This window comes from Dipteris shenzhenensis, chromosome 14 (assembly GCF_047967505.1).
Source record: "Dipteris shenzhenensis isolate YYH24624 ecotype China chromosome 14, Dip_SZ_1.0, whole genome shotgun sequence".
NCBI lineage: Eukaryota > Viridiplantae > Streptophyta > Polypodiopsida > Gleicheniales > Dipteridaceae > Dipteris > Dipteris shenzhenensis.
Window position 1 is genome coordinate 4771900 of NC_141609.1, and position 72089 is coordinate 4843988.

Sequence of the window (72089 nt, forward strand, 5' to 3'; positions counted from 1 at the left end):
TGCAGATTGCTGGACATGAGCAACAAGGGAAAGTGAGTGACTAATTGTACATCACTTGTATAATCAGATTGCCAAGCACCTTCCACGCAGTCCTCCATCAACAGACCTCTCACACCCTCATCGACGTAATATTTAAAGGCAAAACCTGAGCTATAGTGCATAAACAAGTGATACTCTACTCGTGCTGGGTGGCTGCAAGTAAGAGGACTACTATGCAGAGTTCTCACAACTAGTGAAGTGCATGCATGTAATGTTGGCAACCCTATCCAGGAGTGAACTAGTCCCTTCAGATAGGCTAGGATCCTTATGAGTTGTGTAACCCATGGAAAGCCAAATACACAACATAAACATTCTCACCCCCTCATTAAGGTTCTCAACCCTCCAATAATCAGAGGTATCTCCACTCAGCAACTAACCTTACCCCTAATGAGGCTCATTCACCCTATACTCACACTCTCAGCTTCAAGCTGGTACTTTGACACCCATTTTTCATTGCTACCCCATCCATTATGCCATCAAAGTTGCATCTAGCATCATTATTCATCAAATTATCACTAAATTCTGTTACCAAACACTTAAAAACCATCATCTCAACACAACATATGATAAAACCAAAGTGATCTAGCTAAGCTTGCATTGAAAATTGTGCGCCTATGCACGCGGGTGCGTGAGCACACCGCAGGCTGCATACATTTGTGTTGGATCTCTCTCTCTCTCTCTCTCTCTCTCTCTCTCTCTTTCTCTCTCTCTCTCTCTTTGTGTGTCTCTCTCTCTCTACGCACGCGTGCGTGTGTGCCCATTCTTTTCTCGCGCACACGCACATGCATGCACACACACAAGCACATAGGCATGCTTGCACAATTGCACGTGTGTGTGCGCGCGTGCGCATGCGCAGGTGTGTTTGCATCCATGCCTCTTTTGGGAAGAATTTTTGGTTTGGGTTCTTTCTTCTCCTATGATGAGGTCGTCTTATACTTGTAGCTAATTGTCCCTTTCTTTGGGGCTCTTTTTTGTAATATAATGTTAACTAGTTTTCACCCAAAACAAGAGAGAGAGAGAGAGAATGAAAGTTTATTAAAGTCTTCGGAAGACCAATGAGTCTATGAGACTATGAGAAACCTGAGGGGCCTCATTCCTCATCACTTGGAGTAGCCCTTACAAGAGTAGATAGGAGCATTAGAAGGACCTACCTTGGGCCTATATTTAGGAGGAGAAGGTGACCCAGAAGAAGCTGCAGACTGAGCCAGAGGTGTTGACCCCCAAGGTTGGCTTTCCGAATAGCAAGGTGGAAGGTATCTTTGGATAGAAAGTCTATGTAAGCTCAGTGGAGCATGCGGTCTCAGAGATCTAGAGGTACCATACGTATAGTAGGAGGATATTTTGCTAATGTGTTGTGTTTAGTTTGTGGACGGTGGGTGGAAATATATTATGTAAGTGTTGCTTCTATATGTGTCTTGGAAGCACAGTCTATGTTTTTGGCTTGCACACACTTGAATGGTTGTGAAGTACACACACTATATGAAGTTTGATTTCATAGTGAACCACTTTCATGTGTAATTCGTGGGCTCATCTACCAATCTTTCACTGCACGATATCCTTTGGTGGGATTTCATTTTTTCTAAGATGTATCAGAGCCCTCACGGAAGTTCTCGAAAAGTGGAGCTTAAAGGCAAGAACCTTGAGAAAGAGTTGTACAACATGAGGATGGATGAAGGGTAATTGGTATAGGAACACGTCACCAAGGTGAAGGTGGTGCGAGATCAACGAGTGGCAGTTGGTCGAGGACGAGCTCGACTAGGATGGCAAGGCTATTACTGGGAATGCTCCCTCCAAGCTATAGTAGTTTTGTGACAACGATGGCAGAGGGCAGCGCCAATGACTTTCGAGAAGCTGATTGTTGCTGCAAACAAGAAGCTCAAGAAAATAAGTACAATGGTATGGATAAGGATGACAAGACCCTAGTAGCTCAAGACGAGCAAAGGCAAGGGCAAGGATAGGCCTAGGCCAAATCTGACGAAGGAGTGGACTCTTCTAATGAAGACAACAAGAAGAAGAGAGAAAGAAAAGAAGTGCTTCTATTGTGTTGAGCCAAGTCATTTTGTGAAGGATTGCAAAAAGAAGAAGACTAATTATTAGAAGAAGAAGCATGTTGGCTAAGAATCAGAGGAGTCAGTTGAATTGGTGGTGACATTTTAGAATCAAAGGATTCTTCATGGCATTCGTGAGTGTTGCTAAGATCAGATATATGGACCTCGATATATTACTGTCAAGATGTCTGACATTGAGGGTTGGTCAAGAGAGGATTCAAATGCTACGGAATTGTATTTTCAATATTTCTTGCTATGGAAATTATTTTATTTTAGTCAAGTATGACTATGGCAGAGTAATCCATAGGAGCACATCGGACGTGGTGGGGGTCCTAGTGGATGCTTTGTGGGGTTTAGTTTGGGGACGCCTAACTACCTATGTTTTGCCAGGCTAGATGGTTAGTATTGTGGGTGATTCCATGTTAATACTAATGTCACTAGCATTACTGGTAATATTGCAATTGGTCACAAGGCGTGTATTTTGATGTTTGTATATCAAGCGTACAATTGTGTTGGGATTAGTTGGTGTGATGATTCATCAATTGATTAAAAAAACAACTAACACAATTGATTCATCAATTGATTGTAATGACTAGCACAATTGGCAACTTGAGTAGAGATGATGAGTTGAATAATGAGAAACGAAGATGGTGAAGGTGACTTGGATTGATCAAAGTATTGAATGGTCGTCAAAGGCCATGGGTCATATTGTAAAGTTATGAATATTAAGCCGTGGGCTAATTTATTTTATTAATTGTGGATGAGGACATATTAAGCCTTGTGATATTTTAAGCTCGTGGAGCTATGTTGAGCAATCCCTCTAATTGTGGACAAGGGATGCTTTTGGATGTACTATTATTGGCTCTTTGCTTTTTAGAATTACAATAACTCTAGATGGGAAGCAAGAGCCACCATCTAGGAGAGGCAGATTGGACCCCATGCAGTGTCGCTCTCTCTTTCTCTTCTCTCCCCCACTTGTTCCCTTGTTCTTGGTTTCTATGGTTTTGGTAAATCATGAATTTGTGATCATGTTTAATTGATGAGTGCCTCGAGTTATCTAGGTGCTTGGTTGGTATTGCTGAACCAGAGGGGGATTCTTTGACGTGACTTGAGGACTCAAGGGTCAGATGGAGGTTGTGACTTAGCAGGGGACAACACAAAAACACAATTAGACCTTCACAATCCAAGTAATTTGGATTTATGCCTAGGATATGATGTCTCGGATATGTAATTTGGTTGCAGACCTAGCCAGACGGGTTGAAACAGACCCTAAGAGCTTGGTGCATGGAGGACTTTAGGTTGTTCACCCATCGTGAGGGGGACAGTTGAAGCATATTGGTATCTAGATCAATTGAAGAGGCGGATTTGTGACTAAGGGTGGTGATGCCAATAGGTGTTCCAAAAGATGGACCTATGTACCAAATTGATGTGCGAAAGAGGAACTAGACCTAACAGAGTAGGAGCCACTGGTTGAAAATCTAGGAAAAGAGTATGACAACATAGAACTGTTCCAGAGGGCTACAACAACGGAGCTACTAGAGCATCTTCATCGATGGATTTGGATCGATTTGGATCAAGCCAATGTGGGCCAATTGAGAGGGGGTGTTGGAATAAATTTGGTCACCTCCCCAACTGTGAGCCCCCATATGAGTAGTGCAAGGGGGGGGTGGATCATAGATTGATAGGATGGGACATAGGGCTACCACATGGGCAGCCATGTGGGTAGGGGGGAGAGAGAGAGAGAGAGAGAGAGAGAGAGAGAGAGAGAGAGAGAGAGAGAGAGAGAGAGGAAATCCTTGGCAGGGGAGAGCCACCATGGAGGGCAAATCTAGTAGAGGTTGTCCATAGATGGAAAGGGCACGTCTGGACAGGGTTTCTAGCAAACAAAGTCTACATGAACAAGGCATTGACATTAGCAAAGGTACAACAGACCATACATGCATCTATGGTGTTATTCTACAAGCTAAAATGGTGTAGAACAAAGGCAAGAAGAAGGCAGACATGTTCAACAAGATTTGGAAGGCTTATACTGAGGGTATTATTCATCATTGCTTAGAGTAGCCCTCAGAAGAGCAGACCCAAGCAGCAGAAGGACCTACCTTGGTCCTATATTCAAGAGGAGAAGGTGACCCAGAAGAAGCTGCAAACTAAGCTAGAGGAGTTGCCGACCTAGGCTAGCTTTCTAGACAACAATGTGGAAGGGGTCCTTGGACTAGAGAGTCTACATAAACTCAATACGTGGAGCACACAGGCTCAAATATTTAGAGGTGCCAGGCATACAGTATGAGGACATTTCGGTAATGTATTGTGTCTAGTTTGTGGACGGATGTAAATATATAAGTGTTGCTTTTATATTTATCTTGGCTGCACAATCCATTCACTAGCCTACACACACTTGAATGGTTGTGAAGTACACACATTGTATGAAGTTTGACTCCGTAGTAGTGAAACCCTTCTTCATGTAATTCTTGGGCTCATCTAGAAGTCTTTCTCTGTAGGATACATTCTACTAGAATTTCATTTTCTAACCATAGTGCTGCTCAATATGATAAATGTACTAAGGGCATCTAAGGGGGAAGTCAAAGTAACGTCGAACCTGCATTGGCTTAGGCACGCCTGAGCCATGACAACTCATCACAAATTTTTGTCTAATTGGAGCTTTAGGCTAAACCGAGTCAAGGTACCTGTAGGATCTCTCAATGCCAAAATAACAAAAGATACCCAACAAGACATGCTCCTTCTATGCAAGGGAGGCCATTATGTTAAAAATGTTGCAATTTTATGTTAAGGATGGTGTAAATTGCACCATCTAGATAGGGAATTACGAGAAAATCCTATGCCTAACCCTAGCCCTAAGGGGTACTCATGTATATATTCATGTTAATGTTCAATACAACATAGCGTGCAGTTAGTCAATTTGTGCTCTCTCTCTCTCTCTCTCTCTCTCTCTCTCTCTCTCTCTCTCTCTCTCCCCACTTTATCATGGTATTAGAGCCGATGGTTATCCCAAGCCCTTGCATATTGTCAAGGCACTAAGCCCTCCTTCTCTAAGGCATCCTCCATCTCTGATGAGAGATTTGTGAGGCACATCCTTCTTGAGAGAGTTTTGTGTGTGAGAGAGAAATCCCTCGTTTCATCAAGGCAATAAGCCCCCCTCCTTTGAGGCATCTTCATTCATCTTTAGTCATCATGTGGAGCTCATGCTCATCTTTGTTTTGAGGCAAAAAGTGTCCGATTCTGACATTCAGAGCTTCATATATGCTCATTTTGTTGGAGTAGCAAGAGGGATTAAGCAAGTGAAGCAAAAATGAAGTTGTTTATTCATGAGAGATATGCCCAATATATAGGCACAAGTTACATCTAGGAGTGACCTCATATGTGAGCTCAGTAGAGCATCTAGATCCACAAATCACTCCACTGATTTCTCAATCAGACCCATGAATCTCTCAATCACACTAGAACCTTCTACTCTAGCACACTTACACTCACACACTCCTAGCATAGGACTCCTAGCCCTTAGGCACACATCCATACATCAATTTTTCCTTCATTCCCCCCCACAAATTGATGACCTCATCCTTCAGCAGTAGTACATGGGATGCTCCATGGCTTTCCCACCATCATGTGGCAACACATGGCCCCAACCTATGACTCCCTCTTAGGACTCTTGGTTTACAACAGGGAGATAGACAATGACTATGTATGGGAATCCCCATGAGTCCTACAAGGTAAAACCTCAAACAAAAGACTAACAATCATTTAAGGATGGACTATCCATGGTAGAGAACCATTATTGACCTCACACACTTCAAACTTCATCAATAGTTTGGCTAATAAGGTTGCCCAACAACACTCCAGAGCATTTGGTGAATGGTAGCTCCTACGTGGAGAATTGCGCTCAGATTCGGTGACTAGAAGACGTGTTGGCATGGCCAAACGAGGCAAGCATTCGTCAATTTCACCAAGTCAAAGATTCGCCCCAAGACGAGGGATCTTCAGCTCAGAGGGCCTAGCAAATGGTGCAACATATGAGGATAACAAGGCTAGCAAAATTTGGAGAGAAGAATACAAAATGTGAAGAAAGGTGGAGATGTTGAAGAAGATGATGACATGGCACTTAACGAGGTCTCAAGGAGGGTGAACCAAGCTCTGATACCACATGTTGGAGTAGCAAAAGGAATTCAGCAAATGAAGCAAAAATGAAGTTGTTTATTCATGAGAGATATGCCCAATATATAGGCACAAGTTACATCTAAGAGTGACCTCATATGTGAGCTCAGTAGAGCATCTAGATCCACTAATTTCTCAATCAGGCCCATGAATCTCTCAATCACACTAGAACCTTCTACTCTAGCACACTTACACCTCACACACTCCTAGCCCTTAGGCACACACCCATACATCAATATGTCCTTCACATTTTCTTAGTGAGGTTCATGCTCGAGTGTTCTATGAGAAATATCTACTTTGTTCTTTGTTTTTTGAGAGATTTCTAAGGTTCTATTAGTTCATTACACTAGACGACGAGACTAAACTCAACGACTATCGATAGCAACGTGACCATCAACAAGCTCGAAGCTCGAGCCAAAACTTCATCTCCAAAATGAGTTTCGACACTCAAAGACCCATGATTGGCTCACAAAAGATACTCAATGCCCATGACTACCACGGTAGAAATCCTATGATAACGGCTCCATCTACAAACGACCAACTAGACAACTTGTTAACATCTACAGAGTATAGTCGCCGGAATGCAAGGTAATCAATGATTAAAAGTGATAAGGCTTCATGATCTACTTCAATAGATAATCTCAGGGAGTTTGATCCCCATATACAAGAAGGCTAATGATTGTAGGGTTAGCTATCCTGTCGACTTGACAGCCGATGACCCGTGGCCTTAGAGCGATCCTGTCGTCCGTTGTCATCTTGTTATTCTGTCGATCACTGCTCTTCCAGTATTATGCCGTCCGATGTGATACATCACCCCCCTATCGCCTGTCGCTATAATTATTTTGCCATTCATTGTGTTACACTTATCACACCACCCATTGCTATCTTCGATCCCCACGCCCATCGCTATAACTATACCATCCACTGGCACATTGATCCTTATCTCGCTGACCCCTTATCCCGTCATCCATTGTCTTAACCTTATCCTTATGCCCGTAGGGATACCACTTGCGTCTTCTCTCACTGAGCACCCGGCAAGGCTTATTTCGTTGATCAGCATGATACATCTACTCCGTCGCCCGTCGCATTTCGCTCACTCCGTCGCCCATCGCTATAATCATCCCACCACCTGTCCCTATACCAGTATCTTGCCATCCGATGCAATACCCTATCCCTATGACCGTCACCATAGAGCTATCCCCACGACCATTGGGATACCTCTGGGGTAGCCCAAAAATTTTAAAATTCCAAAACCTCAATTCAACCTGGGTGTGCCTAGTTAGAGGGCTCCCATATGCACTTGAGGTCCGGGAGAATTTATCCCAAGGATCCCATGCCAAAAGATAGTGCTTTGAGCTACGCTCAGCCCACACTTCACCCTAGCTGGGAATCCAAAAGCACGATTCCTAGCCCCCACTCATTAATAGACCCCTGACAAGAAGATCTATCTAGTTCCCGGTGAGACGGAGAGCTTAGACAAAGTAATGTAAGACCCCTTAGGTCCAAGGTCCTTTGAATCCCCATTCGCTAGTGTGGCCTCTCCCAACTCTCCTGCACCTTCGGTAGCATCCAGGCTGAGAGGAGCATTCTCCAACATGTTCGGCCATCTAGGCCGAACAGAGTCGACAGCCATGGAGAACCCCTTTGCCAACATGCCTACTAGAAGCCAAACCACAGACCAGGATGGAAACCACCTCCGCAGACCCAAGACCCTCTGCCTATGTGAGACCTCCCGAATGGGAACACATGGATGATGAAGATCCATGGATGAGGGAGTTCAGAAGGCAAGACCCCAACCGAGGGGATGCTAGGAACTTCCAAGGACAGATGCCTTATGAACTTTCAACAGTCGAGGTGCCACCAACCTTTGTCAACTATGAGGCACCACAGTTTCCACCTTATCACCCACTGCATGGAACTAACATTCCCATGCCCCAAGACCCACCTCCTTCGAGAGTACGTCCCTTTCCATCCATACCCATTGCACCTATGAATGTAGGCATTGGCACATCCGTTCCAATGCCGATACTAGCAACTACATGGATACCACCACTCGGGCCAGGCCAACCCTACGTCTCGTCAGGCCCCCAGCAACACCAGTGCTACTTAGGTCCACGTTGACACAGGTTCAACATTCTCTTGGATCCATTTTATTATACGTCCTCTGGCTATGGCTTATTGTGATCACGGAGTTGGGATGCCATCATGTAACCTAGTGGTTATGGAACTTGTGGCATGCCAGTCGATCTTGTTGTAATTCCTTTGCACCATACAATTTCTGTTTTGTATCCAAGAAGCTTGTATCCACTTGAGGAGAGGTAGATGGCTGTGAGTTTTGGAGGGGATGTTGTTGGCTGAGGCTGCGGACTCTATCGTCGGATCTTCTTAGGAAGAGGTTTGGCGAGGGTCTCGTTGCTAAGGCTATCAATTCTTTTTCATCTTTGGCATTTTTTTCTATCTTGAATTTATGTTGGATGGGATTGCACTTGGATCATTGAACTTGTAGATCTATTTGTATACAAGTGTGATATTGGTGCATGAGGATATGGTTGCGATGTTTGGCGAGGGTCTCATTGCTGAGGCAGCCAACTCTTTCATTAAATCATCCGGAGATTTGGTATAGCTTCGTACCCTGCTTGTGAATTTAGATATTTGAGTTTGCCCTTGTGGACTTTTGGCATTTTATAGCAAAATGAGGTCACCTTCCTTGATGTCTTTGGCTTTAAGGTTTCTATTAAACCATGCCTTCCTTCAACATTTTTCACTTGTCATGGCATGGTAGGTGACTAATCTGGTCTCTGTATGTTTCTCTAATTGATAGAGTATTTCTTTCAGGAATGCATGATCTCCCATCTGTTCCTGCACTGCTATGCATAGGCTCGGTATTACAAATTCCAGTGGGACCATAGCTTCAAGGCCATACACCAAGAAAAGGTTTATTCCCTGTATTGACCTTTAGTGTGGTTCGATATGCCCATAAGGCTACATTTAGTTTCTCTGCCTATCAGAATGCTTTGGTTCTACTACCTTGGTGAGGATAATGCATAATATTTTGTTGGTGGATTTGGCCTATCCATTCCCTTGGGGGTAGTAGGGTGTGCTTTTTCTATGGATTACCATAAAGCTAGACAAGAGTTCTTAGATTACCCCATTGACAAAATGTGTGCCTCTATTCGACACAATTTCAATGCGACATCCAAATCGGGTTATCACATTCTTGTATAAGAACCTTGTTGTTGTGCTTCTGGCATCTACTTTTTTGACTACTTTAGCTTCAGTCCATTTGATAATCAATGGCCACAATGATGTAGGATGCCTGTGTTCCCTTTGATGTTGGATGGATGGGACCCACAAAATCAATCCCCCATTTTCAAATGGTTTCCGTGAAATGACTGTTGTTAGGGAATTGAAATTCCTTGTGTCGTGGCTTAGAAATCCGTTGGCATACATCACAACTTTTGACATATTCATATGCATCTACCCAAAGTGTTGGCCACTAGTAGCCTGTCAAGAGGACTTTTCTTGCTGTTGCTTCCCCTTGGAAGTGTCCTCCTGCAATGCCTTCATGGACTTCACTGAGGATTGGCATGATCTCACGTGGTATTACACATCTCCTTAAAACATGGTCCTTGCCCATCTTGTACAGTTGGCCGGCGATGAGTTGATAGGGTGTAGATTTGATTATGAGTTTTTAAGCTTCAATTGGTCACAATTCTAGTGGGGTTCTTCTCTCAACTTCATGTGGTCGGCATTGTAGTGTTGGGCACCTTTGTGGACCACAATCTTGAAATTGAATTCTTGAAGCAAGAGGATACATGTGGTTATTCTTCCTATTATACATATATGGTTCACAAGATAAAGCAATGCTTGAGGTCGATGTAGAAGACAATATTACTTGCCAATAAATACTGTCAAAATTTCTTAACACTATACACCATTTCCAGGGCTTCTGTTTCTGTGGTGGTATAGTTGATCTCTGCATCATTTATTTGTTGACTGGAAAAGTAGAATGGGTAGTCCTTATGTTGTTCACCAAGTTGGTAAAGCACACTCCCAATTGCATACTTGGATCCATCAATATGAACATGAAAATCAATATTTCAATTGGGAGATATAAGGATGGGTGATGTGATTAGGCACCACTTTAAAAGCTCAAAGGCTTGGTCGCACTCTTCAGTCCATAAGAATTCCACCAACAATTTGTAAGGTGGTCTGGCTATCATGGCATACCGCAAGGTAAATCTTCTATAGTAGCCAGTATGTCCCATAAAGACCTGTACATCTTTGGAACTTGTAGGAGGAGGCAATTCCATGATGATTTTGATTTTTTCCATGCCAGTTGCAATCCCATGTTCAGAGACGATGTGTCCCAAAACAACTCCGTGGGTGACCACCATGAACTGGCATTTTTTTAGGGAGATACCATACTCCCTACATTTGATTAGAACAGATTCAAGACATTTTAAGTGGTCTTGCTTATTGGAGTGGATACATAAATCATCCAAGAATACATGTAAGAACTTATTCAAAAATGACTTGAAAGTTGTGAAGATGACTCTCTAGAATGTGGCTGGGGCATTATATAGGTCGAAGGCATGACTCTATAGGCAAATATGCCCCATTTTGTATAGCAAATGTTGTTTTGGATTAGTCGACAGGAGCAATTTGCACTTGGGTATAGCCAGTTGGACGTCCTTGGTTGCATAAAGCATCAGTCCTCCATGATTGGGGAACTGATAGATTGATGATACAAAATTACGACATCGTAGTAAGAGTCAATGTGGGGATGGGAGCAATAAAACCCATTGTGCCTAGAGTGCTAGATGAAACCTCTTCAACCACAATCTCAAGCAAATCAGCCCTCCCATAACAACATGCCTTAGCGGGAGATACACAAAGCAATGTCAACAATTGGATCCAAGCATTGGCAACCATTGACAACTGCCATCTAGATCATATCTTCTTGCAAATTGATGTCATGCAGGTAAAACCTCCCCTCACACATGAAGAACCAATCAACCCAGAAGTGCCATTCTTTATGGTTGACCTTGAATGGAATAGTGATCTTGAAGAAGCTATCCATGATAATAAAGACACGACTTTCCCTTGTGACCTTTAAAAAGAGACTGAAAATGCTCAATTAGAAGACCATGTCTTTGATAATGATTTAGCCATTCTCCATGCCCTAATGGTGTGGTCGAACTTCCTAAAGTCGAAACTCAAAATTTGAACAATAGTAGAAGGTCTTGCAAGAAAATTGAGGAGGACATTGCCACAAAGCCAAGGCCGACCACTTCAATGAGTTTGAATGAGTCTAAGCTAGGATGTTCGTTACCAAGCCAACTCCCCAAAATCTCAGCCACCTCCTCTTGAATGGTCCCTCGATGGACTTGAAGGAGTATGCATAGCAAATGCACCATTACTTGGGAATACTTTGCTAGTGGAAAAGTTACCCCACAATTCCCAACATAAAAAGTTTTAGAAGTTTAAGCCCCATGTGTGGATGAAGCCAGATAATGAGACTCTAGAAAACGAAAGTCCACAAGATCCTCTAAAATTGGTTAATGATACTACGCCACCCAGTGATCATAGCCCATGTAAGGCGAGTTCAACACCATTAGAGGTTGATCTTTGCGAGTACTAGAGTACCTCAAGAACTACACTAGTGATCGTGTCCCCATAGCAATGCCAAGGCCAATAAGAGAATTTGAAGTGCAAAAACCAATAACATTGGAGAGACTCTAATCTATGAGGGACCGGCCGAAACTCGCACAATAAACTCGCCCTTGAAAGGTAGGAAGAGACATTTGGTATTCATTGGGATATAGCTCACACAAGAGGATGAAACAAAGCTAGAGACTACCTAGCATGGTCATACAAGGAAATGAAGGGAATTTTACCGAAAGTGTTAGTACACGTGATACCTATTAGGGAAGGTGCCCACCCTATGGTATGTGGGCCATATCGAGCAAATCTAAATATGGTACCATATTTAAAATATGGTACCATGGTCTATGATGAACTAGAAAAGCTCTTAGATGCATGATTCATCTATGAGATCGAGCACACTGATTGGGTTTCACCCATCATCCTCATCATTCCTAAATGCAACAAGAAGCAAGAGTAAAGCGGACTCATGCGACCTTTGTGGATACTCCATTCACTATTCCCAAGGGCTTTGCATGTGAATCATCTACAAGGCATATGTTGACATTAGCCTTTTGCATTGGTGGGAGACCCCATTCATCATAGAGATCCTTGGAGAGTACATTCACACCTGCTTCACCATCCATAATGGCTTGTACTTCATCATATGCTTTATGGATCAAAGGCATGGTATCACTAATGTTGTGTATGTCATCTCTGTCACCCATCCGCACAAGGATATCTTATATGTCTTCCATGGGTAGAGGGTGTGGGGGTTAAAGGCCACTGTAACTTACCTTAGTTATGTACAATACTCAAACACATATATATATGGATGAAATAGAAGATTAGGGTGTTCTGCACCCACTAAAACTTGTGTCTCTCAAGCTCCCTCTCAGCTTTCATTGTGTCCTCACAACTGGTATCAGAGCTTGGCAATAGAGCCTGGTGGTATTTCCTATGAGGATTTCGTGTATTGGATCTCCATATCCAGGCCACCATTTGTAATTCTGACACTCCTAGTGGATCCAGAGTGGTCCAAAACTTCTACTTGAGAAGTTGCTTTTGAATACATGAAGTTTTGAAGCTGTGGTGAATCTCTGTCTACTCCAACGTCTTCATTTTGCCATTTCCTGTGTGAGTGGGATCTCAACATCCAGGCCTCTATTTGCTGCTTGAAACATATCTCTACAAAGCTGCTTGCCATTCCGTGAAGAATCGAGGGAGTTGTGATTCTCTGTGTTTTTTCATTGTTTCTTTGAAGGAAATTTCTCAAAGTTTCCAAGACCTTCTCATTGATTGCCATGTGGCATTTTAACTAAGGTTAAGTTTCCTAAGGTTTATTTTTACAAGTAAATGCAAGGGTTGACTAGCTCTTACTCCATCCTTGGATGAGATTTTTGAGTTGTGGCAGAAGAGAGATATTTGCAGATTGTCTTGCTGAGTTCAATTATGCAGTGACACCCATGTTTTGAGACACAGAATCTACTTTCACTAGCGGTCATTCCTATAAGGCCGTGATTTTTTGGATATATTTTATGCAAATCACTCTAGTTACAGTTTGAACCATGTGCGCTCATTTGTGGTTTGCATTGGGTTGCAATGGATGCTTTACTGGCCATTTGGATGCATTACGATCCTTGTTGGATGCGCTGATAGGCCCAGATTACCTTGTGGGATGCTTTATTGATAGACATTTAGCACACAGATGCTATTTTATGCTGAGGGATAGCTTTTACATATTGCAGTGGATGCACAGGTTGTGCTATGATCTTTTGGATGAGACATCATTAATGCTTATGCCCATGGATGATGTTTATGCTTGAGGCATTTGGCTCTTATTGGCATTATATTTGCCATTATTTTGTCATTGTGGGTTCACATTTTCTTTTGGGCTAGATTTGCTCAGATGGATGCATAGTATATGCACATGAGTCAGATGCATTTTGATGCTTTGAGCCTTGAGTTTTGGTGACACTATCCTTCATTAAAGCAGACATATTGGGTGCACCTGGTATTTGGTGTGATTTCTCTTTTGCAGGTACTAGCATTTGGGATTTTGTTTCATTTGCATCATGGCATCCTCTTCCATGTTTGAAAAGGAGTTTTTCAGCATTAAAAAGTTTGATGGGACAAACTTTTCTTTGTGGAAAGAATAGATAAGGGATGTGCTTATTCAAAAGAAGCAAATTAAACCCTTGGCAGGGATTGAAGCTAAGCCTGCAGATATGTCTAAGGATGATTGGAATGAGTTGGATGCATTAGCAAAGTCTACTATTAGACTTCATCTTGCAAAGTCAGTTTATTTCATAGTAGTAAATGAGCAGACTACGGAAAATTTGTGGAAGAAATTGTGTGCCACTTATGAGAAGGAAACTGCCTCTAACAAAGTTTACCTCATGAAGAGGTTGTTTGAGCTGCAAATGAAGGAAGGGGTCTTCATTGCTTCTCACTTAAATGAAATCAATATTATTTTCAGCCAGTTTGGGCTCAAAAGATGAATTTTGATGCGGAGACTAAGGCAATATTTCTCTTATGTTCATTGCCATCCTCATGGGATACCTTCCGTACAGCTGTCAGTAACTCTGCACCTGGTGGAGTACTGAAGTTTGATGATGTTGTGGATAGCTTGTTGGCCAAGGAGTTTAGACGAAAGTCTATGGATGGCAACAAGTAGGATGTAGCCTTAAATGTGCAAAGGGGCAGATCACATTTCAGGGGGAAGTCCCAAGAAAGAGGGAAGTCTCGTAGCAAGTCCATGGCATAGAACATTGAGTGTTACCACTTTGGCAAGAAGGGCCATATGAAAAAGGATTGCCACAAGCTGAAAAGAGAGCAAAAGGATAAGAAAAAGAATGCAAATTGGGGTGCAAATAAGAAGGAAGAGAGTCCAAGGGAGGACAAAGGAAAAATGAAGATCGAGGAGATTAATGCAGTCATTGATGATAGTGACAATGACATTCTCTTCATGTTTAGTCTAGCTGCAGACTTGCCCACCCATGCATATTCCCAGGATTGGATTTTGGATTCTGGTGCTTTATTCCATGTCACTCCCCATAGGGAATGGTTCTCCACTTATGACAATGGAAAGATAGGTTGTATGCATCTTGGAAATAACTATGCATGTGACATAGTGGGAGCAAGTGACAAAGTTTTATTTTGCAAATGAGTCTGCATTTGTTTTGAAAAATGTGAGACATGTGCCTTAGGACCAAGAGTCTTATTTCAGCGGGTCAGCTAGATGATGGTTTTTATACCACTTTTGGCTTTTAGAGTTGGAAAATTTAAAAGGGCTTTATGATTTTGGGCAGGGGTGCCAAGTGTGGGACTTTATATCCCTTACATGTATCAGGGGTGTCTGATCATGATGTTGAAATAGCCAAGCAGCCAAGTACTTCTTTGTGGCATTGCAGGTTGGGGCACATCAGCCAGAGTGGAATGAAACTCTTATGATGTTTAGATTACGTACCGCATTTGAGTTTTTCTAATTTTGAATTTTGTGAGCACTGTCTCTATGGGAAGCAGACTAAATCAGCCCATAAAAGAAGGGGAAAGAAAGAGCTTGAAAGGCTTGATTTGGTGCATTCAGATGTATGTGGTCCCATGCCTACATCGTCTTTAGGCGGGGTTGAATACTATGTGACATTCATTGATGATGCAACTAGGAAAGTGTGGGCTTATGCTATAGCTCGAAAGAGCGATGTGTTCCAGGTATTTCAAAAATGGTTGGCTTTGGCTGAACATCAGTCATGTAGAACACTTAAATGCCTACAGACTGATAATGGTGGAGAGTATATCTCTCATGACTTTCAGCATTTATGTGATACATGTGGGATTAAGAGGAAGCTCACATCCCCTTGTACTCCAGAGCAAAATCCCATTACAAAACAGATGAACCACACCATTCAGGAAAGGTTGCAATGTATGCTTTCCAATGCAAGTCTTTCTGGTGGTTTTTGGGCTGAGGCAATGAAGACTACAGTGGATGTGATCAATAGATTAGCTAGCAGGAGTTTGGATGGTGGTATTCCTAAAGAGGCATGGAGTGGCAAGAAGCCCTCTTACTCTCATTTGCATATATTTAGGTGTGAGGCATATGCACATGTGCCAAAAGAGCTTCAGAAGAAGCTAGATCCTAAGTCTAGGAAATGCATCTTTTTGGGTTATGGTGAAAGTGGAGAGATGGGCTATCATCTCTGGGATCCAAAAGCAAAGAAAATCACACAAATCCATGATGTGGTCTTCAATGAGAAGAAGATGCATAAGACACCCATGAGGGATGTGGAAATGAGAAGAATCACTTTCCAAGATGTGAATCCACCCACATATGTTGATAGATAGCAAGTTGTCCATGCACCGAATGTGCAGTGAATGGTGCCACCAAGTACTCCCACAGGTACACAATCAAGGGCAAATGATTTATCATCTATTGGTGGCAATGATGAGCCAAATGTGGCTAATATGCAGGCGGGATAGCAAGCTGAAATTCCCTTGAGACGAACATTTAGAGTGTCTAGACCGGCCTGAGAGATTTGCTCCAAGGGTAGACTATGTGATGCTTACTGATTGCGGGGGGAGCCTTCTTGCTACACAGAGGCTATGATGTGCGAGGATTAGTGCAAGTGGGAGTATGCTATGCAATTAGAGATGCAATTAGAGATGAGTTCACTCATAAAGAATAAGACTTGGGACTTGGTTTCTTTTCCACATGGAAAGAAAGCATTGCCATGTAAATGGGTCTATAAGATGAAGGTCACAGGTGATGATGTGCCTAAGTACAAGGCCCGTTTGGTTGCTAAATGGTTCAAGCAAGAGAAGGGTGTGGACTTTGATGAGATATTCTCTCCGGTTGTGAAGATGACCACACTTTGATGTGTACTTAGACTTGTGGCAATAGAGGATATGGAGCTTATGCAAATGGATGTCAAGACAGCGTAGAAGCCTGGCTATGACTGGTGCGTCTATGGGTGTCAAGACAGCGTAGAAGCCTGGCTATGACTGGTGCGTCTATGGGTGTCCTAGTCAGCACATCTATAGGAGGAGCGGAGATTCGGTGATTCTCTCCACAACCGTAGCACTTAATTGGTGCTTGATATGTGTTGGACCAAACTTGATTTGCATAGATAGGGATCAAACCTTATGCTCCTTCCACATAGTACACTGGGTACTCAGCTTCATAATCAAATTGTATTTGGCCCTCTTGGATATTGTCGTGGATTTGGATTTTTGAGTAATTGGGGAACTTGGGTTCGGATGAAAACAAGACTCACCCTTAGAGTTGGGGGTGCTTGTGCAAGTGCGGGTTGCTTGTACACTAGTATGAGTGCTGGTTGGTATTGTTGAGGTCGAGGCAGGTTGTTGCGCATGTTAAAGATGCAACTATTTTCATCATGCCCACCAACTATGCAAATGTGGTAGCACAACCTTGGCGATGGATTGGATTGTACATTGATCCCGCCTCTTAGGATGGGGCATTCATTTTATGTATGATTGGCCATAGTGTGGACACCATACATTTTCTTGCCTTGGATGTGTTTGAGGTGGTGGCTGAGATATTTGAAGCTTTTGGTCCATGGCATGCATCATTTCTTCTCTTAGCTTCATGGTCATGGCCTCTAGGCGATCTTCCTTAGACGTTTCTATTGTGGACTTGGCTTTTCCCTTTTTAGAGTGCTTATCTTATGCACTTGCTCTGCCATCATCATTGCTTGTGTCAGAGTCTGTCATGCCACCCTCAATGTCAATTGCTACCACATGAGCAGCACTGAATGTTTCATAGCTGCTAATTTTTTTCTTGTCTTTATGGATCTTCTTCCTTCGCAATGAACCAGGCTGTAAGGTACTTATCATATTGGCATGGGTCGCATTTGGCAATTAAGCGTTTCATTTTTTCCAGGTACGTGTGTTGAGAAACCATGCTCAACATCATGTGTTTAATATTGTGCATAGTTCTAACACATAGAGTGCTATAAAGAAAAGGGTTAGATGCCCTAACCATAACCCTAAAAGCATTTGTATATATTCTATAATTTCAACTAAATCTAGTGTACAGTTTGTCATTTGTGGTGTGCTCTCTAGTTGTGCCCTCTCTCCTCATCTCCACTCTTCTCCTCTCCCCTCTTCATATTTTGTCATAGTATCAGAGCTCCCTTGCCTTCCATTGAGGCATCAAGATCATCGTGTGAGAGATTGAGAGATCGAGCAATTGAATTTTCTCTTCAATGAGAGAGAAAATTCCATCTCTTTGAGAGAGATTTCCGTCCATGTGAGAATAAAAGGTTTCCGTTAATATTCTTCAATTAGATTCATTGTTTCTTTGAGAAACATATTGTGTTTGTGAGGGATTGAGAGATCTCTTGCATTGAGAGCGAGAGAGAGTTTTTATCTTTCTTGTCTATTCAGAATTACACCCTCCATAGAGAGTCTATTTTGGAGAGGCTACAAGCCCAAAGCTCCATCTTGACTATTCAAAGACTTAGTCCCAATGACCACCAGTGGTGCAAGACTTATGTGCAGCTCCACAACAAAAGCTCAAATGGCTCCTCATGACCAACGGTTCACAACAGCCCTTCCAACAACGAGCGCTCAGTCTCCATAGCCTGAGTGCCTCCATCTTTGACAAGACTGCAACGACACATCCAACTTGAGCACCTCCAAGCTGTCGATGACCTCCAATGCCTGTAGCTAAGAACTCCTTCAACACAATGAGCAAAGGTAGCTCCTATCCTAACCAATTACAACAGTTGCAGCACAAGGAGTGCTGCTCCACAACGAACCCTACAGTGAGCCTCCAGGCAAGCCACCTTCCTCCATCACGGACTACCGACCTGCAGGCCTCGCCATACGGGTAGTGAACCAACCTGTTGCAATAGATTCCTCCATAGCCAATGTCTAATGAGCCGCTCCAACCCAATGCCTCCTGTAGCACTGAGGCCTCCAACAGCCACGTCCAACTCTAAACACCGATTGTCCCACAGCATCGGCAACTCCAAGCTTCACAGCATACAAAGCTCCAATGACCACATCTTACAACCACAGAGGTGCCACGCTCAGCGAACGACCTCAGCACCAAGGCTCCATTGACAAGAGACCTCTACAAGTCTGGATTCTACAAGCTGTTGATGATATCAGCCCGCTTCAACACTAGCGCCATTATGTAGCTCCAAGCCTTCTATGCGGCTACTCCACTGAATTACCATCTCCATCAATGAAATCTTTAAAAGATTTCATTGGATACTTAGATTCTATCCAATCGAGTGACACATTATCAACATACCGGTCCACACAAGTTGACATGTGGCATATGTCTACCACGTCACCCTCCAAAGATTGGACCACAATTTGCCATTTGGTAGTCCTACCTGCCACGTCAACTAGCTTAGTTGGCTAACACATCATCCACTTTAGCCATGTCAACAATGACATGTGTCACCACCATGTCATCTCAACAACTACCCGTCACCCTGTCAGTTCATCACTACCACATCATCAGTGCCCAGTCATCAATCCACCTCATCATCTACCATGTGGCACTGACCCCTTGCAGGCACAATTAGCTCTCTGCAGGCACACTGTGCACTACATGAGCACCCAGTTGCCACCTCATCACATAGTGCCCCAAAGGCACTCTGAGTGCCACATCATCACGAGCACCCTTTTGGCCCCCCCACCTTGATCAAGCGATATCTCTTAATCCAGGAAGAATTTGAGGTGCTCCAAAAAGAAAAAATGCTCCATTTTTTGTGCTCTACACGCTCGTCACATCACGCACACATTTCGACGCAAGTATCACACACTTTTGAGCTTCGGTGATAAATCCACTTCTTGCACACACATCAGCCTCTACATTGGCACATCTGACCAAGCACCTAAAAAGAGCAAAGAAAAGTAATTATTTGTTGCTTTTACATCACTCGATGGTTGGGCTAGATCTAGTTCATAGTAGATTAGATCATCCATAACAGAGAGAACTCCAGAGCAACCAATCGAAGTCATGCCGAAAAATTCCTAAATAGTTCCTACTCGTAGTCAGTCTTTTCAGTCACATGTAGATCATCACATTCCCTAAAAACTGATGTTTTGCAGTTCAGTGAGCAAACTTCAAAGTGTTCAGAGGTTTGACCGATTGTTCAGTGGTGGGCAGATAGCACATGATTTGATTTCACACACACATGCCATCATTGAAAAGCCTATTTGGCTATTTTTTGGCATTGTGCACATTATTTCAAGCCTTGTAAAGCCTCTTGGCTATTCTCGGCATCATTTACCACAAGCCTTGTAACAGATTGGATTATACATTGTAACATATTATAACAAATTGGATTATGCATTGTATTTCTATCTTCACTGGTAGTTCAGATTTCACTTGATACAATCAGTGTTTCAGAGAGTGATTTCACATACACTTTGAGTACATTTCTTGCACCATGTCTACGACTAACAACCTCAATTTGGAGGCATCTCTTAAGCTAGACAACTCCAATTATGGCACATGGAAATTCCGAATGGTTACCATTCTTGTACTTCGAGACAAATGGGAGTATGTCGATGGGTTTATACCTAGACCATTGGATGATCCAGCCACAGTAGTAGCTCTACTCCACCTGTTGCCACAGTGCCAATAGAGCAGAATCTATAGCGGGATCTAGAGGTACACCAACAGTGACCGCACCTATAGCAAATCGTGTCATTGCCCAAGCACAGGTTGAATGGTACAAGAAAGACAAATAAGCATATCATTTGATCAAGCAGAATGTGCAAGATGTCATGCTAGGATAGCTGAACATAGTCAAGACATCAAAACAAGCATGGGATATGTTTGCAGCTCTTTACGAGTCCAAGAACACTTCTAGGATTCTCACACTAAGAAACCTAATTAACCAGATTTTCTGCAATAGCAGTGAAACCGGTCATGCTTACGTACTCGAGATCAAGGATTACAACAGTCAACTTGCAGCAGGCAAGAGAGACCATGAATCCAGCACAAATGGTTCAAGTCATCCTGAATGAACTAGGAGAGGGATACGATAATCTAGTCTAGAGTATTACCATCCAACAACAAATTCTGACACTGGAAGAGCTCCATTCAGTTTTAGTTGGTGAAGAACTTAGGATGCAAGCCATTCACACACACAAAGGTCATTCCAATGATAAAGCATTTATAGCCTTAGATAGAAGCAGAGGCAGAGGTAGAGTTAGATCATTCTAGCAAAGTGGTCATCATCAATAATAAAGTTAGAATCAAATCAAAGCCAACAACAATATACTGTGATAATCAATTGGCTCAAGCATTGGCCAAGAATCCAGTATATCACTTTAGGACAAAGCATATTGATGTCAGAGATCACTTCATCATAGAAAGAGTGTTACTTGGTGACATCACACTGTAGCATTGTGATAGCAAAGAGAATGTTGTAGACATCTTACCAAACCAATTGGCAAAGAGCTTTTCAAAAAGCACCGACAAGCTCTTAGTTTGATGCAGAGGAAGTACATTGCCATTAAAGGGGTGTGATGGAATGTAATGCTCAGTCCTTCTTCAATTCCCCAGAATCATTATCTTGAAGGAAGGCCTACTTCATGATGTTGATCTTGAGGGAAGGTGTTGAGAAACCATGCTCAACGTTATGTATTTGATATTGTGCATAGCATTAACACATAGAGTTCTATAAAGGAAAGGGTTAGATGCCCTAACCCCTAACCCTAAAAGGTTTTGTATGTATTCTATAATTTCAACTAGCTCCTAATCCTAACCCTAATCCTAATCCTAAAAGGTTAGATGTCCTAACCCCTAACCCTAACCCTAAATGGTTTTGTATATATTCTACAATTTCAACTAAATCTAGTGTATAGTTAGTCATTTGTGGTGTGCTCTCTAGCTCTGCCCTCTCTCCTCGTCTCTACTCTTCTCCTCTCCCCTCTTCATATTTTGTCAATGTGCATGAATCTTCCCTTCGACCTTGTTCGAGCTTGCTCGATTGCAGAGCAGGATCATCTTGTAGTCTCGTTCCGTCTAGGACCGCCTCTTGAATTCAGTTTGCAGCAAGTCCCATGTGGCTCGTTCTTCCAATAGGAGGCCTAGGTACCACTCGGAGGTTTCATCTCTTAAGGCCATGGGGTACCATGCGACCTTGGTTTCCTTTGATTGATCTCCTCCAACTCGGTATGCGGCATCAAAATGTTGAAGGAATTACTGGATCACCCCAACCATTGTATTTGGAAAGTTCGAGTTTGCCCAAGGGTCTCCTGCCTTGATTGTTATTGTTGCGACCAAAATTGTTGCAAGGGTTAAAGAAATGATTCCCATCTGCTTCTAGTTCAAGGTCACCATCATCGCAACGGCAATCTGCCATGTTGTGACTTGAAGGAGTCAAATTGATTGGCTTAATTTCAAGGGGGGAATTCGTGGCAGAGGATGATTAGAGACGTTGGCCAGAGCGTAGTTGCATGCAAAATTATCGAGATGTGGATCGGGTACCTCCTCTACAAGTCTGGGTGTTGATGTATATGTGTTAGGGGGTTTAGAATTACATTAGTGTATTAGGGACCGTCATGTTATAATTGTGCCTAGGATTGTCCCCCTTGAGTGCGGGAATGTACCGGTGCAGATGGATCTTTAAATCGGAGATCACAATGGAAATGTATGATCAGGGTGCAAATTAAAGAGTGCTAGGGATGCCGAAATGGTGTGGAATGGGTTGGAAAATTTACCCGTAGCGCAATGTTTCTGTGTGTGAAGCCATGGTTTAAACTGGGTTCAATTTGGTACCTCAAAGTTAGGGTGAAATTTAGGCCTCTTTGGGTTTAAGTTTATGCATAACTAGACTTCAGTGTTTAAGCTTAGGTGTGACGAGCTTTAGTCTTAGGAAGACTAAACCTCAACAACCTAACTAGAGTTAATTTAGTTCGATTAAATTAACTTTAGTTAAATTGACATTACCTAAGTTAGTTCTGATCTTACATGAGGTTAGTTGAGTTTAGTTAAACTAACTATAATTAGTTTGTTCTAACCTAAGGATAATTGGATTAAGTCTAATTAACTGTAGTGAGTTTATTCTATCCTATGGTTAATACTAACTCTAGGTTAGTTTTTATGTTGTGACTTGCTTTGTGTGTCATGTATTCAATCTTTTGCATGTTTGTGGGTTCAAATATCCTTACATGTATCTCATACTTGAATCTCTACAATTGCATTGTTGTGGAGAGAGACGATTACATATTCAACTCACAAACTTGGAAATGCTTTACTTCGTGATGTCGTTGAGGAATAACGTTAGTGGTAGGGAAAGCAAACGTAGAAAATCTGAGATGATGAATCGAGATTGGATGCTTGAAGAGAGGACCAACGCAATAGTTTGGGTGAAAATCGCTAAAACTCAGTTCCGCCGAAGCTGCAAGGCCTTGAACCATTCTTGCAGGGGCAAAAGTATTATGTGAGCAACCACTAATGGTTTGCTCCTTTGCCTCAAGTGTCTTGCCACAGATTATGAGCATCTTTTAAATGACCTTGGTTAAATGCTATGAACTCAGTCTATGTGGAAGAGGAGCTAAACCATTTATCTCGTGTACGTGCTCAAAGATAGTGACTATTTAAAATCGGAGAAGAATTGAAGGAGCGCTCTACTGAGGATGAATGTGCTTTCCGCCATAGCCAGGTATGAAAGGCTCTAGTCAAACTCCGAAGCTTGCACTTTGCTTTCCTTCAATGCTTGTAGCTACTCTTCTCATTATTTCTTGCTCCAAACATGTTGGCTTGCCTATCTACGGTATTCCCTTTATCAGCTTTTCTTAAAATCCACTAAAAATTGAGCAAGCTTCTTGTACAACCTGTGCGCTTTAACTTGCCTTCAACCTGATTTTGGCTATAAAGAAACGTCAAAAGGAATCTAATTCGAGTTGTTATGCTCTTTTCTTCTCAAGAGGTTGTCCGTGTAAAGAATGCAGAAAAGACGTCAGCATAATGCGAATAGGTGTCTCCAACCACCTTTCACTCTATCTGAAAATGGCCCTTCTCATCTTCTTTGATTCTGTAGTGAGAAAGGCGGGACTAATGGACTAGCATGAAAGAAGCAATTAATGGAGAGAGGTAGGAAGAAAAGGGGGAAAAGAAAAAGAAGGGGAAACGTTCAAGAGTAGGGAGGGGACAAAATGAGGGTAGGAGAGCTTTTGAGGTGAAGGGAATGAGCCGAGAGGGTAAGGAGAGGGAAGAGGGACGCGAGGGGCGGATGAATGAAATGAGAGATAAATGAGAGAGAAAAGGAACCTGAGGAGTATGAGGGAGATATTTGTGAATGAGAGTCGATGGAATGAGGGGAGAGGGTGAGGGGGACTCAGCTCTTGGTCAAGAAGAGATAGGAGAGGGTGAGGGATAGATGAGCAACCTAGAGGAGAGGCTGAGTGATGTGAGGGGTAAGGGAAATATGAGATTTCAGTCAAGGGGGTAAGGGAGAGATTTCTTGATGGGGTGAGGGAATGCAAGAGAGCAGTGTGGAAGACAGATAGGTGGAAAGACAGGGGGGAAATAATTGGGAAAAGGGGAGAGACAATTTCGTTCTTTTTTTTTCTCCTTATGATATTTTCATTAAATGGTAGGATCCAAGTTCAATTTTAAGATTGAAGTTATGTGCTCCATGACAAAAAAAGAAACTTTGAAATATAGAGAGTTATCAGTGACAATAAGCAGGTCTCTCAAGGCTAAGTAGAGGCTATCTGTTTTGAAGTAACCTTGCCATTTTTCAACTACATGGATGCAGAAATTGTCTTTAAATTTCTTTTCAACGACAGAGCCTTAATTGATAGAGCCTCATAAGCCAAAGCTAGTGCTTTTGTGCATACATGCACTCTTGTTAATATATGCCATCATGTTCTCTTTATAATAACAATAATAATAATAATAATAATAATAGTTTTCTAACACACATCCCATGCCCATGCCTCCAGTAACTCCTTTCTATTCTAGTTTTGCTCATGCTTGAGTTCTCTCTCTCTCTCTCTCTCTCTCTCTCTCTCTCTCTCTCCTACTTAGCATCCTCCTACTCTATCTGAAACTCCATAAAAGCTACAATATCGAAAAAATGAAGGAATTGCTATCATCACATCATGTGCTCTCTTGTTTTAATAGAGGGATTTAGTGGTTATGCCACCCACAAAATGGATCGAATGGATCCACACAAAAACAAAGGTGTGCTACTCAAAAGTTCTGCCACAAAATGGTTGATATGGAAGGAAAACCTTGGACGTGCGCATCTTTGTGATAGAGGAGTTGTACTACGATCTTGAACAATGTTGCTAGGTTACCCCTAACCAAGCTTCCTTTAGCCCTCCTACATGCCATTTCTTAGGGCCTAATAAGAGATTGGCACCACTGCCATTCTCCACTTGTACAAATGTCCATTTGAAGATATTTGCCAAATGTCTCACCACTTTGTTGAAGATACCTCTTTCATCACTTTGGTAATGCATAATTGTTTTGCCCCCGTTTTGCCTTGCAGTTCATAGGAGTGCCTTGATAAGCAGTTATAGAACAAAGAGAAAAATGCATTGATATGGGTGACTCCTCTAGGCCTTGAGATTCTTCATTTACAAACCATGTGCATGAAGTATTTTTTGCAAATAGTACACCATCCAAGTTAAAACACAATCTAGACCTTGTAAGAACACAAAGTTAGGCATTGAGCTTAGGCCAAACTGTTGCTCTTATGATCAAGACACTAGGCATAATATTTTTATTGGTATGAAAGCTACCAAAGGGTATCCAAACCTCCACGCCCAAGGGGTTGCTATCCAAGATCGTTGACTGGTTCAATTAAAATCAACTTTCCTTTGTAGCTCACATAGAGACTTGTGTAGAAATGCTCTATATATATCTTTGTTTTTGTTTTTTTTGCGCTTATTTTTAGATGGCCACCATGAAAACCCATGCTTGATAACACATCCTAACAAATCGAGTCTTTCTTATGGTTGATTGTTCATGCAAAGGACATTGAACAAAACAATAATTTGTCTAAACTCAAAATGCAAGGTATATGGATGAGACCTAATTGTCTTTTTTCGCGGCAAGCTTCACAATCTCCACAATCATCTTCGATAAGCTCTTTGAAGATTGCAAAATCCGTAAAATTTCATTGACAAGTTACACATGCAAAATCACAATCATAAGGCTCCATAGCTCCCTTGAAATCTTTGAGCTTTAATAGCATGATGTTGGCAATATGTTTCAACGTGCACAATATATGAGCTTTCCTCAATATGCTTGTAAGAGGGAATACCTTGTCAAATTATTATCTAGTTAATATGCTTGTAAGAGGGAATACCTTGTCAAATTATTATCTAGTTATACTTTCTAGTCCATAATACCTTTTAGTAAGGCCACAAGAACACCCCCCAATAAGTAAAATGAATCAAGTGAAAGCACATCAATTGATGTACCATGTTGCTTGAAGTGCCACCAACTTATGCTACCTTGCCCATCCCTTTAAGCAAGATTTTACCTTGCCTCGAGTCCTAAGGTGGTCTATCTCCTCTGCCTCTCTATTGCAATTTGGTTTTCTCTTTTGGCCTCCACGGATGTCAGCACATTTGATGCAAATAGAGGTCCTTCCAAATATCTACCTCTTTTCTCCATGGTGGTACACTAGCCTTGACGATCTTAAAACTCAAAGCTTGATAAATCCGTCCAATCCTCCACATGAGGCATTGGTATTGGCTTTTTATATGTGCCAAGTGTTGTAATTGACCTTTATGCACTTGTCTCTTTTGAAGGACTATTTCATCGCCTCCAATGGGAAGCCTTCTATAGTAGCCTAGCAACTCATCAACCCAATCATAGTGGCCAAGAAAGCCATTTCGAACCTCTTTGACTAAGTCCTAAAACAGACTTCAGCATCACCAGACTTAAACCTTTGATTCATGACTGTAAAAAAAAGACTTTGAAAGTCATAAATATAATTAAGCAAGGAGAATATTTTAAACTTCCTCCTTAACACCTGAACGTGATGCTACTTTTAGTTTCTTCATTGGAATTTAGTTTTTAGGGTTCTTGATTGTATGGAAATTTTTTTCACCAAAATTTTTTATTTGTTGCTTCTGATAAAGATTAATTTCCATGTTTCTGTATCAACTTGGTTTATGAATTATGTTCATAATTCTATATTTAAAGAATATTGATAGCTCCAAACACTTCAGATCTAAAAAATCGTATGACTAGATAGTATATTATGTTACATCTATAGTTAAATTTATAATTAGGTATTTCGGGTGCCATTTGAATAGGTAAATCTTGAAACCGTTTTGTTTCAAAAATCGTAACCATTTCGGATAATGCTGATCCCCATCTACTACAAAGCTGACCCAATCCAGCACTTCGTTAGGAGGTGGATCCCGTCCTAAATAAGGACCTTAAGATACTACTCCCATCCACCAAAAGGTGAATATGCTTTTTCTCTTGTATGTGAAAGAACAGCATTACTTCTCATCAACCAAACTATTTTTTATGAAGTCTGTTCATTGTGACAATCCAAGGACAAATACATTTCAGACTGGTCTGCCAATGATGAAGCAGCATCAAGAATGGCATAAATTTCTAAGGAATGCCAGATGAAATTATGAAGCTCAAGCCACCTCAGATCTTAGGCTCCAATCATGATCTCTGGTACCATGTTGAACAAGCGAGAGGGTTAGAGTACAATTCTGGGCACACTCGGGAGTAACACGACAATAATCTTTAAATTTAAGTTTATGACTAGATACCCAGATCTATTAATAGCACTCTATCTAACCTATCAGCCCTTCACCAAAAGTTACTCTTTATGGACGATTTGTACTTGTGTGTCCATAGAGCATCTCTGAGCAAAAGTCATTCAAGTATATTCCCAGTTCATGTATTCTCTTCTTTTTCAAGGTTTAGCAAAGTCATATCTTGACACGAAGATCCAATCCATATTGATACGCTAGCCTATAGCAAACAATGGAGAAGGATGAAGAAAACTTTCACTTTGCTCAGGTGCAATTCTAGCATTATGTCTGATACCCTTAGGTGCCCCAGCTTGAAGGTAAACTTTAGAAAAAATGGCCTTTGATCACTGATACCCTTAAGGTGCCCGATGTTGAAAACCAGTGTTGATTCAAGCCAAAGTGCAGAGCATCATTCCTTCTGCATTGCTCCCATTTTTGACGGATTGTATACACTGTACTCCCCAAATTCTCGACGACCACTGCACACAATGAGAACTCTGCCATGTAAGAGCTATCTTCAAAGGGAATTCATAATGCTTGCTCTTAGCCAAACCAAATATGTTGTCTAAAAAGAAAAACTCTTACATAGAAGCCCATGCAAAATATATATATATATATATTGTTTCCACAGAGTTTATTCATTTGAAAAAATTAGAGCATATATTACTTGTTAAAAGACAATAAGGAACAGACTGGCCAAAGCCAAGAAGAAACTCACAGCTTATGATGGATCATGAATGAGTCAGCTTTTGTGGATCCAACCTTGTATAGGCAGCTTGTGGCAGCTTCATTACCTGACTACAAGTGCTTACGTATTACATGTAGTGCAAAAAGTGAGTCGGTTGATGCATCAGCCACACTTGAGAGCAATTTGTGATACCAAAAAGGAACAATTACGAGGGCCTGGTACTGCTCCATGACCTAATTGATGCATACGTGGGTTTATTTGGTGTCACAGTCCTCTTGTGATGTCGTTTACTCCAATAGAGGTGATTGGGACAGCCAAACTCCATCACGCTGTCAATTCCTTGGGATCTTTTTAAGGATTTGTTTTCTTTCTGCAATTTCAATTGCCTCTAAATGCTTTCATGATCTTGTGGCACCAGCCGAGGGAGGAGGTGCCAATAAAGATGCCATGGTGCAAACTGGACAAGACTAGAGTAGACCATCAAAGATGATACTAACTACCCACAAGTCTTGGAAGACAATCCAAAGACAAAGAACTGACCTACTAGTAGGACTTAGACTTGGAGTTGGACTAGACTAATCCTAGCAGAAGCCGATCATAGAGACAAAATGGTAACCATTATAGACCTGTAAATTAGTGTTTAGGCAGATACAGACACAGGTAGTTCATGACACCAACACGGGATGGAATTAGATGGCAATCACAACTATAACAGGTGACATCAATATGATTTATCCCCAGCTGACAAGGACATCGTGGCAACTATGTAGTCTTTGATCAGATGTATCAACTGTAAAATCCAGGTTCCTAGTCTTCCCATCATATACAAGTGCCTGTATCTCAGCCAGAAGAGGTTGGGAAATCATAAAACCCGCATTGGGAAATACTCCCTACAATATGCAAAGATCTAGGTTCAGTTGGAGGTCTAGGTTCAGTTGGAGGAGTGATAAAACTTCCTGTCCTTGTGAAACTTCTTCACATACTTGAGCTAGATGGGATTTTCTCATTGAACACATGCGGCCTCCGATATTCTCGCATTCTTGGAGCAAGAGGGACTACCCATACTGTGGACAACTCAACAATCACGTAAGATTATGCCCTTGGCTCAGATACCGACTGAGTGCGCCTCATGTTGGTGTTGTAGGTTGAGTGTCACCTCTTTTTTAGTATTGACACACAGAAAAAACAGGAATGCTAAGGTAAGGATCCCCGCCTGTAGGCTAATTTTATTCAACACAATCCACCTTTGCGGTTGATCTGAATGAGGCTTAGAGACCAAAGACAACACATGCAGTCTGACAAAGTGAGTGCACAACACTTCTGACTGGTCTCAGAAGTGCATCTGACTGTTCACCCTTAGCCAACTACCGCCTAGGGAAAATAAGAGTAGCTCAGTTAGACTGGCAGTTCATCTGGTTCAAAATGAATTTGGGCACTGCAATTGTCAGCAGCAACTGTTAGCTCCTTTTCAGGTGAATGGAGGACAGAAATTGTCAGCTATTATTCACAAGCATTTTGTGGACATGGGTGTAGCATACGAGATGGAATGGCAGCCAGCACGTATGATCGGTCTTTGCAGAAGAAATCCGCCGGAGAGCTTTTCCATGAAGTGGGGCTTCCAGGGGAAGCTGTAGGGAAGGAATGTACTTGCTGTAGAGTTTAGTTTAGCAGTTCATTACAGATTCAGAGGTTCATTGCAGACTCAAATCTCGATGCAAAAGTTCACTGCAGAAACTTTTGTCAGAGCATAACCCGTGGCAGGGAGTGCAGCTGAAAGTGCTTTTGAAGCAGCAGAGGAGAGGACTGGCAGGATTAATCAAAGGGAAGGAGGTATCGACTTGTGGTTAATTTTCCAGGAGAGTGGCCTAGACTTAATCGTACAGAAGGGCGGAAAGGTCTTAGCATGGGCTGACTGAACAGGAGTGGAACACACTGTAGAAGCCACAAAATTTCTGAAAAATGAGTAGATGGGCTGCTAGAGCGGCAGAGCTTCTGAGTGATGAGCAGATGAGCTTCTGGAGTGGCAGAGTTTCTGAGTAATCAACAGATGAACTGCTGGAGGGGCAGAATTTCTGGGCAGCGTGTAGATGGACTGTTGGAGGGGCAGAATGTAAATGGACTGTTGGAGGGTCAGAATGTGTGGGAAGCGTGCAAATGAAAGTCCTTCAGGGGGAATCTGCTAGATAGGGTGGAGAGGAAGGTTGGCAAGGCTGGTGAAGCATATGGAGGATGGCAGTTATCTCACAGCAAGGAGGGACAATGTCTTCAGCATGGAAATCTGTTGCTCACCCTGGGGTTCTTTAATAGGAAAGAGGGAGATGAGATGTAGGTAGGGAAGCTCCACCCCCATGCATGTGAATGTAGGACATAAGGTTCAATGCTCCCAAAGTGCGCTTCTTGTAAGATCGCTTTAGTGCCTTGGGGTCTCTGTGTAGGTTAGGCTATCTAGCGACCTCTATGTTTTGGCGCTCTGAGAGACATACTACAAAGGTGAGTACTGATGGCGCCTAGCAATCGGGATCCCCCTATAAACAAGTCCGATTCTAACTAATAAAATTGAGGATATCGCTACTTCTTGGACTACTTGGCATTGAGATAATTGTGAAACCGAGAGAAAATGCGAAACCACTGGTAGATCTTATGTAATCAATGCTACCAGCCAATTGGCACTTGTGAATACTGATAATTAAAGTATCAATTGACTATCAAAATTCAAACCAAAGTCGATGGTTTATTTCATATATCTGAGCACTCTCCATGTGGCATGAAGATAAACCCTCTTGGGTTGTTACATATGTTACCTGAGGACACCAATACCGTAAGTCAAGTCATTGCCAAATAGATAAGACTACTACGGAGTTGGCAGTACGGCCTCAAATCTGTCTCTGATAAAGCTACATACTATGACACCTTAATAGTACATTCGATTGGAGTGTCAAGGGATTTCTATCCAACATATGGAATATTTCAAGAGCATTCTAGCATATTTACAACAACTTGACATGATTTGAGAATCTGATCCCCAAATTTCTAAACCTAGAAAGAAATGAATATGGCCCATGTCTTGGAGAATTGTGCTGTAAGTTGTGCTTTCACTTTTATGTGCACATGATCCTATGATAAGCAAAAACGCAACATAGAAAATTATGATAGCTATGCTTTGACTTGTTTTGAGAATCAGATGCCAATCCTTCGTTTAGCCAAACGAATAGCTTCAAGTTCGTGTAGCTATGAAGGTGCTTCTAGCATTGGGCTATTTCGACTGATTGACAGCGTACAGGGGAGATTATTTGGACTAATTGACATCCTTGAAGGGGAAAAACGCCAAATGTGAGTACAGTTACACAAGTTTACCGCTTGGCAGGATTATTTGAAAATGCATTTATTGCATTCCACACAATTATACAATAGAAAATTTCAGGATCATGTGACATAGGGAGCAAGGAAGCATGGAAAAAGTCATTTACAGTCACTGGGTGTACAATATTGGAGTCACAAGAGGCCTTGGCAAGGTAGAGGTTGAAGCTCCATGTATAGGCTACAATCAAGAATTAAAGAGCAGGATAGCAAATATGGCATAATCAGGGTCTGCAGATGAAGTTTGAAAACCATAGAAAAGCATCAATTCGAGCACTCCACGCCCTCAGGCGTTGCTTCAAGCCATAAAGAGACTTCAACAATTTGCATTTGAGATGCTCTTGACCTGGAACAAGATAACCTTCTAGTTGGTCCATATAGATCACCTCATAAATGTACCCATTAAGAAAGGCATTCTTCACGTCCATCTAATAAATGGGTAGATGGAAACCACTCTTCTAACAGTTATCATTTCGGCAATGGGAGCAAAGGTTCATCACTAGTTGTTACATACTCCTACAAGTATCCCTGGGGCAATATGCTTGGCTTTTTAATTGTTTATTTGACCATTAGACGTGAGTTTGACTTTGTAAACCCACTTGCATCCAAAGCTGTGTTTGTCTTTAGGCAATTCTTCAAGAGTCCATGTCTTGTTATCCATTATGGCCTGATATTCTTCATCCATTGTTGCTTGCCACTATAGGTCTTGTGCCGGATGTTGGAAAGGTCACCTCCCCATCTGTAAGCCCCCAAATCAGGAGAGCGTGGGGGAGGGAGACCTAGGGCAGAAGATGCCCAGAGAAGAAAGAGAGAGGGGGCTGCCACATGGGCAGCACCTCACAAGAGAAGAAGGCTGCAAAGGATGGAACCTATGGAAGGAGCAGAAGGCGGGGACAGCAAGCCCTAGATCAGCAGGGCGCGATGACATCAGCAGCATACGGCTCTGCACGGAACTGGGAGAGGGCCTGGCAGAGGCGCAGTTATGGCAGCATGTGCAGAAGGAAATGTGGCTGTCAGTGGGCAGGAGGCAGGCATTTTATAGGCTGGATACCTGCCTTGAATGGAGGGCCAAAGGACCCTGAAAGTGTGAGCCAAAAGCCCTGGGGGGTGTGCCCTTTTAGGGCTGGACCAGCCACAGACTGGTCGGCCAGTCTGGTCGGCCAGTCTATAGCAGGCTGGTCGGTTTTTTTTTTTGCCAGCCCCCTTGGGGCCTATAAAAGGAGAGGCCCTAGGCCTCATTTCACATCACTTGGAGCAGTAGAAAAGCCCCATCAGAAAGGAACAGCAGGGAGCTTGTCTTGGGCCTCATCACTGGAGGAGAAGAGAGCATACAGTAGCTGCAGACTTAGCTGAGTGGTGCTGCCCACCTAGGCTGGTGCAAAGACAGTAAGGTGGAAGGGATCTAGACGGAAAGTGTACTTACGCTTGAGGTGGAGCACGCGGACTCGAGTCTAGAGACAGCCAGCAGATAGGAGAAGGACCTTGTGGTAAGATCAGAGGACCACACCATTGGTGGGATTCTCGATCTGTCTCTTTTGTATTGTGTCCATATTTGAGGACGGAAATATATATCTTGGTGGTTTCTCTATCTGGTTGGTTCACTGTCTATTGATGAGTCTGCACACCTATTGTATGCACATAAGTAAAGAAGTCTGTGATTCCACACCCACACCGCACACTGTGTGAGCTCCTGGGCATTACTATAAGTCTTCCGCTGCGTGTACCCTCTGTTGGGTCTTTTCTAACATGGTATCAGAGCCCAAGTAGGAGGCTCACAGGTGTGGGAGCCTGAAGGCAGGGACCTTGCTGAAGGACGACCCTGATTCAGAAGCTCTAGGGAATCGACTTCCATGACTGTCAAGTGCAGAAATCTAAGTTGCATATACAGCCAGTGCTTGGCTGTGTTTTTGGGAGTTGTGCATTGTGCCCTTGCGAGAAGGAGGGTGACTCAGGTTCAGTCAGGTGCATTCAGAATTCTAGTTTACTGAAATTGAGTTTGGTTGACTTTGCTGTGTGGTATAAACAGCAGAGATGTCGACCTCTACAACCTCTTCAGCCCCTGCTTTCCCTTCCTCCTCCCCCAGTTTTCTCTCTTTCACTATCCCTAATTTTGGAGAGTCTGGGAACCTAGACGGGACTAATTACCCGATCTGGAAAGTGAAGATCCGGAATCATTTAGTGGCTCGGAAGTTGTGAAAGCTGACCACGGGACAGGAGTCGAAGCCGGAAGACATGGTGGACAGTAAAGGGGAGGTACTCATGGCAGTAGACAGAGAGGAGCTTGAAGCTTGGGAAGAAAGAGATGCCCATGCCCTGGCAATAATCATAGGAACTACGGCGGACTCCGTTCTTCCGCATATCCAACTGGCCGAGACGTCAGTAGAGGCGTGGGCCACCCTGAAAGATCTGTACGAGACAGACAACACCTCCCGGATTGTGCTTCTTCAGCATCAACTCTACAATCTTGATATGGAAGAAGGAGATACGGTACATAGCCATTTGACGAAGGTCAAGGTGGTGAGGGATCAGCTGGCAGCAATTGATCAGAAGACAGACTCATGCCATCTGGCCTTGATGGTACTGAGGAGACTGCCTCGAAGTTTCAAGAGCTTTGTTACGACTGTGACAGCAGGACAGAGGACCAAACCTCTGACATTGGAGGAGTTGTGTCCATTACTGCTACAGGAGGAAGCTCGGGAGAAGCTCTACAACGAGGATAAAGATGAGAAGGCGATGCTGGTGAAGGATTCCACTGGCAAAGGAAAGAGCAAGCCTAACGGTGGCAAGTCCAATAAAGACGACTCTGACGACGAGGGGACTTCAAAGAGAAAGCACAAGAAGAAGTGTTTCTATTGTGATACGCTCGGACATTTTGCAAAGGACTGCAGAAAGAAAAAGGCGGATCTGAAAAACAAACAGGAGTCTGACTCAGATTCAGAGGGAAAGACCAAAGCAAATGTGGTAATCCAAGAGTTGTTCCTGATGACATCACCGAGTGTTACCGAGGTCAGATATGTTGATCCAGAAATCACAGTAAGGATGTCTAACATAGAGATGTGGGTCGACGAGGAGTCAGATGCCTTTGTGAAGGTGAAGGACAGCATGGAGCGCTTGGTACCTTCCAGGTGTGTGGTTGTTGACACTGACACGAGGGTGGATTCCATGGAAGGCCCTGGGGTCTCATGGTCAGATGGATGCTGGAGTTCAAAAGGGGACAGTACAGGATTACACAAGCGCTTGGTGGGTGCCTCAATGACATTTGCTTTCAGAGCGAACATTCAGGCAGTACAACAGTCTGGTATGTATTTGATATTCTGCATTTGAGCCTTTATAGCATGCTGTGGAGAGACTCTGCTCTTCATTTGTCTCAGGTGATAAGAGACATCGACGTGTTGGCATTGGGCTGAGATGTGTCGGTGAGAGGGGGTGTTGGAAAGGTCACCTCCCCATCTGTAAGCCCCCAAATGAGGAGAGCGTGGGGGAGGGAGACCTAGGGCAAAAGATGCCAGAGAAGAAAGAGAGAGGGGGCTGCCACATGGGCAGCACCTCACAAGAGAAGAAGGCTGCAAAGGATGGAACCTATGGAAGGAGCAGAAGGGCGCAATGACATCAGCAGCGTACGGCTCTGCACAGAACTGGGAGAGGGCCTGGCAGAGGCGCAGTTATGGCAGCATGTGCAGAAGGAAATGTGGCTGTCAATGGGCAGGAGGCAGGCCTTTTATAGGCTGGATACTTGCCTTGAATGGAGGGCCAAAGGACCCTGAAAGTGTGGGCCAAAAGCCCTGGGGGGTGTGCCCTTTTAGGGCTGAACCAGCCACAGACTGGTCGGCCAGTCTGGTCGGCCAGTCTGTAGCAGGCTGGTCGGTTTTTTTTTTGGCCAGCCCCCTTGGGGCCTATAAAAGGAGAGGCCCTAGGCCTCATTTGACATCACTTGGAGCAGTAGAAAAGCCCCATCAGAAAGGAACAGCAGGGAGCTTGTCTTGGGCCTCATCATTGGAGGAGAAGAGAGCATACAGTAGCTGCAGACTTAGCTGAGGGTGCTGCCCACCTAGGCTGGTGCAAAGACAGCAAGGTGGAAGGGATCTAGACGGAAAGTCTACTTACGCTCGAGGTGGAGCACGCGAACTCGAGTCTGGAGATAGCCAGCAGATAGGAGAAGGACTTGTGGTAAGATCAGAGGACCACACCATTGGTGGGACTCTGGATCTGTCTCTTTTGTATTGTGTCCATATTTGAGGACGGAAATATATATTTTGGTGGTTTCTCTATCTGGTTGGTTCATTGTCTATTGATGAGTCTGCACACCTATTGTATGTACATAAGTAAAGAAGTCTATGATTCCACACCCACACCGCACACTGTGTGAGCTCCTGGGCATTACTATAAGTCTTCTGCTGCGTGTACCCTCTGTTGGGTCTTTTCTAACACCGGATACATTGTCGGCTTATTAATCTCCATCACCTTGGCCATAACTGCATGATTGATAGTGTAACTCCATCTATCTGGGACTTTCTTTTACAAGTTGATCTAACGAGCAGTGTAAAGGTCTTTCTATGTAATAAGTATTCACTCCATCAAGTTGCATAATAGCTTTACTTTTTCTAGGACTGCTGGAGCTTGATTAACCAGTACATGGGATGGTACTTGAGTTGTTACCATGGATTACTCATTCCTTGTAGGCCTGACTAATGTAACCTGATGGAATTGTTCCAAAGGTTCTGAAGTTGACACAACTACCAACTTACCATAATTACTACTATTTTCATCAACAATGACATAACAAGAAAAAATCAACTACCTTTTCGCAGAATTCCATAGCGGATAGGCTTTGCTTTCATCATTGTATCCTGTAAGTACACATTTTTGTAATTTGGGATCAAGATTTCTTCTAAGCTTAGCTTGCACATAGGCATATGTTAATGACCCGAAAATTAGAGATTGAAAACAACAAGGCTTCTTTTCAATGACATCTTAGTAGGTTCTTTTCATCCATCATACAACAGGTAGCTTCTGCAATAACTTTAAGAGTGCCCAAGGCTGTTTCAGTGTGTACACACCACTGGATGGTCTAGTCTGGATCAGTTGCCGTTTTTGCACACTCAGGCTACTGCGTCAGTATAGGCGTTGCTTTGTCACCTGTGTTGTGGAGTACTCTTGCTGGACATTTCGCTACCCACATTTTAAGACAGCTGCTGCAAGCAGTCCCTATAAGTAGTTGCTGCACTGGTGCTCTTGGTCACGGCACGAGTCGCAGCAACTACTGCTCTTGGTGCTCTGGGTGCCATTTTTCCACCAGTTCCAGAGGACCCATTGCCTATATTGCTGCCAGCATTTTTTGTGGTTTTGCACTCGGCAGCTTTGCTGGAGTCGCCACTGGAAGTATTGAAAGCCAACATTTTGGAGGGAGCTTTGTCTTGTTCAGTTTCCACTCTATTTTGGGAAAAACCTCTCCTACTGCAACCATCGACATCAGGTCCTACTTCAGCTACAGATTTCGATGCTTTGGGAGTCAACTAGTAGCTACTTCTGTTATCCCACCATACTGTCCGTACAGGCTGTACAGAATCTGGTCTTTTTCAGGGTGCATTTACTGCAGACAGTTTTGCAGGCTTTCCTGCTAAGTTTAGACCTCATTTGCCCTGTCTTTTGGCACATTGCCCTCTCAGAATTTGGGGCTTCTGCTCCATTTATTCTTGCATTTGGCCCTCGTGCCTTAACATTTGATTTTCAGGTACTAGCAGTCTAATTCAATAGGTGGTAGAGACATTTGCCCATAATTTAGCACAGTCACTTTTTGCAGTCAAATTACTTTCGGATTTGTGCATCAGTTGCGCTGGCAAACAATGATCTCTTTGGAATGTCTGCCCCTGAAGACAAGTTAGATGGCACCTTCTACTCAATGTGGTCCTACATAATATCATCTGTTGGTAGCCAAAACCTTGTAGAATATTATTGCAGGTTTTGAGGGTAGACCCCATCACAGGCACCTGCCACTGCACCTGTCACTACAGGTGCTGTTAACACCTTCCAGCACAACTTCTCTCTTGCCTCCAACTCATGAGCAGTCTAGATGGGATGGCAGAGATGCAATATGCTCATGCTTTAATTGCAGTGTCAGTTAAAAGAGTGATAATTCCTCACATCAGGTCTTGCAAAACAGCGAAGGATGCTTGGGATAAATTTGACTCTTTGTATCTGATCCGCAATGAAGCAAGAATTGCATACTTGAGACAGCAGTTGGATACCTTGAAACTGGATGAGGGAAAAGGCATGGATGCCTATTTGACCGAAGTCAAGGACTTTAAGGAATAGTTGGCCAACATTGATTAATTTGTGCCTGATAGATAGATGGTGTCCACTATGCTTAGTGGTCTTCCTGACTCCTATCAAGGGTTTGCCATCACTTCGAGGGATCTCATGTGAATATTTTCCCTCCCCTTCTCTCTTTTTCAAATCTCAAACATAACTTTTTCCCAAAGATCACACGTTAAAATTTCAAAAATAGAAGTTTTCTGAAGCTCACACCTAACGCACCTCGAATGCTACGCACCTAAAGACTTGTACAACCATTTCTTTCGTGTTGGGTCTCACCAAATTTGCTCTGAAGGGGGGTTTGTTGGCTATCTCGGAGCTCAAAGTGTGAAAGAGATTGTGCTCTAGTTAGTGTGTTGGTGTGTGACATGTTTGGGTGGTTGTGTGATTGACATCATCTATGATGCCAACTGTATACTTGTGTGTCAACATCATCTATGATGTCAATGAAGGGTACCTTCCTAACATCATCAGTGATGTATGTGTGTGGAAAGATAAGGCTACCCAGCCTATAAAATGGCGCTTGTACTTGCTATCATCTATCAATCAGACTAGTACCTTACCCTCCATCTTGCATTTGATCATGTGATCTGCTTTGAATTCCAATATTGACGATGATGAGACCTTTGCGCTCATAGCCAAACATAATACGATCAGAATAATCATAGCTCTTGCCACTTATTATGGCTGGCCTCTTTATCAGATGGACCTTAAAATCACTTTTATAAATGGTGATCTGAAAGACGAGGTCTATATGGTCCAACCATCTGGGTTTGAGGTTCAAGGCAAGGAAAAAAAGGGTTGCAACCTATGAAAAGCTTTGCATGGTTTGAAACAAGCACCTCATGCTTGGTACTCAAAAATTGACAAACATTTGCATGGTGGAAAGGGCTTCAATAAGAGTTCATCAAATTATAATCTGTGTACACAGAATGATGACAAAGACAATAGTTCTCATTGCCTATGTTGATGACATTTCATCAATGGTAATAATACAGAACTAACGAAATAGGCCAAATGGAACCTTAAAAAAGCCTTTGATATAAAAGACCTTGGCTTTATGCATTGTTGATTGGGAATTGAGGTTTAGAGACCAAGATATAACATTCATATCCCAAACTTAGTGTGCGAATAAAATCCTCTAACACTTCAAAATGGAGGATTGTAAGCCAATCAATACATCAATAAGTCCCCGTGAGAAATTGTAGAAAGATCAACAAATTCTTGAGTACAAAAGAATCAATGATAGGTTTTACAGATAGTGATTGGGCAGGATGCTTGGATGACAAAAGGTCTACTTCTGGATATGGCTTCAACATTGGATCTGGACTGATATCGTGGAGCAATAAGAAGCAAAGTACTATTTCGTATAACAGCACATTTTCATTTATACTTTAAGAAAACTATGGTGCATGAGAAACTTGTTTGATGAGATTTATCAAAATAGAAAGCATTTGCACAAACAAAAGCAGCATCTACTAATTCTAGGGCATTCATTTTTACAACAAATTTACTTACAACTTCTGTCAGCTGGCAGACAATGTCTGGAAGGGGGGAAGAGGAAAACAGCACACACCTGTGTGAAATATCCCACCTTGCAGGAAGATGAGTAGGCTTGACTGACTCCACAAAAACGGCACGCCACCTTTGGCAAAATTGTGTAATCCCATTTTCTCCTTTCTGTAGCAACATCTCGACTACTTTCTTTCCGTGAGGACCATGACCTAGCAGAGAGACCCTCTGTGAAGGCAAAGATCTTGCATGTCTTTGTGATGGGATGTTATCTGCTGTTGTGATTTCATTTTTTGCATCGTCCAATTCTTCTAACAATAAGTCATCGGCATTGGTGTGGTTGACCTTTACATTTTCTGCACCAGGCACCTCATCTACAAGACTGCCAATGTCAAACCTTTTAGCTGCACCACTAACAGTATCTCTTGTACTTTGAGTAATGTTTTTGTTAGCACTGCCCAATTCAGCACTTTCAATCACACAATCCTTGCCCATGTCAGCAAATGCAGCACTAAAAATTTCTCCTGACAAGTTTGCAGCTACATTATTCTCTCCTTCATTCAAATCTGTAGTCTCATTTCTAGCACCCAATTTCTCCTTTGTAGTATTCTGGCAAACCAGATTTTCATCGTCCCTCTCTGTTAACAACACATACTCCCCCGCCTTGGAGAGGTTATCCAGAACCAAGCCCTTTTTTTTACGAAGGCGACGTAGCTCTCGATGCCCCTTTCCCACAAGTAGAGCTGCCTGTATATCTTCTCGGGTGATATCCCGTCCCCCATAGTAAGCTCGTACAACCTGCCACACATCATGCCATCAATTTCCAAGCTCCAATGCAAAAGAAAAAATTGAAACTCCAGTGGTCAATAACCAAACTTGCCTCCTCAAGCTGGTCTCGCCGTTCTATTGGCATTGAGGTACCATGACGCAGCAAAGCCATAGCAGCTGTTCTAAGCTGAAGGGGTGAAGCTCCTCTCTTGACTCCATCCACTACTTCTGCCTCATTCCCATTTCCCCCTATTGTTCCAGAATCCATCACCCTCCTGGCAAATAAAGGGATACAATAATCTAGAGCCACCTGTTTTTTGTGTGCTTCAGCAGCTCTATGAGCGATCTCATGACAATCTACACATAGTAGAACAATATCATGGGAACGATGACTTTTCAGATGTTCTGGGAAGTGTTGCCTGTAGCATGATGGGATAACCCTATATCGCAAATAATGGCTGCTTTCACCACATCCAACACAGCAATTAGTCTTACTCTGAATGTAAAAATCATTGTTCTCATCTTCTGGACGTCCTTTGGGCTCAAAAAGAAGCTTAACAGCTGGAGGATCTTCATCTACAAACTCAGCCAATCCTCGCTGCACATACCTGCATAGCTAATAACACTGTCACAGCTATGCATACCAGGAAAAAGACGCAATATGGAAATGGCTATAGCAACAAACTTCTTACATACAAAGCAATAATTGAAGTGAACTACTTGTTTTAAGTACTCCTTCAAGCATATAAATGTAAAGAAGCAGAAGGGATTATATCTAACCATTCTAACTTTTTGCGGTCACAATAACAAAGTAAACGCCCATCTCCAGCATATATTCTGCAGTTGTGATAGACTGGTGCTTTGCATGAAAATTTTTTCACAAATCTCTCTCGAGAAGCTTTGAAATCCCCAGCTTTCCAACCCCTAGGAATCCGACGCTCAACATCTCTGCCAACATGGCTAGCCTTAACCTCCCCATGCTTCTCAACCACTCCTAGAGATGTGATTGTTCTGCTGAGATTAAAGAATTCCCATATCTTCATTAATCCTTTTCTATTATTTGACATATCTGAACGAGATTCTATGCACCCCTGTAGGTCACTTTCGGGTTTTCTGTGAATTTCCTGGAGGAGGTTCTTAAGGGATTTAACATTCTGAAGCAGCACACAGGAGGGCGATGGAAAAGATGTCATGTACGGGGTCATATCTGAGGCCAGAACAGCCTCATCTGCCATAGATACAGTGTTCAAAATCAATTTAGTGCTTACAGGGGCGCACTCAGCAAGAGACAGGATTGCTCGATCGGACAATATAAATCGAGGAGATTCATCCTCGGCACGAGCCTGCCAGAAATAGGTGGAGTGAGGTCAGTTAAACTGTTGATCATTTTGGCTTCTTCAAACAACTTTTCAAAACTCAATAGCTATTTGAGACAAGGTAACAATTGTGATATCCGACAAGGTACTAAAAACAAAGCCCTTGTAAAGTTGGGATCATACAATGGTATCCCTCCACTTGCACAAAGCATACAATATCCTCTGAAACCTTTCATCTTCCTGTTCACAGCAAAGCAAGCAAACACTTACTAACATTTTTATGATTAACAGTGTCTTACTGACTGAAATACAGAACAGCAGCCATCAAGTTAATGCATTCTGAATCCCACTTTTCGGAAACAAGATTACCTTTGACTTATTATCAGGATTGCCTCCGTACGCCTTTCGGTAGCTTTGATAACGAGAGAGAAGAGATGCTCCCACCATATTTGATGAAGCACAGTTCCCATCCTTTTCGTACAGCTGTAGACAAATCAAATTTGACCGCCGCACACATTCTTCAAAAGCTGATCCAGTCGCAGAAGAATTCGCATAATTTACATAGTGCTCTTTACTCTCACCTGGCATGCAAAGGACAAGAGGGAGTTAATAAAATTTAATTGACATCAAAGAAGTGCATAAATTCCTACATAAGAGGCGATGGGTTTATGCCAAACCTGCCTTGAAGAAGCTCATTTTGTAGACAATCTGCAATATAAAGAAGATAGTGTGCATCGATGCGTGCATATTCAATCATTTCTTCCGGTAAGGGACGTAGCCGCCAATCAGCACGCTGTCATTGGCACTATGCTTAATTTTTTGATTGCAGTTGGGCAAAATTTGAACTAACCACAAGAAGAATGGGCTCCTAACTGAGCATGGTCGAACATACCCATATTCTATACTGCCATTATCATTTGGAAGGGATGAAAGTATCTCAATTCCTTTCTTCCCCTTCTACTATGTGCAATATAAACTTTTCAGAACCATTTAGCATAAGATAAAAGGCAAGGCTGGATAAGGTACATCATTCACGGTTTTAAAATAGAGCACTACCTGAAACACCTTATTGGTGACAATGTCACAATAGTGCTGGAGTAAATACGCAAGTGACCTTTGAGGCTTACCAAGGATGTCGCAAGCCTGTCAGTTATCATTATCCTAACCATCAGTTGAAATGTATCCTTGGGACAGAAATAAACATTGCAACGAAATTGGCTGCACAGCATTCTTACTCTAGCAGTATCAAATAAGTTGACAATGTAAATGTGAAAATCCCTTTGCAACCAAAGGCTATCACTGTCTGCACCATGGAAAACCTGCAATACATTGAAGTTCATGAAGAAGTCAAAAGGTAATATACGCATCTATCCTTCAATTACAAAATTCACCAGCACCTTGATAGTGCAGAAACATGCCAAACCCCTCGTTTTAAAACTGGAAAAAAAGTGTGACCTTTACATTTATGGTGGTCCCCACCAGGTTTCAAACCTTCAACCAAATGATCGTTATCATTGGTTTTGGACCTAGTTTCTTGTCTTATCAAGATCAAAGATGCCTCGCGACTTTCATCCCTCCCTTGGCAAAGATAAAGAATTATCTCGGCACCATCTAAAAATATATTATATATCGTTCTCCCCAGGTAGGATTTGAACCTACGACCAATCGGTGAACACTCGATTGCTTTACCATTGAGTTACAGAGGACAATTGCAAAGGATTTGGTCCCATATACTTTCAAGACTTCTTGTTCCTTGAGCTGCCTCTTCATATGTAAGACATTGAACATTCTTTCTTGTCATACCATTTGGTCTGACTAATGCTCCTACTACCTTCAATCACATGATGGACCGCATTTTCAGAGAGCACAGAAAGTTTGTGGGAACATTCTTTGATGACATTATTGTGCACTCGAAAGATGAAGAGAAGCATAGGCAACACTTGGCAGTTGTATTTGCAGAGCTCAGGAGACACAAGTTGTTGGTCAACACTAAAAAGAGTGAGTTCTTCATGCCAGAGATCCATTTCTTGGGACACATCATCTCACGGGATGGAGTAAGGGTGGACCCTGCCAAGATAGAGGCAATCAAGAATTGGCCTCCATTGAGGAACCTACATGAAGTCCGTAGTTTTCTTGGCTTGTGTTCATATTACAGGCGCTTCATATGCCACTTTGCTAAGATAGCTTCACATTTACAAGCTTTGTAGAAGAAGGCAGTGCCTTTCCATTGGGGAAAGAAAGAAATTGCAGCATTCAATGGACTGAAGGAAAAGTTATGCTCTGATCCTGTTATCATTTTGCCAGACTTGCGAAAGCCTTTTGTTCTTCAATGCGATGCAAGCGCCAACAGTGTTGGTGGAGTTCTTATACAAGAAGGCAGAGTGGTTGCATATGAGAGCAGGCTGCTCCGAGATGCTGACCACAACATGAATGTGTATGAGCAAGAATTGGTAGCTGTAATACATGCTCTTACTGTGTGGAAGCACTATCTTTTGTTGGAGATATCATAGTCAAAGAGTGTTGGTGTGAAGTACTAGGTGATCTAGTACTAGTATATGTGTGTGAGTCTTGTGTGAGTGCCATTGTCATCATGGGACTTATCCCATATGCACTAGGTGCTAGTGTGTGAGTGAGTAGCCTATATAAGGCTTGTACTTCACTTATCTTGTCATACTTGATGAATGAATGGAAGCCTTTCTTCATGTGTTCATTTGAGCATTATTTTCTCACACCCTAACTCTGTCTCTCTATCTCCCTCATACCATGTTTCTAACATGGTATCAGAGCAGGTTCACCTTGCCATAGCTGCCACACCATCCCAGACCTAACCCTACCCCAAAACACCCTAATTTTGCTTAAGCCCTTCTTTCTGCACAGCCACCATCCTTGCTACCCTCATTTCGCCTCTGTTTTGCATCTTTCTGTGACCATTTCTGCCCGTCTAGCCTCTCCAAAACATACTGGCTGGCACGTTTTCCAAGAGACGCCTGCATACGAGCTGATTCAGAGCTGTTTCATCCCCGTTTTTAGGGTTTGCAGACTGCCACAGCAGAAATCGACCACCCGGACACATTATTTGCAGATTTTCAAGGTCTTTCGGAGGTTTTTCGACCTATTTTAGAGCTGTTACTGCAATTTCAAGCTGTTTTGGTGCTGTTGGAGCATAACCGTCTACATTAGAGGTGATTTCGGGCATTTTCCTCATCTGGTCCAGCATTTCAAAACCCTAAATCACCTTGGAGCTGCATTTCCAGTCACCTTCGAGCTGCTCTTACAGTCGGTTAGCGTTGTGGGGGCCTGCTACTTCATTTCGAATTGTTCTAGGAGCCACCTTCCATGTGGACAGCCTGTTTTTGCACTTCAGCGTGCTTTAGTGAGCTGTTCTGAGGAGTCCAGACCTACTGCAGCACTCAGTTCTACATTTCAGGGTATACTTGCTGGCTTTTTTTTTGGGTTCATTTAGTCTCCATTTCGAGGCATATTCTTGTTGCTTTTCTAATAGGGTTTGCATTTTGCAATCTCTGAGATAATCCACCAGCAGTTGGACACATTTATTCATGCATTTCTCAAGTTGCTGAGTCATTTAGGAGCCCTAGACAAGCCCTTTAAAGTTTATTGGCTTGTTATCTATTTCAGCTTGCTGCTTTTGCTACCTCAGTTTGACACTATGAAGCCTCGTTGTCGTGGTAAAGACTCATCAACACCACTTTCAGCTAGGGATGAGCAGCATGACCATAGAGCTAGGGCTGAAGCTTACTATGTATGATGCAGGTGAATCAGTAGATGCCACACTCCATAGTCAGGCTGTTGGATGCCTCATTTATTTGTGCATTACACGGCCCGATATTCAGTTTGCAATATCACAGGTGAGCAGGTATATGCACAGCCCAAAGACAACACATTGGCAGGTTGTAAAATGCATCTTCCCTTACTTGCAAGGCACAAAGTCTTATGGCTTGATATTTTCCACAGGGAGTGACTTGCAGATGCATACTTACAGTGACTCAGATTGGGTTAGAGATTATGACACTAGGTAGTCCACGAGTGGTAATTGTTTCTTTTTGGGAAATGCTTGCATCTCTTGGCTAAGTAAGAAACAATCTACTGTGGCTACTTCCTCATGTGAAGCTGAGTACAGGGCTTTCACAGCAATAGTTGAATGTGTGTGGCTACGCCGCTTATTTGCTGATCTTCATCTATCATTGGAAGGTCCTTCTCCAATTCTCACTGATAGTCAGAGTGCTATAGTAGTTGCAAAGAATCCTGTGTTTCATGCTCGCATGAAGCACATTGAGGTTCATTATCATTATGTCAGAGAGAAGTTACATGTAGGGGAGATCAATATGATCTATGAAATCCCTCACGCTCTTCGAAATCCATCTCGCTCCTCTGAGAGACAGTAATTTTTGTGAACGAAACTTCCTTCGTAATAACCCGCAAGTACACTTTCTTTTCAGCTCTCCCCCCCCTCTCTCTCTCTCTATCTCTCTCTCTCTCTCTCTCTCTACAGAGACACTAGGGCCCAGGACAACATGTCGGGCTGGACCCCCCCCGAAGGTATTTTATTACTTGAAGAGAATCTGTTACAGAAATTCAGCGGAGCTGTCTGGTACACACCTTCAAAACGTGAAAAATCCCCTTTATTACAAGAGCTTCAAGCTCATTTCAAATTGGCAACATGCCACTTGTCTAAAATCTAGACTAAGTCCTATTACATGCCACTAGGGGCCACTCTGGAGTCTTCAAAGCACTTGGTCACACGAACCGCCTCCTAGATGCTTGTCAAGCTCCCGTAGCGCTTAGAAAAAATAACTCTTCCTAGTACCTGCAACAATTAATTAAAGCGCACCACCATGGCACCTATTAATTGTTAGCGCTTTGCATGCAAATAACTCACTGTGGACTAATTCTAGTCACGGTGGGCATCCCCACTGAATACATGTGCACACCTAAAACAATATAAAAATATATATTTATTCTCTGGTTGACCAGGGTCAACACTCTTGATTATAATTAAGGAGCTTTGACCAAGGGTCGAGGCGCCTTACTTATAGCCAAGTCTCTCCAACCGAAGTTGGTACATCTTGGTTAACCGGGGTTAATCCTCTTAGCGCATGCCAAGTCTTGTTGACCGAAGTCAACACTCTCTGACCGTAGTCAGCTCTGTAGTTCTCTGGTTAACCGCAGTTAACCCTCTTGGTAATAAACCAAGTCTCCTTGACCGAAGTCAGGTTTACTTGACTAGAGTCAAGTATCTTTGACCATAGTCAATCCCTTGACCATTAAAAGAACTCTTTGACCATAATTAACACATATAAAACACTTTAATTATGATCAAATAAATGGTCAACTGTACTTTGACTTAGGATATTTACATTGTGGTGACATCCCCTCAGCTTCTATTCAGTTGACCTCAACTGAAAAGCTTCCTTGTAAACATCCAAAAGCTGTGGATGGTCGGATAACATGTCTTCGTCCATCCACTTGGCATCTAATGCCGTATAATTTTTGAATTTTACAAGATACCTGTAAAACTCCTTACCTTGAGGGCCTTTGTGCACAATATGGTACACAATTTGCTCTGGTTGAAGGACCTCCTCTAGCTCATCCACTTCTGGTAGATCCTCTGATACTGGTTCTGTAGGCTCTGGTCCCTGGAATTTCTTTAGAAGACTCACATGGAATGCATTGTGAATCCTCCAATGCTCTGGCAATGCTAATCTGTATGCAACCTCATTTATTCTTTCTGTAACCCTGAAAGGGCCATAGTATCTCGGAGATAACTTTGCATACACTTTCTGTTTGCCTTTAAACTTGCGGAGCCTAGCTTTTTCAAACTTCAAAAGTACCCAATCTCCTTCCTGGAGATCTAACTGTCTTCTATGCTTATCTGCAGCTCTTTTATGTTTCTCTTGAGACCTTTCAATTGCTGTCCGGACTTGGCTGTAAGCTGTTTGGAGGTCTCTCACAAACTGATCAGCTGCAAATATTTCATCTTTGGTCCTCAATATAGGTGGCAAAATCACTTTCCCATATATGACCTCAAAAGAGGCTTTCCCTGTAGAGCTATGTACTATATTATTGTAAGCAAACTCTACCAACGGTAGGTACTTTTCCCAGTCTGAACTTTGGTCACCCACGTAGCATTTCAGCATATCCAAAACTGTAGAATTTGCTACTTCACTTTGACCATCTGTCTAGGAATGGAAAGAAGAAGAAAAATTCAAATTCGTCCCCATGTTATCAAATAAAGCTATCCAGAATAGACTGGTCATTCTGGGATCTCGATCACTAACAATGGACTTTGAGTGCTCTTGCACCCTCGGGGATCCCTAAATCTCCCTGCTGCTGGAGCTGCAGCCAGTCCTGAGGCACCAGTGATGTTGATTCCTGGCCTCCCTGCTGCTCTGCAATGCAGCCAATTTACCCCCTGCCAAAGGGCCATTAGATTGGGCAGTGAATGCCCCCCAGATCTGGCTGATCACATCGGTTCCCAGCCAGTACAGACTGAACTGACCACTCTGTTAATACTCCAACACAATCACAATAAAGACAGGAGACCCCCAAAAAAATGCAGAGTTGTCTCGAGAGTAGTTAACACCTTTCACTGTTATCGCGATTCACTGTTCGTTCAAAAATAAAGTACCACATCACATCAAGGTACGTTCCAGTGTTTGCCAGGATGTACCGGGGGCTGCCTTACCTTAGGACGTAAGTATGATACAGTGGCTTTAAGAGGAAAGACTCAAGAAGAATGCATGCCACATCAGCACGTGGCATAAACGACATTCAAGGTGACGAAGTGCGCCCACCCCTAGCAACCAACGAGTGGGATCCGATTTTGCCAGTATGCCTACGGGGACATGGACAAAGATATCCAAGGTCTATAACAGCTGTGTGCAGCTCCACAGCTATACTCTTAGACTTGGCCTTTTAGGCTGCACAAACATCAATTACGAGATACCTCCACGTTGCATTTAAGTAGTCCCTCCGTGTAAATTGGTATGCCCCTGTTACGAGTGCATACATTACCCCAAAAAACTGTTGAAACATGAGAAGAGAATTTATACAGGATGACGAATATGTTTACCTCGAAACATCCACAAGAAAAGACATCATACATCGAGCGGAATTCAATGAAATGTACCTTGCGGATGTTGGGATCTTGAAAGACATTTCGCAGAATACCCATTTCATCGTGCAACGCAATAGCATCTATCAAGAAATCTTGCTTGTGCGTTGACACCTGCTTTCATGAACAAAGGACACCCGATGAGATTATACTCTTATAGTCCCAGGCATTTTTAAGGATTTTCACCTCACGACTATAATGACTTGAAATACCTGAATAAGAGCAGTGAAGCCGAGAAAAGACCGCACGCTATGTTGCTCTGTATCGACCGCAAACTCACGTTCTTGGCTCAATATTTCTGCAAGCTTTACCAGCTGACTCTCTGTGTCGATCCAGACATAAGGCTCTGTCATAAGCGGTGGCCCTGCCTCTGTAGATACAAGCGTTTGCGGAATGCTAGAACTCTCCAGAAGTATACTTATTTTATCGTGAAAAGGATGCAGCTCCATTTCTTCTGTTGTAGAGAACGGACGAGTGAGCAATTAGAAAAGGAATGGAAAACAACAAAGTGAGTGAAGATAAAGGTTTGAGGCTCGCGGCATTGCAAAGATGAAGCTGCCCCTGAATCCATAACAATCTACAAGAATTTCAGGCCTACAATAAACAAGCCAATTGCAAAAAACTCGTGAATCCCTGCATATATTGTATTGATCAAGAGCTGGCTTTGCGAATCTTCTACGTGTAAAGGCGTGACAAGCACCTGTGTTTTGACGCGTGCACAGGTGGACGAAAGGACGGGTAGAATTGTCGGCAAGAAGGACTTTGAAGGTGCGCTGAGGTTTATAGTCGTGGAGCGATGAAGAGCGGCAGCGTGGTGAAGTGTAGGAGTAGAAGAGGAAGGCAGCAGCTGATGCTGAAGCAGCCATGGAGCCCAGGAGGATGAAGGTGCGGGTGGAAACCATAGCTGTCGATCACAAGCCAAGGCAAGATCCACCATAGCTCAGCTCTCCAAGAGCAATTCACAGGAAAATGAAACACAGAGAAAGTGAAGCATTTGGTGGAGAAGACCTGCTATATATATATATATACATATACATATATATATATATATATGTATATGTATATATATATATGTATACATATATATACATATACATATATATATATACATATACATATTATATATATATATATATGTATATATATACACACACAATATGCATAACATTTTTCATTCATAGGGACACGTCTCACACTCTTGGGCACATGCACCACTTTTGGCATAACTCCAGCGCCATCTAAGCGTGCCCCGAAAGGCAATTGACACCCTAACCGATGCAATCCGCCTCCACACTCATGCAACATGTGCCCACTTTTGGCATAGTTCAAGCACTGAATGCAATCGGCGGATGCCTGCCGGAAGGCAATCGACAACCTGCCTGATGCAATCGGACTACACATCCGGCACAAGGGGAATATTCAATAGGAATGAAGAACCCTGCTTATTGTTTTGCCTCTCAGATTTCTATCCTAACATGTGCCCGTAACTCCGATCGGTTCCGGTATTCTAACAACATTCAGTAGGAAATTTGTTGAGGGATTGTAATCGAAACCACCACATGTGCCCGACCTATCAAAACACAACCACGTCGAAACTTGAAATAAACACACAAAGCGTGGCAATTAGAAACTAGACCGAATGCCGAAAGGAATGCCAGAAGTTTGCTAAAGAATGCAACTCCAACTACTCAATACCATGATCAACTGAGCATAATACTTTGAATTCCAAAGAACTGGTATCAACCCTCTTTACAACTGGGTGGTATGCCCTTTAAATCCTACCAATGGTCATCCACAATGTAAGCCTTGTTGCCAAGACTAAAAACTCTAGCAGTGAGATGCTAAGCTAGCATTGCAAAGACCAGTTCCCCATCAAGGCTTAAGCGATTCCATAGTAAGACTAATAACACATGACAAGGATATGGTAGGTCGTTGCAGCCAACCCTATGGAAGATCAATGTTTATGGCCCAATCACAACACTTGCACACTGGAATGCTATGCATGTTAGCAAGGCTTCAAACTGAGGTGCTGGCTGGCGTGGCAGGGCTGATCAAAAACATCGTGCAGTAGTGCAACTGTCATGGGTCACTTCAAGCTAGTTGCTAGTTGGGCTAGGATAGCCCCACTAAGGTTCTCATAGCATTAGTTCTGGATGCTTAAAAGTTGCCACTTAGGAAGGGATGAAAGCCATTTTTTGTTTCTTTTTTAAAATATTGTTTTGCGTTTGCACGTGTTCATTTCACATGTCAAGTTACATGTCTAGAGGTCTAGAAAGGAGGTCAGGAAACTCCTTGCTCCTCTTGTGACTGCTTCAATTCCTAAACCGTATATCTTACTAAGTCTGCAAGACTAAACTGGTCACTTGCTAATTCCTTGCTCCAAAGTTCAATTTTTATCTAGGAGTTGTAACAACAGACTAGATGAGTGATTTGCTTATCAATTCTTTGTTTTGAAAGTCGATTTCTTGCTCGTGGTTGCTACAACTCACACTGCTTTGTTTGGAGTTGCTTGCACTTAGAAAGGTAATTCTTGTGTGCTCCCTATAGTACTTTAATGTATTTATGCCTTCCTCCAAGGTTGAGTTCCTCTTCCCAATTTGACAAGGATCTAAGCCATGTCTATACCAAATTTGTCTCATAACCTTTATTTCTTTTGTAGAATGCTACTTTTACATACTATATAGTTTGTAATGTTTTGACTCTTAGAAAGGAATGTTTTGACCTTTACCAGAAAAATGTAGGGAAGCCTTGATCTCCTCAAAGGCCTTCCACATAGATTGCCAAAGGAAACTACCCTTAGTCTTACAAGGCTAAGGATTACAAACAGTAGAGAGAAAGGGATAATTCTTCCATTTGGGAGCCCTCATAGGTCTGACATGTTTCATATTCCTTAACAACAATTCGGCCCAATCACTCTCTAGGTTTAGAATAGCCTTAATAACCCAAATGGCAGAAAGATTTGTAGCTACAATAGCTATATCAATGACTCCTAGACCTTAAATTTGGTACAGTAAGACCATCTAACCTTAGAAATTTTGGAGTGCCCTCCCCACAGAAAGGACCTACCGACCCTAATAAATATGTCCAGATAGGACTTGGAAGGAGCCCTACAAGACAAATAAATAATGGAGATAGGGTAAATGCAATGGTTGAGCACAAACCTTCTTTGTGCTAGATTTGCTTGGAACCCTCTCCACTCCGACCTCTGTTCCATGGTTATTTCAAATCCCATGGGTATCCCCAACAATATGAAAATAGTACCCTTTTTAATTATGTGGCATCCCAGGTTCTTTAAGACAAGCTGTTCCTTTCCACTAAGGGTGTCATACCCATTTTTTATGTGATTCATCTTTGAGCCAGATGATTGGCAGAAGATGTCCAAACAGTCTATTATGCATCCAACATCCTACTCAATGTTTCTGGGGGTAAGGGTTGTGTCATCAGCAAATTATTGATACACCAACTGCTTACCAGACATTAGTTCAACCCCTCTGAGATTCCCTTCCTAGATCTAACTCTTAAGAAGCCAACCAAGGGAATCATCAGCAATTGAAAAAAGCAAAGGGGCAAGAGGACAGCCTTGTCTAATTGACCTTTTCAAAGGAAAAGGAGGGCTCATAATTAACACAGACTTTGATAGAAGCATTAAAAAGCAGAAATTGTACATAGGAAACAAAAGCCGGTCCTAGGCCCAGATCCTGCAAGCATTGGATAAGGAAGTCCCACTCTAGCTTGTCATAAGCTTTGTCAAAATCTACGTTTAGGAAGCAAATGTCTTGTTTTGTCTCTTTGGCATATTCACACCCCTCCCAAAGGTTTACAATGGTCTCGAGGAGATGAAGACCCTTTATGAAACCTTTCTGTTCTTAAAAGGTCCAATCTTTCATCTTCCCTTAGCCAGAGCTTTAGCAAAAAATTTGTAGCTACAATTAAGCATTGTGAGGGGTCTCTAGTTTTTAGTTCTTCCTTGGAGCCCTTCTTAGAAATGAGCTTGATAATTCCTCCAGTGACATGAGAGGGTAGAGCTCCATTGTGTTAGCATTCTTGCCATAGTAAAAACAAATAAGGCCCAACAATATGCCAAAAAGCTTTGTCTATAGTTCCAATCTATTGCCTAGTTAGTTCACAAAGCTTAGCAAGATTCAAGTGTTTACCGAGATTATTATTTCTTGTTTGAGCCAAGAAATCCTCTTATAGTGGATTTTAGTAAGAGGCATAGGTTTTCAAATACAAGTGTGTGTGTGTGTGTGTGTGTGTGTGTCCACACACACACACACATAAGTAGATGTATATACGTATTTATTTATTTATTTATTTATAAACAGCATACGTATGTATGAATGAATGAATGAATATATGTATATGTGTATGTGTATGTACATGAATGTGTACATGTACATGCGTACACACACACACACGCGTACATGCATACACTCTTTTTTTTTTGTGAGACATGCATACACACACATATGAGAGAGAGACCTTGTGTTTCTTAGAGATTGTGAGAGTGAGAGAGCTTGTGAGCTCAGTGTGAGATTGAGAGTTTGTGAGAGATTCTTCTTTTCTCCTTTATCTGCTTTCTCTTACTCTATCTAATCTCTATAAGAGAGAGAGAGAGAGAGAGAGAGAGAGAAAGAAAGAAAGAAAGATATATTAACGTCCGTGCAGGAGGCCTCGTGGGCCTATGGGACAAAGTATAGAATCAAGTAACTCATACAGACCACTGTGGGCCGGGGCAAAGGGCTCACTAAGGCCCTTACTAAGTACTAAAATGCTATACTAGGTACAAAATAGCAAAAAAGTAACAAAATAGCATGAGGGTGGCATGAAAATATCAAGTGCTCAGAGCTAGAATCTCAAGTAGACCACATATTCTTCAAGCAGACCTTTCTCTTGTTTGGGTCGTATGATCAGTTTCATGACTAGATGTGACTTGGAATTAAAACCTAGAGATGATGATGATGGCTTTTGAAATAACTGTAAAATTCCAACTACTTTTGGAGAGGAGGATTTCTCATCAACATTCTTACATCATCACTGCATCTTGTTTCATGCAAATGAAGCCTGCATGTACTGAGACACAAAACACATATCTAAATTCTCATACATCTATTGGCATAGATAAAGTAGAGTATTTTTTCCCACTATTCTATCTCAATTGAGAAGTGGGTAATGTACTTATAATTTTGAGTTGCAATAGCCTACACAGTTGAATTAGGGCTCGCTCTTTAAGATGATTATCTCTTTTGAGGACTTCGTTGGGTTGAGCATTGCTTTATGCATTGGCATTTTCCAAATGTTCCTTTGATATTGTGCATTCTAGCCCTAGTTCTTGCACGTGATGTCTGCAAAGTTTGAGGCTTTTTTTGCAACTCTAATGTCGTTTCTGAGTTTCTTCTTCTCTTTGCATCAATCTTTCTTGGAATTGCACTAGTTCTTTTTTATGGGCATTACATCACACTTGCAATTTAATTTATGAATTCTCTACCTCTTAAATGCTTTCCCAAGCATTTGAAAGGTGCATATATTGTATTGTTCCTACTTTCTTCTAGAGCAATTTGCATAAGATCTTTTTGTTGTTGTTGCTCTAAAATGCTTTCTTTGGGCCTTAGAAGCTTTGTCTCTACTTGCTATTGGAGTGATGGAGTCATTTGCGGTTGCTCTTCTAATGCCATACTACCAAATAGTTCTAACATTTTTTGCAAGCATTGATTATGATATTGTATGATTTTGAGACATTGGGTTGCCTTATCTATATTGTTGATAAAGTTGGTCCTCGTGCATTGTGCAACGAACATGAAAATTGCTTGGGTGTAATGATTGGTCCACCAACTAGTTCTATGTGAGACGTGGCTTGTTCTTGAATTTTCTCCCTCATGTCTGTCTACAGTGGCGCTTGTGGTAGCAATTCTAAATTGAGTTGCATTATTTTTCTTCCAAGAACCACCTCCTAGTTGGATGTATTTGCCAAATAAGAGACAATAATAGATCCAACTCATCTAAACCTTGCGGTAAGGATGGTGTAGAGGTTTTCTCTTGCTAGATTTTTAAGACATGGATGATGGTTTGGAATTTAGCTCTTGCCATTGTGAGTGGTTGATCTATATTTTCCTAGCAATATGGATATGTTTTGAAGTTTGGACATTTATGGGCTTAATCCTTGTGATACAAGGATATATAAATCTAAAGCCAGATTTTGCTTCTTGGCTTTCATAGCTACATCAAACAAATAGGTGTGTACTTACGGTCTCATAACATTTATTTCTTTTGTAGAATGCTACTTTTACATACTACATAGTTTGTAATGTTTTGACTCATATTAAGGAATGTATTGACCCTGTTCTTTCTATGAGATGCCATTAGCATTACATTGTTCTGGATTTGCATTTTAGATGTAAGGGAACCACATGCTTTTATGAGTTTTTACTATGATGGTGCAATTAAGATTAGACTATAGTAACTTGAAGTATGTCCTAGAGTAATTATCATTTGTAGCAAAATTGAAGCATTTTTCAAGTCCTACGGTAGTATATCTTTGTAAATTTCCTTGGCATGTTTATATATGTCATGTCTGTGTGAAACCTAATCTCCCTCCTTCCAACTATGACGGATAAAAGCAATTCTTGAGGAGTGTGAATCTTGTTTGTATATGTCATGTCTGTGTGACAGCCCATAACCTAACTCCCTCCTTCCAACTCTGACAGATAAAAACAATTCTTGAGGAGTGTGAAGCTTTGGATAAATAGTATCTGGCATGGTTTAGTGGGGGGAAGTTCCATGATGGTCTTTTTTTTGTCCATGTCAGTTGTTGCAATCCCATGTCAAGAGACTTGTGTCCCAAGGCTACTCCATGTGTGACTAGGAATTGCCATTTGAGAGGATTCAAAGAGATCAATCACAATTGGTGATACCCAATCAGTATGCTCGATCTCATACATGAAACCAGAATCAGTAACTTTTCTAGTTCTTCATAGACATGGGTGTCATACTTGGGATTTATCCTGTAGGGTCCGCGTACCTTAGGTTTGGATCCTTCCCTAATCGGTATGGTATGTACTACAACTTCAAGGGAAACCCTTTTCATTTCCTTGTAGGACCAAGCCATGCAATCTCTGTATTCCATCAACGATGCTTTTAATTCTTTTTCTTCCAAGATTCAATTTTCTTGTCTTGGATGGTCCTTCATACACTGGTGTATCCCCAATATTCTCTATTTTTGTGAGCTGTGATTCCTTGACTGGCCTGGGCATTGCTATTGTTGCTTCTCCCCCTAGTGTAGTTTTTAAAGTAATTGGGAACTTCTCTTAGACCTTCATGGTGCTTTGAGGTGCTTGCTTGGCTGCTAGCTCCACTGGATGTGGTAGAAGATGTTTGGCCCAATTCAACTGTGTTCCCTTGCTCTTCTTTTTTGTTAGTATTTGCCATTTCACTCTTCATTCTGACCTTGGGTTTGAACTTGCAAAGTTTTTTGCTTTGTGAGACTAGTGATGGATTTTCAATACGAACCGGTTCTTCATCCATTCATGCACCTTCAAGTCCTTTAGGATCCCATTCAAAATTTAGGGACTCAGGTGCTTTTGTGGGTTTAGTCAAATACAATTCCACCACTTTGGTCTGCATTCTTTTGAGTTCATTAAAGTGCTCTATCTTGGCCTTTTGGTATTGCACACCCTCCTTCTTTTTCCTTGACCAATTGCTATTAGCTAGTGCTGAAGGGTCTATCTTGGCGTATTCTATGACCATGAGTGCCCATAGGATTGCTAAGTCATTGTCAAATATTTGACCTTTCCAATGTGGCATTATTGACTTCTGTTTCTAGGTCCCAATCAAAGTCTGCACTGTAACCTTCAATTATGGCCTCTTTGAGATCATTGTCCTAGTCGACACTCGTCATGAAGAATGGCATTTCCACCTCTTCTGAATCGTCATCCTAGATTGGTGCTTCTAGTTGGATAATTTGGGCATCCACATCTGGCAACATTGGATGTGTTGTTTTACAATTATCTATCATAGTCAATGCCTATATCCAATTGTTGATCTATCATAGCCAATGCTTATATCCAATTGTTAATGTCACTTTATGTATCCCCTTCTATGGGTTTTAGTACATTTGTAGGTACAGGGGCTGCATGACTGGTGGTTGTAGTGGAAGAAGTGTTTTCAACATTTTTGGGAATAGTGGGTTTGATTTCCCCCATTCCCAGATTTAACGGTTTCTCTACTTTGGATTGTCATTTGATCAGTGCCCCAATCATGGAGTATTGAAGCTTCCCAAAGCCATGGTCTTCCCAACAATATCTGGTACACTATGGCTCCCTTGGGAAGATCCAAGATAATAAATTGGAGAGTGAACCTGCCTCCAATTTTTGTTGACACATTGTCAACGGTACTTGTGCACGCACCTTCCCTAGGAGAGAGGGGAGGAAGAGAAGGGGAGGGGGGGGGGGGATTGCGCCTTGGCCCCTTAATCATGTGTTCATCTTTTCTCAAGTAATATAGTACATTTCAATTTCTGATCTCAATGCTATCAAGTAAAGAAATACTCCGCAATATTATGCAAAGCAATCTCTCCCCTTTGCCTTCAAAAGGGCACTGAGAGGTTTCATTCATGTCAAAGCTTAGGATGGCGATCCTCAAATTCTGTGCTCCCTTACGGAGACACTCTCATTGAGTCAACCAGCCATCGTGGCTAGTCATGGTCGCCATCTCCCTCTCAGTCTCAATGAGGTGAGTAACCTCCTAACTAGTATAGCCCAGCAGATTCATGTTCATGAAGGCAACCATGTTGATTCCCATGAACCAAGGCCTCCATCCCAAGGCCAGTGGCTTCATTTTAGTGTGGTTGGCTAGGCGGATGTTGAATGTAGCCTTCTACATTGGAGGTAGGCCCCATTCTTCATAAAGATCTTTTGCTAAAATGTTTACACTAGCTCCGTCGTCCATTATTATAGGGTATTGGCCAAAGGCTTTATGCTCCAGTGGGATGGTTACATTTTTTATGTCATCCCTAGCACCGAATTTTACCGAAATAATCTTATCTTCTTCTTCAAGTGGGGGGAAGTATTGTGAAGATTCTATCCATCCCTTGAAACTATCCCACATTGTAGGGCGATTTCTCAATAAGGTTCCAATTGGCATCATGACGGGACAGCTTATCAAGCGGGCTAGTGAGAGTGCTCTCAACGGAAGCAAGAACGGAAGAAGGAGAGAGAGAGACAAAGAGCCACACAAGTTTTGGTGGGTGCAGAACCACCTTAATCTTCTTTTTCATTCATTTATATATGTGTTTGAGTATTGTACATAACCAGGGTAAAGGCACAGTGACCTTTAACCCCCACAACCTCCCACGTAAAGGATAATGTGCCTTTAAGGGAGAACAACCAGTGAGCATACTATCCAATGCCCATCAATACACGACAATACTCAAACCGCTGACTAGGTAGAATCTTCGTCAGCATATCTGTAGGGTTATCATCTATATGAACCTTGACAAGCTCTATGCGCTTGTCCTCAAGTACCTCCCTGATGAAATGGTACCTGACCTCAATGTGTTTGGTCTTTGCATGAAAGACCAGATTCCGTGCTAGCTGAATAGCACTCATGGAATCACTATGCAATGTCGGTACACCTGTATGAATCTCCAAATCTCCCACTAGCCGATCAAGCCATATAGCCTCCTTGCAACCCTCTGTGGCTGCAACATACTCAGCCTCTGTGGTAGACAAAGCAATGCACTTCTGTGCGCGAGACATCCACGACACTGCACCACCTGCAAAGGTGAACACATAACCAGAAGTGGATCTCCTACTATCCACATGCCCTGCATAGTCTGAATCTGTGTACCCAAGTACATGCATGTCTCCTTTACCAAAGCAAATGCACATCTCCTTGGTACCCTTCATGTACCTCATGATGCACTTCACTGCCTCCCAATGCCTCTTTCTTGGATTAGCCATATACCGGCTAACAACTCCCACTGCAAATGCAATGTCTGGTCTAGTAGCTATCATAGCATACATAAGACTCCCAATTGTTGATGCATAAGGAACCTTGGCCATCATGGCCCTTTCCTCATCTGATTTGGGACTATCTGTACGACTCAGTTTCACATATGGAGGCAATGGAGTACTCACTGCCTTCTCCCCCTCCATATTGAAACGCTGTAATACTTTTGTAACATACTCTTTTTGTGAAAGCAAAAGGAGTTTCCTACTCCGATCATGCATGATGTGCATACCAAGAATATGACCTGCAAGTCCCAAATCCGTCATATCAAAGGTCTCATGTAACTTGGCCTTTAATGCATCTAGCTCATAAGTATTCTTGCTAGCCAATAGCATATCATCCACATATAGTGCCAAGATTATCAGGCTATTATCCTTAGCTCTTTTAGTGTAGAGGCAGTGATCAATTTCACTCCTTCTAAAACCCTGGGACCAAATGAAAGCATCAAACTTCTGATACCATTCTCTAGGCGCTTGCTTAAGACCATAGAGACTCTTCTTCAGCTTGCAAACTAAATGCTCTTTGCCCTTTTCTTCAAAGCCTTCTGGCTGCACCATGTAAATTTCCTCATGCAAATCCCCATGCAAGAAAGTTGTCTTGACATCCATCTGCATAAGCTCCATATCCTCTGATGCCACTAGTCCAAGCATGCATCTAAGTGTGGTCATCTTTACAACCGGAGAGAATATCTCATCAAAGTCCACACCCTTCTCTTGCTTGAACCCTTTAGCAACCAAATGGGCCTTGTACCTAGGCAAATCATCACCTGTGACCTTCATTTTGTAGACCCATTTACATGGCAATGCTTTCTTTCCATGTGGCAAAGAAACCAAGTCCCAAGTCTAATTCTTCATAAGTGAACTCATCTCTGATTGCATAGCATACTCCCACTTGCGTTGATCCTCACGCATCATAGCCTCTCTGTAGCAAGAAGGCTCCCCGCAATCAGTAAGCATCACATAGTCTACCCCTGGAACAAACTTATCAAGTGGTCTAGACACTCTAGATGATCTTCTCAAGGGCATTTTAGCTTGCTGTCCCATTTGCATATCAGCCACATTTGGCTCATCATTTCCACCAATAGATGATCCATCATCTACCCTTGATTGTATACCTACGAGAGTACTTGGTGGTACCATTTCTTGCACATTTGGTGCATGGACAGCTTGCTGTCTATCAACATATGCAGGTGGATTCACATCCTGGAAAGTGATTCTCCTCATTTCCACATCCCTCATGGGTGCCTTATGCATCTTCTTCTCATTGAAGACCACATCATGGCTATGTATGATCTTCTTTGCTTATGGATCCCAGAGACGATAGCCCATCTCTCCACTTTCACCATAACCTAGAAAGATGCATTTCCTAGACTTAGGATCTAGCTTCTTTTAAAGCTCTTTTGGCACATGTGCATATGCCTCACACCCAAATATATGCAAATGAGAGTAAGAGGGCTTCTTGCCACTCCATGCCTCTTCAGGAATACCACCATCCAAACTCTTACTAGGTGATCTATTATTGATCACATGCACTGCAGTCTTCATTGCCTCAGCCCAAAAACCACCAGAAAGACTTGCATTGGAAAGCATGCATTGCAACCTTTCTTGAATGGTACGGTTCATCTTTTCTACAACTAGATTTTGCTCTGGAGTACGAGGGGATGTGAGCTCCCTCTTAATCCCATGTGTATCACAGAAATGCTGAAAGTCATGAGAGAGATACTCTCCACCATTGTCAGTCCGTAGGCATTTAAGCGTTCTACCTGACTAATTCTCAACCAAGGCCAGCCATTTCTGAAATACCTGGAACACATCACTCTTCCGAGCTATAGCATAAGCCCACACTTTCCTAGTTGCATCATCAATGAATGTCACATAGTATTCAGCCCCGCCTAATGACCGTGTAGGCATGGGACCACATACATCTGAATGCACCAAATCAAGCATTTCAAACTCTTTCTTTCCCCTTCTTTTATGGGCTGATTTAGTCTACTTCCCATAGAGACAATGCTCACAAAATTCAAAATCAGAGAAACTCAAATGCGGTACATATCCCAAATGGCATAAGAGTTTCATTCCATTCTAGCTCATGTGCCCTAACCTGCAATGCCACAAAGAAGTGCTTGGCTGCTCGATTATTGCAACAACATGATCAAATACCCCTGATACATGTAAGGGATACAAAGTCCCACACTTGGCACCCCTGGCCAAAAGCATAGAGCCCTTCTGAATTTTCCAACTCTGAAAGCCAAAAGTGGTGTGAAAACCAGCATCATCTAGCTGACCCACTGGAATAAGACTCTTGGTCAGCTTAGGCACATGTCTCACATCTTTCAAAATGAATGCAGACCCATTTGCAAAAGAAAACTTTATGTCACCTACTCCCACTATGTCACATGCATAGTCATTTCCAAGATGCACACAACTTGTCTTTCCACTGTCATAAGTGGAGAACGATTCCTTATGGGGAGTAACATGGAATGAAGCACCAGAATCCAAAATCCAATCTTGGGAATATGCATCATCTGAAGTGGTAAGCTGAAAGGGACTGAAGGGGGAATGAGAGCAAGAGGAGAGAGTGAGAGAGAGAGAAGACTCAAGGTGTGCAGGTGTGAAGTGATGAGCCACACCACAAACTCATTTGTTTTTATTAGGATTAGGTTTACCCTATGACTGTCTTAAGACAGTCATAGGTGTCCTATCTTTAATGAAGGGTTGGCAATGTGCCTTTACCCCAACAACCTCCCACCTAAAGGCCAATGTGCCTAAAGGGGAGTAAAGAATAAAAATTACAGCAATATACAGTTACTGTATACAAGACCATAAAATAAGAATGGTCTCATCCTAATCCCATGATGTGGCGGCAATGTGCAAACAGCTCTGTAGGCAAGCTCTTAGTGAGCAAATCTGTAGGATTATCATCAGTATGCACTTTCACAAGCTCAAGTCGCTTGTCTTCCAGTACCTCCCTGATGAAATGATATTTCACTTCTATGTGCTTGGTCTTCTTATGAAAGACCGGATTCTTTGCCAACATGATAGCACTCTGACTATCACAATGCAAATATGGCATATCTCCTGTAATGCCCAAATCTCCCACCAGCCGAGTAAGCCATATTGCTTCCTTGCAGGCCTCAGTGGCTGCAACATATTCAGCTTCAGTGGTTGACAGTGCAACGCATTTCTGCAACCGAGACACCCATGATATAGCACCTCCTGCAAATGTGAAAATATAACCGGTAGTAGACTTCCGGTTATCTGCATTCCCTGCATAGTCTGAATGTGTAAAACCATGCACCAATGCATCCTGCCTACCATAGCATATGCACAAGTCTTTGGTACCCTTGAGATACCTCAAGACACCTTTCACTGCTTCCCAGTGCCGCTTGCCTGGATTTGCCATATACCTGCTGATGACTCCCACCGCAAAAGCAATATCCGGACGAGTGGCAACCATGGCATACATCAAAGAACCAACTGCAGATGCATACGGAACCTTGGCCATTTCAGCCTTATCATCATCTGTCCTTACTGCTGAGTTTAAAATGTGGAGGTAACGGGGTACTAATAGACTTCCCCCCCTCCATTTTAAACCTCTGCAGTACTTTGTCAATGTACTCCTTTTGTGACAGAAACAAAAGTCCCTTGGACCTGTCACGAGTAATCCGCATGCCAAGAATATGATTTGCATCACCCAAGTCTTTCATGTCAAAAGACTTATGCAGTTGTTTCTTTAAAGCACTAATCTCATGCTGAGATTTACTGGCAATAAGCATGTCATCCACATATAGAATGAGTAGCATCAAACTGCCATCCTTTGCCCATTTGGTGTACAAGCAATGATCGGTCTCACACCTATGATACCCTTGGGACTGCATGAAGGCATCAAACTTCTTGTACCATTCTCTTGGCGCCTGCTTGAGTCCATACAAGCTCCTCTTGAGCTTACACACAAGCTGCTCTTTCCCTTTAACAGCATATCCCTCTGGCTGACTCATATAGATCTCATCATGGAGATCTCCGTGAAGAAAAGCTGTCTTCACATCCATCTGACATAAATCCATGTCATCATGAGCAACAAGAGCTAACACTGCTCTCAAAGTAGTCATCTTGACTACAGGGGAAAAAATCTCATCAAAGTCAATGCCCTTCTCCTGCTTAAATCCCTTGGCAACCAATCTGGCCTTATACCTTGGTAAAGCATTTGAATCCACTTTGACTTTGTAAACCCACTTGCATGGCAAAACCTTTCTGCCTACAGGTAGCTGCACCAAGTCTTATGTATCATTCTGAAGTAGGGAGTCCATTTCTGACTGCATGGCTTTCTCCCACTTCTTTTTCTCTATTCTTCCCATAGCTTCCTTGAAGCTGGAAGGCTCACCACAATCTGTCAGCATGATAAAATCAGCCACATTATTGGCTCCTGGAACAAACCTGGCAGGAGGCCGTTGTGCACGGGTGCTCCTCCTAACAAAATGTTCCGGATTAGGCTGCTGTCCAGCCTGTTCTTCATGCATGAGAGGTGGCTGTACCACTATATCTGGCTGTTCTACAGCCCCATCTGCTGGCATATCTAGTGGTGCATCATTGGCAAATTATCTGGCTGATTTTCAGCCTGTATACCCTCTTGAACAGGGTTATCTGCAGCAGGTTGCCGCTACATATAAATGGGCATTCTTTGCTGTCCAACATCATCATAAATAACCCTCCTGTATTCCACAGGTTGCACGGGTTCCTTGTGTACACTATCCTCTTTAAAGATGACATCATTGCTGCATATAATCTTCCGTTTAACGGGATCCCATAACCTATACCCCATTTCACCTTCGTCACCATAACCCATAAAGATGCATCTGATAGACTTTGGATCCAGTTTGGTGCGCAGTTCTTTGCGTACATGAGCAAAGCACTCGCAGCCAAATACACGTAAGTGCTTATATGAAGGTGGCTTGCCAGAACACACCTCCTCTGGCACTTTCAACTCCAAAGCCTTGTTTGGCGACCTGTAATGTGAACTACTGTTTGCATGGCTTCTGCCCAAAAGCCATGGGGTATTGCAGCATAAGACAACATACATCGAACCTTCTCCTGAATAGTTCGATTCATACGCTCACTTGCACCATTTTGAGATGCATTATGAGGGGCTGTGAGTTCCTGTTTGATGCCCTTAGCTTGGCAAAACTGCACAAAAGCATGTGAAACATACTCACCCCCATTATCGGACCTGAGGCATTTCAGCCTGCGACCTGTCCGATTCTCAACCTGAGCGACAAACTTCTTGAAAGCATCTAAGGCATCTCCCTTATGCTTCAAGAAATAGACCCACACTTTGCGTGTGGCATCATCAATGAAAGTAATAAAATATTTTGCACCCCCTAGTGATAACTGTGGCATCTCACACAAGTCAGTGTGCACTAGATCAAGTGGTGCTCTATTCTGGGGAGTTCTCCTCTTATGAGGAGTCACAGAATGCTTGCCAAATATACAATGATCACAAGTTGGCAAATCTGAAAAAGAAAGAGGCGGCAGATAACCCAAACATGACAGTTCTTGCATTCCTTTAACAAACATGTGTCCCAACTGGCTATGCCACAATGAAACCTTTGGCAGCTCGGTTATGGCAACAACATGATTACCCACACTGGAAACATAAAGAGGGTACAAGGTATCACTCTTAAAACCCTCAGCCACTACAGTCTGGCCATCAGTAATCACCCATTTGGAATCCCCAAATGTGGTGTGGTAACCACTGTCATCCAATAAGCCAGTGCTAATCAGATTTTTCTTGATTTGCGGCACATGGCGGACACCATCAAGCATGAATATGCGTCCATCTGTATACTGCCAATCCCTGCAATCTGACATGCATAGTTGTTCCCAAGATGAACAACTCCATGAGTACCTGTGTAGGAAGTAAACCACTCCCTATGAGGAGTAACATGAAAAGAGGCACCTAAATCCAAGAGCCAGGTGTGCATGTCGTGACCATCAATAACCAAGGCATGTGCTATTACAGCAGAAGAGCATAAAACATCATGTATGTCACTGTCACTGTCCTCTGCTGCAACATTCACTGCATCCAAGTCATCTGCCTTGGCCTTGCCTTTGTCTTTGCTTGCATTTCCTGCATCCTTTGTTTCAGCCTTCTTGGCTTTCTGATCCCGTATGAACTTGAAGCACTTAGACTTCACATGTCCCTTCTTGCCACAATAAAAGCATTCAATTTCCTTTTTACCACGGGACTGACTTCGGGATTTGGGCTTACTAGCAGATCTCCCCTTCTACTGAGTCCTGCCTCTATCCTGTACCTGCAAAGCATTTGAAGATTTGCTGCCCGCATTATTCTTCCTGCTCATCTCCTCCATGAGGAGAGATCTCTCTACATCAGCATATATAAGAGTGACATTTGAATTAGACAGGGTGGTCTTGAAAGTGTCCCAACTCTCAGGGAGGGTACACAACAAGAAAGTAGCCTTGAACTCCTCATCAAGATTCAACCCCTGTGCAATCAGCTGTGTAAAGATGGCATTGAACTCACTCAAGTGTGAGGTCATAGCTGTACCTTCCTTCATGCGAAGATCAACCAGCTTCTTCAGCCCCAATAAACCTTACTGGCTGAGCTCTTTTGGGCATACAATTCTTCTAGCCTTTGCCATAGACCATAAGAGGTCTTTTCAGCCTGAACATTGAACACAAGAGTGTCTGAAATAGTGAGCATGATAGCTGCCCTTGCAGACAAATCAAGCTCTTCCCAGTCATCAGCTGCCATGTCAGATGGCTTGACACCCTTCACCCTTATGGGCTTAGCAATCTTCTTTAACAGAAGTACATTCAAGCACTGTTCTACCCATAATGCATAGTTGTCTGCTCCTTCCAGTTTCTTTATGTTCAGAATTGAAGAATCACTTCCCCCTGATGCCATATCAGATAAGGAAAGTACCTGACTCCCTGGAAGTAAAAAGGACTGAATAAAAAATTCTGATTTCTCAGAAAAAACCTGCTCTATTCAAGAGCCAGAAGCACTCTCAATGGTGCTGTTTTTTACTGTCAGGAGAATCTACAGCAAAACAGTAAATGACCCTGCAAATACTGTACCTTCTGACACACTGTACCGTGCTCAAAGAGGCATAAAAAACAGTAATTTCAGAGTGCTCAAGGAGGCATAAAAACAGTAATTTCAGACTGCTGCAGCTGCTTAACAAGTGCTTAACAGTGCATAATCATCTGACAAAGCACAAACACTGCTGTAAACCCTGATGTACTGACTGTACTGATCACTTCTCCCACCTCAGATGAGGTATTGCACTGAGTTAATATGCATAAACCACTTGGTAAACTCCCCCCAAAAAAAAATGACACTTCAGCCTGTCACAAAACCTGCAATAGAAAATGGGATAAATCCCAAGCAATCACCCTTATACCAAGGGGAGAAAATGCATCTGAAGATCTCTGTCGGTAACCCAAGTGCTATCAAACAAAGTCTGGGCAAAATCCCCTTGATCTGACACCTGAACCAAGTGGAGAACACCTCAACACTGAGGTAGCACGCAATATGAAAATCTCTCTGACAAAATCATCCACCAATGTAATGCATATACTGCCCTGTGTAGAAATGACATACACAGATCCCAACGTACAAACACTCAATGAGGAACCTTTTGAGCACTGTCAACAATGGACAGTTAGGGACCGAGTAAACTCGATGCGCCCTGGCCAAGCGTGGCTCAACTGAGGTTCTCTGAGTGTGGCACAAGAAATGTGACCTGCAAGAAAATGTCACCTCGACACTGCGGAAATCAAGACAAATGTGTGCTCTCTGGCACCACACTGCCTCAAGGCATACAATGCATCACCTTCCGGGCAAAAGCCCTATAATCTGCTCACCTGTGAACTGAGATTCAAACCCAGTAAAAGCATATGTCCTCTTGCAAAATCAAGGCATTACCTTCCCAGAACAAAATAGCTGTGCAATCAACCACACACTGTGGTTCTCTTCACCTCAAGCACAAGATGAATGAAAGTACTTGCTGTACTGTCAAGATAACACAGTTTTGTGAACTGAAAAATGACCCTGAATCAAGAGGAATGAAGAGCAGAATGCGCTTTCACCTCTCTTTCTTCCCCAAACAAAAAACCAATCTGCACCTGCTGTACTTACTGTACCTGCGCAGTGTACGGAATCCCAGAAAAGGGGAAAAAAAATTTCGAAAATTCTGCCCTGTTGAAGTTCCCTGTAGGTACGGCGGCGTCGTCCGTACGACTGCGTACGGTCTCCCTTGGTATGGTCTGTGCGATGCCTCGAAACAGCTAGCAGCAGCTGCTATGCAACTGCTGGCTGCTGGCGTGATGCGGCGCCGCTGTGCTGCAGCTATAGCAGCTGCTATATAGCTCGCGCCCGCGCCCGCGACAGCTCTCGTGCCCGCGCCCGCGCCCGCGCCGCTCCCGTGCCCACGCTCGATGCCCGCGCTTGCGCCCTGATCAGATCCGTGTCGCTCGAAGTCCGTCCGTACGGCTGTACGGACGTCGTACGTCCGTACGGCGCTAGCTATGTAGAGGTCGAGGCACTGGCTATGTAGAGGTCGAGGGGTAGAAGGGAAAAGGTGGCTCTGATACCAGTTGAAAGGGACTGAAGGGGAAATGAGAGCAAGAGGGAGAGAGAGAGAGAGAGAAGACTCAAGGTGTGCGGGTGTGAAGTGATGAGCCACACCACAAACTCATTTGTTTTTATTAGGATTAGGTTTACCCTATGACTGTCTTAAGACAGTCATAGGTGTCCTATCTTTAATGAAGGGTTGGCAATGTGCCTTTAGCCCAACATAAGCAACTCTGCAGATAAACTAGACATAAAGAGAACGTCATTATCACTATCATGTGTGACTGCATTGATCTCCTCGATCTTCACTTTTCCTTTGTCCTCCCTTGGACTCTCTTCCTTCTTATTTGCACCCCAATTTGCATTCTTTTTCTTATACTTTTGCTCTCTTTTCAGCTTGTAGCAACCCTTTTTCATATGGCCCTTCTTGCCACAGTGGTAACACTCAATGTTCCGTGTCCTAGATTTGCTACGAGACTTCCCTCTTTCTTAGGACTTCCCCCTGAACTCTGATCTGCCCCTTTGCACATTTAAGGCTGCATCCTACTTGTTGCCGTCCATAGACTTCTGTCTAATCTCCTCGGCCAACAAGCTACCCATAACATCATCAAATTTCAGTACTCCACCAGGTGCAAACTTACTGACAGCTGTACGGAAGGTATCCCATGAGGATGGCAATGAACATAAGAGAAATATTGCCTTAGTCTCCGCATCAAAATTCATCTTCTGAGCCTGAAGCTGCTGGCTGAAAATAATATTGAATTCATTCAAGTGAGAAGCAATGGAGACCCCTTCCTTCATCTGTAGCTCAAACAACCTCTTCATGAGGTAAACTTTATTAGAGGCAGTTTCCTTTTCATAAGTGGCACATAGTTTCTTCCACAAATCTTCCGTAGTCTACTCATTTACTACTGTGAAATAAACTGACTCTGCAAGATGAAGTCTAATAGTAGACTTTGCTAATGCATCCAACTCATTCCAATCATCCTCAGACATATTTGTAGGCTTAGCTTCAATCCCTGCCAAGGGTTTAATCTGCTTCTTTTGAATAAGCACATCCCTTATTTGTTCTTTCCATAAAGAAAAGTTTGTCCCACCAAACTTTTTAATGCTAAAAAACTCCTTTTCAGACATGGAAGAGGATGCCATGATGCAAATGAAACAAAATCCCAAATGCTAGTGCCTGCAAGAGAGAATCACACCAAAAACCAGGTGCACCCAAATGTGTATGCCACAATAGAGTGAAATATCACCAAAACTCAAAGCTCAAAGCATCAAAAGATGCATCTGACTCATGTGCATATACTATGCATCCATATGAGCAAATCTGGCCCAAAAGAAAATGCCAATAAGTGCCAAATGACTCAAGCATAAACACCGTCCACTAGCATATACATCAATAATATCTCATCCAAGAGAGCATAGCACTATCAGTGCATCACCTGCAATGTGTCAAAGCTGTCCCTCAGCATAAAATAGCATCCATGTGCAAAGTGTCCATAAAAAATAGCATCCCACAAGGCAATTTAGGCCTATCAGCGCATCCAATAAGGACCGCAATGCATCCAAATGGCCTATAAATCATCCACTGCAACCCAATGCACACCACGAATGAGCGCACACTACTCAAACTGCAACCAAAGTGATCTGCATAAGGTAGGATCAAGAAATCAAAGTCCCACGGTAATGACCGCTACTGAAATTAGAACCTGAGATGCCTCAAAGCATGGGCGCCATTCCATAATCGGACTCAACAAGAAAATCTACAAATATCTCTCTTCTGCCGGAACTCCAAAATCCCAACCGATGAGTGAGAAATGGGAGTCAACACTTATCCACTGCCATGTGGCATAAATCTAAGGTTTCAAAAACCTTAGAATGAAAAATGCATAACAGAGAGACGAAATCGAATACACAGAGATCTATAACTCTGAAAATCTTCCACCGAATCATGCAAGAACTGATAGGTAGGGGTTTTTGGGCGTCCGGAACGCAATGGGACAGACGATTTTGGAAACCGTGGTCTCAATCACTGGGTCCAACACACGGATTGAAAAACGTTTTTGGAAACAGAGCTGTTTGTAAACTCCACCGGAGTGCGAATGATGAGCAACATAGAAGTTTTAGGACTCTTGAGTCCACCGGAACTGACAGATCTGCAAATGGTTGCTCTAAACTTCAGTTCCAACACCTGGGCAAAAAATGCAAAAACTGACACAGTGAGTCAGAAATCCAATGAAATGATCCCAGATTCAAGAATGAAGGTGTTTCCAAGCTCCTGAAGTGAAGTGTATACCAAAAGCAAGCAATAGTTGCCTCTACAAGTCAATACGGAGTCTCTGTCATCGAATGGAACAGGGAAAAGCTCAAAAAACGACTTTTTCTTTGAAAACACTTAACACGCTCTCAAAACCACTTCACAAAACCAAAGTGACTTTTCCAAAGGTTCCTCCAAGGTCTCTACACACTCGGATGCAAGTAAAGTCACCCACAAAGCTTCCCACAGAGCTGTTGAGCTTCAAGCATTCACGCACGCTCAACTAGATCACCCGGGCTCTGATACCAGTTGAGAGTGCTCTCAATGGAAGCAAGAACGGAAGAAGGAGAGAGAGAGACAAAGAGCCACACAAGTTTTAGTGGGTGCAAAACCACCCTAATCTTCTTTTTCATTCATTTATATATGTGTTTGAGTATTGTACATAACCGAGGTAAAGGCACAGTGACCTTTAACCCCCACAGCTAGTGTGGTACCATCCAATTGGGGATGTTTTGCATGTTGCTCCATTACCCTTTGGAAGTTGTTGGGATCAATCACTATGTCAATGCTGGTTGATGAGGGTGCTCTAACCTTTGCTGCTCCCATCTTGTCTGCCTCAAATTTATCTTGCTGCTGTTGTACCCATTGCTTCAAGGCTTGATAATGGGCTTTCTTAGTTTCAGCGTTGGGGTATGTTTCATCATTGGGGTATGTTTCCTTTGATTCTTGGGTGACACTTTCCATATAAACTGTGCATGGCCTCACTGATTTGTCGGATTGGTGTGGATTGTTTTGCTAGAGGGCTCTTTTCTTTTTGAGTGGAAAGGAGTCTTTGCAATGCCGCTTCTTTTTGCTATCTTGTCATGATCAAGACTAGCTGCGATACCACACTTTGTGCAACCACACTGTGATTTTCCACACTGATCATCCCCAGGGGTACTTTAGGTTTTACTTCCTTGGTTGGTTGAGGCTTTGCTCTTAGTGGGTAGTCCATGCATGCATGCCCAACTCCACAATTCTCTACACACAAGTTGAAATGTAATGGGGTTACCCTTGTGTGGGCATTCTGTTATGCGGTGGTTTTCCCCATAACTGAAACACTTGATGGGTGTTCGATGTATGGTTGTCCTTACTTGATTAGCATACACCGGAGTGAGTCCCTTAGCACCATCCATGTAGTACATAGGGTATTCTATTTCATACTCATAGTGAGGTTCCAGCTCTTCAGGTTGGAGTTATTGCACTGGAACTCCTGGAGCAAGATTGGGAGTTTAAGGATATTGCAGAGGATTGTGATTTCTAAATAGTTGAGGCACTTGTGTCCTCACCAGGAGGGGTTGAGCCATGGCACTTGTGCATTAGCTGCTAGTGTTGGTTGCCTATATACTGGGATTGGCGGTTGTTGGTATTGTTGGGGCTGGGGTTGTGCTACCCTCATATTGTAGAAACATGTATTTACATCATGGCCTGCAACATTGCAAATGGCACACCATAACCGTGGGGGTTGAGCCACTTCTGGTGGGTTGAGTCTGTTCCTCAAGATCGGGCACTCATTGGCCGTATGGTTGGCCATATAGTGTGGGCACTAGACATTCTCTTTCTGTGGGTACTGTGGTGGCTAAGAGACACACAACTTTTTCTCAATGGCTTGCATCATTTCATCTTTTACTCTTAGGCCCATGGCTTCCACTCTGTCCTCGATGGTGCAATCCTTGTTGGAAGTGCTTCACTTCTTTGAAGATTTTGTCGCACGATGACTTGATTTATAGTCATTGCTATCACTGTTAAAATTGGTCATGTCCTCCTCAATGTCAATTGCAGCTTCATGAGCATCATTGAAATGCTCATAGAGCTGCTGCTAACTTTTTTCATGTCCTTGGGAATGGATTTTTTCAATCCAGAGATGAACCATGCTATGAGGTACTTGTCATCCCGACAAGGAACACACTTTGCTATTAATCTTTTCATTCTTTCTAAGTATGTTCTGACCTTTTCTTTCTTGCACATTTTTATATTTCCTAGTTGCAATACGGAGTCATCTTGACCTTCTTTTGAACTACTCAGACAGCATTGCCCATGTGGCTCTTTCTTCTACGAGATGGTTGGGGTACAATTCTAAGGCTCCATTAGTTAGGGCCATAAAAAACAAGCAGCTTTGGTTTCATCTGATTGATCACCTCTAGCACAACATGCTGCGTCGAAGAGTTGAAGGAATCTGATGGGATCCCCTTGTCCATTGTACTTTGGGATTTCCAATTTGCTAAAGTGTCTTCTGCCATTGTTGTTGTGTTGTTGCGGTTGCGTCGTTGACCAAAGTAATCTTCAAGATATAGATCATCGTTTTCTATTTCTTCTTCAATTCTTAGGTCCTCCATGCTGCTTGTCGATGGCAAGAGGTTGAATTCTTGGAGAGCATCGAGGGCAGAAGAAAGTTCACGAAAGTATGTATTTGTCTAGATTAGAGTGCATACACAATGCTTAATTGTATCTAATCCGCAATTGATTTCAACCTTCA

The 72089-nt window shown here is 42.7% G+C and overlaps 1 protein-coding gene across 1 annotated transcript; it reads right to left on the reverse strand.

The window, feature by feature from the left end:
- Window positions 1–27234: 27234 nt before the first annotated feature.
- On the reverse strand, window positions 27235–49704 carry LOC147894095 (Polynucleotidyl transferase, ribonuclease H fold protein with HRDC domain-containing protein). The gene is made up of 12 exons (XM_087384588.1): window positions 49421–49704; window positions 48933–49174; window positions 48736–48834; window positions 42824–42907; window positions 42645–42731; window positions 42270–42381; window positions 41958–42169; window positions 41772–41828; window positions 41053–41615; window positions 40385–40880; window positions 39569–40302; window positions 27235–28114 (listed from the first exon to the last, which is right to left on the reverse strand). The coding sequence occupies exons 1-12, from the start codon at window positions 49620–49622 to the stop codon at window positions 28045–28047; spliced, it is 2958 nt and encodes a 985-aa protein (XP_087240714.1). The 5' UTR covers window positions 49623–49704; the 3' UTR covers window positions 27235–28044.
- Between the last annotated feature and the right edge of the window lie 22385 nt (window positions 49705–72089).

Bases quoted from the DNA above. Each gene is read 5' to 3' on its own strand.
- LOC147894095 (XM_087384588.1), bottom strand. From the start codon at position 49,622: ATGGTTTCCACCCGCACCTTCATCCTCCTGGGCTCCATGGCTGCTTCA. The intron at 42,382-42,644 runs GTAGTGCTCTAT...TGCCAATGACAG, and splicing joins TCACCAATAAGGTGTTTCAG to CGTGCTGATTGGCGGCTACG. The intron at 28,115-39,568 runs GTGTGTGCTGTT...CATTGTGTGCAG, and splicing joins AGGTGGGATATTTCACACAG to TGGTCGTCGAGAATTTGGGG.